Below are 72089 nucleotides of genomic sequence, written 5' to 3'. Positions count from 1 at the left end.
CCAAAATTGACCCTAGTCGGAAGGTGGTCTCGGGACCACAAAACCGAGGCATAAAAATAATTAAAAATTTATTTTGATGCCTATAATATGTGTGTGCTCATGTATGACATTTTATGATGATTGATTTAGTGTTATAAGGGTGAATTCCACAAGAAAGGACTTAGTAATGAACTTTGAAAGTATGATAGGAAATGTGTGATGACTAATTAAAGCATGCATGCAAAATAATGGACTTGCATGTCAAATTCCCCCTTTATAGGTGGTGGCCGGCCATGACAAGGAGGATGGGCTAAACATGTCATGAAACATGTTTTGTTGGTGCATTAGGGTGAAATAATAAACAAAGGTGTATGGGTGATAAAAAATGAAAAAAAATGTGTGTGAGTGTGGTAATCCCCCATTGCCGTGAGTTGTAGAGAAGGAAAGAAAAAATTTTGTTCATCCTTTCTTTGAGCCAAAACTAAGGAAGAAGGAGGATTTTTGCTTCATGCTTGGTTTGGAAGAGATCTAGAAGGAGATTTGGCCAAGTTTGCATCAAGATTAAGGTATGTATGAGGTTGTGTTAGGAGTTTCATGCATGTTTTGGTTGCTAACTTGATGTGCATGTTAGCCATGGCTCAAATCTTTGTTAAGCCATGGAAATGGTATTTGGCCAAAGTTGTTATGGTGATAAAGCCATTGCATGCTAAGTGTGAAGCTTGATGATGATGCATGCAATGATGGATTGTCTACTCTTGAGCAAGATTTGAGCCTTCTTTTTGATTTATCATGATTGAAGTTGAAAAGGAGCATGATTGTCATATTCGGCCATTCATGAGCATGGTTCATGCTTCTTGCATGTTAGTTAAAATTTGTATTTTTGGATGGCTATGGACACCTTGAAAATTCGCCATGCTCATATTGTATATATATGTTTGCACATGATGTTTTGGCTATGAAGTAAGTGATGAATAAGTTGGTTTAAAGAAGAAGATGTTGAAGAATAATTGTGAAATTTCAAGCACAATTCGCCTAGCACACATATAAGTGCTTGATGCTATATTATAAGTTTTGAGCCACAATATGCAAAGCATTAACTAGTAAAATGCATGCTGTTTTGTGAGGTATTAAGTGCATAATTGGCCTCAACATGTACATGAATATTCGGCCTTGGGTAGCCTATTGAAGGCCTTAGCATTTCCTTGATGCTCAAATAAATTGTATTGAATTGCTTGATGTAGTATAAAATGTGCATGACCATTGTGTATTCAAGCTAAAGAGTGGCCATATGACCATTTAAAATCCTTGTCATATTCGCCATAAGCAAGCACAATGAGGTTTTAATAAATTGAATTTGTTTGAATTAGCTCAAGAGCTAAGAGGGCCACAATTGGACAAGGGGAAGGAAAAGGTGATCGAATAGCCGAAAAAGCCGTTCGACAACATCCGAGGTAAGTCCTCAAGAAGTGATCTTACTTGAATTATGTAAGATGAAACATGGATGTGTATGATTATTGATCATGTGTGTATGAGTATTTGAATTCCACCGGGCTAAGTCCCGGCGAATATGCTAATGATTATAATTGTGTTTGAGCCTTAGTAACGAAAATGAAATATGTATGTCCAATGATTATTGATGTATGTGTGCATGAGAAATTGAATGATATCCGGCTAAGCCCGAAGACAATTATGCTGAAATTTATATCCGGGTTAAGACCCGAAGGCAATTGTGCTAGTAGCTATATCCGGGCTAAGACCCGAAGGCATTCGTGCAAGTTGTTAAATCCGGGCTAAGACCCGAAGGCATTTGTGCAAATCGTGATATCCGGGTAAAGTCCGTTGGCCTTGGTGCGGGTTACCATAACCGGGCTATGTCCCGGCGATTGAACGAGTACCGACATCCGGATAAACTCGAAGGTATGTGATTTGAAAATTATGAGCTTGCTGGAAAATTTCAGCTAATGCACTTGTGAAATTTCCCAATGATAAGGTAAGTGCGGTGTGTGCTGCGCGCTAGGAGTAAGAGCGTATGAATATCCGCTCCTATGATGGAAGCGAGTTATCGGCCTTAATGAAGCCGTTATTTGTGTATGAACATAAGAGTTGGGATGGTAAAGTAAGTATGATTATGTGAATGCGCATTAATGAAATGATGCATTTAACTATGTGAATGTATTGCTGTAATTAGAGTTGATTATATTCCTTGAGACTTACTAAGCATAAAAATGCTTACTCCGCTGCTTTGGCTCTCAGTTTTCTAGATTTCGCTCGATAGCAATCGGATTCGGGATCGTTGAAGTCGAAGTCATCCACACTATCAAGCCCCCATTTTGGTATAAATTCTTGGTTGAACTTGAAATGGCATGTATAGGACTACCCTTGTTTGTTAAATATGTGGTGATGTAAGTATATACGGCCATGCGAAAATGGCTCGAAAAGGAACATGAACTTAGAATAATTGTGGTTTGTATGTATATATTTGGTGTCATGATGTGGCTATGGCTTGAAATGGGAATTTTGGTCATATGATCAGCCATTGGCATGGTTAAAATGATCATATATGAACCTATGTATGGCAAAGACTAGTTGGTTCATGGAGACTACCAAATAGGTAAGACCTACCTTAAAACAGATGCTGCCAGCTGCAGTGACGTGAATGTGAAAAATCACCAAAATTCGTAGAAATGGAATTAAATAGTGAATAAGCTATGTAAATGAACCTTGATGAGTCTATTTTCATATGGAAGAAACGAAATGGTCATAGGAGTTACATGTTAAGAGATATTAATGCTATTGTGAGACAGGGCCAGAACGGTTTCTGGGTTCCCTGTCGCAACTTTAAAATTTACTATAAATTATCCAGAAATAATTAGGCGACATACCTTATATGTACAGATTCCATTTTGAGTCTAGTTTCATTAGAAACAAACGACACCAGCATTAAAGCCCTGTACAGAGAGATATTCAAGTTATACCGCGCGAAGGTCAGAGCAGTCGATCCCTGTAACATGGGTGACTTTAACTAATAAACTGTACCAATTGGCCCATCCAAAATTCTAGAAATAAATCCATGGATGGATATATGAGTCTAAATTCAGGGAAAATTTACGAAACCAGTTTCCGAGTTTTGAAACTCGAGATATGATTTTTAAGGCGACGGTGATGCAGTCTTCCAGCCTGACTGGAAATGTCAAATTGGTGGGCAAACCATGTGAACTTGGCTTGTTAACCCCTCGTGTCCGACACCGGCAATGGTCTCGGGTTCGGGGTGTTACATGGTGTGTCAATAATGGTTTGGTTTTCAATTCAGCCACTAACACACTGTCGGATCGGATAGACAAGTGCACATTCATCGCTCGTAATGTGAATAACGATTTACGACTCAAGGCATCCGCAACCACATTCGCCTTTCCCGGGTGATAGTCAATGATCAGCTCATAATCCTTTAACAGCTTGAGCCAACGTCTTTGTCGCAGATTTAAGTCTCTTTGGGTCATCAAATACTTGAGACTTTTGTGATCCGAGTATACATGGCACCTTTCACCAAATAAATAATGTCGCCAAATCTTTAAAAGCGAATACGATGGCGCCAATTCGAGATCATGAGTCGGATAATTTTTCTCATGTGGCTTTAATTGCCTCGACGCGCATAGGCCACAACTCGACCTTCTTGTATTAATACGCAACCTAACCCAAGTAGAGAGCGTCGCTATAGATGACAAACTCTTTCGGACTCGGGTTGCACTAGAATTGGGGCTTCATCAAATAAGTTTTCGTTGATCGAAACTTTTTGGCATTTCTCAAATCCATTCAATTTAACGTCCTTTTGGAGTAGCCGTCATCGGCGTGGCTATCGTTGAGAAGCCTTTACAAATCGTCGGTAATAACCGCAAGCCCCAAAAAGCTTGAACCTCGTAATATTTCTCGGAGGCTTCCAATTTAGTATGGCTGAAATTTTATTCGGTCGACTCGAATACCGATGCAAATACCACATGACCCAAGAAGCTAACCTCTCTTAACGAACTCACACTTGCTGAACTTAGCATATAATTGCTTGTCCGTAAAATTTGCAGCACTAACCGCAGTGTTCAGCATGTTCGGTCTCATTTCTTGAATAGACCAAGATGTCATCAATGAACACGACTACGAATTGATCCAAATATGGTCTAAAGATCCGATTCATTAAATCCATAAATACCGCGAGGCATTAGTGAGCCCAAACGGCATCACTAGGAACTCATAGTGACCATATCTCGCTTACAAGGCGGTCTTGCGCGCCCGAATCTCGGATTCGCAATTGATAGTAGCCCGATCTCAAATCTATTTTCGAGAACACCGAGGCTCCTTCAGTTGATCGAACAAGTCATCAATACGTGGCAACGGATATTTGTTCTTTATCGTCGCTTTATTAAGTCGACGATAGTCGATCTACGATCGCATGGTTCCATCCTTCTTCTTCACGAACAACACCGGCGCACCCCAAGGCGAAAAACTCGGGCGAGCAAAACCTCTATCCACCAATTCTTGCAACTGAGCTTTCAACTCCTTTAATTCCGTTGGTGCCATACGATACGGAGCTATCGAAATTGGAGTGGTACCAGGTACCAATTCGATGCCAAATTCTATTTCTCGAACAGGTGGTAAACCCGGCAATTCTTCGGGGAAAACATCCGGGTATTCACAAACCACGGGCACAGATTCGGGTTTCTTCTCTGATTCCTTGTCATCGAGCACGTACGCAAGGTATGCTTCGCACCCTTTTCTTACATATTTCTGGGCCAACATTGCGATATTACAGTGGCAACCCTTTAAGTCCGTGGACTCAACCCGAATTATTTCATTATTCGCGCACCTCAAATCGATAGTCTTACTCTTGCAATTTACAACCGCATCGTGCATGGTCAACCAATCCAAACCAAGAATAACATCGAACTCATCGAGCGGCAAAAGCATTAAGTCCGCGGAAAACAAGAACCTCGGAACACTAGGGGACTTTTCTTGCACACTTTGTTAACAAGCACGTAATGACCCAAGGGTTTGACACCGAATTACAAACTCGAGAGACTCAATAGGCAAAGTCTTCTTTGGATGCTAAGGTTTCACATATATATGAATGAGTAGAACCGGGGTCAATCAAAGCAATCACATTTGTATTGAAAAGAGTGAAAGTACCGGTAATAACATCCGGAGAGGCAGCATCCTCGGCGTGCGCGTATGGCATAAGTCCTAGCAGAGCACGAGCCTCGGATCGATGGTAGTATCTCTAGATCCTCTCGACCGCCACCGACATTGCCCATATTTCTAGGTGGCCTACCTCGAGCGATGGTAGCACCGGGTTTGCACTCGACTTACATTCTGCTCATGCATCCTCGGGCAATCCTTCATAAAGTGGTCGGCCGATCCACACTTATAGCGAGGCGATCACGAAACCAACAGCTCCCGAATGCCATTTGCCACAATGTGGACACTCCGCCCTCTCTCGGCGATCATTTCCACCATCAGCGATCGAGTGACTCGTGTGGTCACAGGGGTCGATCGCGTCCTCGTCTAGAAAAGCCCAAACGCCTCTAGACCGGCTCGCATCATCTCAAAATCTCTTCGATGCTTGTTGAAGAGACTTTCCGAGGACCTCTTTGAATTCTCCAATCCCCACATCAGCTTTTTGTTTCTCCTTTCTAAGCTCTTGACTTTACAAGCTCGCTCAACAAGTACTACGAACTCTCGTATCTCGAGAATGCCAACAAACATCCTTATATCATCATTCAGCCCATCCTCGAGCGTTTACACATAATAGCTTGGACGAAATGCATTCTCGCAGTCTCGGCTAAGCCTCACAAACTTTCGTTCGTAGTCGATAACGGACATAGAACCTTGCTTAAGATCAAGAAATTCCCTCCGCTTTTGGTCGATAAATCTCGATGATATACTTTTTTCGAACTCGGTTTGAAAGAATTCCCAAGTCACTTGCTCTCTAGGCACCACAAGTCGAGTACTCCACCAATAGTAGGCGGACTCGTAGTAAGGAGATGGTACACTTTAAGCACTCATCGGTGTACAGGATAGCTCATCAAGCACCGGATAGTGTTATCTAACCAAAATTCAGCTCGCTTCGGCATCATCATCATCCGTAGCCTTAAATTCAGTGGCCCCATGTTTTCGAATCCTATCGATTGGGGCTTACTTGACCTTATTTGGTCATCCACGGAGGTATTGTAGGCGGGGGTTGCATTTGTCGGGAATGGAGGTTGTGGAACAGTAGTGTTGGTTCGAATGTATTGATTAAACCATTCGTTCATCACACTATAAAAGGCTTGCCTAGCCTCGTCATTAGGATTGCTGGCCATAGGTTGAGAGTCCGCCGCGCTGTCCCTTCTTGCGAGGCAGCGCCACACTCTCCACATCATCAGCTATCGCTCGGTTGGGATCGGGATCCATTGCTACAACAAACACAAAGTCGAATTGTCGTAATCATCACACTATCGATTCATCATTTAATGGCATGTATAGCTAGACCCCAAACACATCCGGTAGTCCTAGAATCGACTAAACCGTGGCTCGATACCAATAAAATTGTAACACCCCAAACCCGAGACCATCGCCGTGTCGGACCCGAGGGTTAACAAGCCAAGTTCACATGTTTTTGCCCACTAATTTGACATTTCCAGTCAGGCTGGAAAACTGCGTCACTGTCGCCTTAAAAATCATATCTCGAGTTTCAAAACTCAGAAACTGGTTTCGTAAATTTTCCCTGAATTTAGACTCATATATCCATCCATGGATTTATTTCTAGGATTTTTGGTCGGGCCAATTGGTACAGTTTATTAGTTAAAGTTACCCATGTTACAGGGATCGACTGCTCTGACCTTCGCGCGGTATAACTTGAATATCTCTCTGTACAGGGCTTTAATGCTGGTGTCGTTTGTTTCTAATGAAACTAGACTCAAAATGGAATCGTTACATATAAGGTATGTCTCCTAATTATTTTTTTATAATTTATAGTGAATTTTTAAAGTTGCGACAGGGAACCCAGAAACCATTCTGGCCCTGTCTCACAATAGCTTTAATATCTCTTAACCTGTAACTCCTATGACCATTTCGTTTCTTCCATATGAAAATAGACTCATCAAGGTTCATTTACATAGCTTATTCACTATTTAATTTCATTCCTATGAATTTTGGTGATTTTTCACATTCACGCCACTGCAGCTGGCAGCATCTGTTTTAAGGTAGGACTTACCTATTTGGTAGTCTCCATGATTCAACTAGTCTTGCCATACATAGGTTCATATATGATCATTTTAACCATGCCAATGGCTGATCATATGACCAACATTCCCATTTCAAGCCATAGCCACATCATGACACCAAATATATACATACAACCCACAATTAGTCTAAGTTCATGCTTCCTTTTCGAGCCATTTTAGCATGGCCGTACATACTTACATTACAACATATTTAACAAACAAGGGGTAGTCCTATACATGCCATCTCAAGTTCAACCAAAATTTATACCAAAATGGAGGCTTGATAGTGTGGATGACTTGACTTCAACGATCCCAAATCCGATTGCCTCGGCGAAATCTAGAAAACCGAGAGCCAAAGCAACGGGTAAGCATTTTTATGCTTAGTAAGTCTCAAGGATATAATCAACTCTAATTACAGCAATACATTCACATAGCCAAATGCATCATTTCATTTGTACACATTCCTACTTCACACTTCATCATTATATAATTTCACAAAGTATCAATCAATTCAATAACTGAAATTCATTAGTCGATTGAGCGAATGTTGCTCAAACATGTCGACTTTCAATGCACATATAACGTACCTTATCCTTTGGGCTTTTCGAGTGTGCTAATTGAATTCATTACAGCAACCAACACTCACCTCCAGCCCAAGATTCTTGAATATAACCGGATATAATCACGTGCACAAATGCCTTGGTCTTAGCCGGATAGAATAACTTCATACGAATGCCTTGGTCTTAGCCGGATATAGCCACTAGCACAATTGCCTTGGTCTTAACCGGATATAAATTCCAGCATAATTGTCTTGGGGCTTAGCTCGGATATCATTCAATTTCTCATGCACACATACATCAATAATCATTGGACATACATATTTCATTTTCAGTTACTAAGGCTCAAACACAATTATAATCATTAGCATATTCGCCTTGGGACTTAGCCCGGTGGAATTCAAATACTCATACACACATAATCAATAATCATACACATCCATATTTCATCTCACATAATTCAAGTAAGGTCACTTCTTGAGGACTTACCTCGGATGTTGTCGAACGGCTTTTTCGGCTATTCGATCACCTTTTCCTTCCCCTTGTCCAATTGTGGCCCTCTTAGCTCTTGAGCTAATTCAAACAAATTCAATTTATTAAAACCTCATTGTGCTTGCTTATGGCGAATATGACAAGGATTTTAAATGGTCATATGGCCACTCTTTAGCTTGAATACACAATGGTCATGCACATTTTATACTACATCAAGCAATTCAATACAATTTATTTGAGCATCAAGGAAATGCTAAGGCCTTCAATAGGCTACCCAAGGCCGAATATTCATGTACATGTTGAGGTCAATTTTGCACTTAATACCTCACAAAAACAGCATGCAATTTACTAATTAATGCTTTGCACATTGTGGCCCAAAACTTATAATATAGCATCAAGCACTTATATGTGTGCTAGGCGAATTGTGCTTGCAATTTCACAAGCATTCTTCCACATTTTCTTCTTTAAACCAATATATTCATCACTTAGTTCATAACCAAACATAATGTGCAATCATATATATGCATATATGAGCATGGCGAATTTTCAAGGTGTCCATAGCCATCCAAAACACAAATTTTAACTAACATGCAAGAAGCATGAATCATGCTCAAGAATGCATCATGGCGAATATGACAATCATGCTTCTTTTCAACTTCAATCATGATAAAACAAAAGAAAGCTCAAAATCTTACTCATGAGTAGACAATCCATCATTGCATGCATCATCATCAAGTTTCACACTTAGCATGCAATGGCTTTATCACCATAACAACTTTGGCCAAATGCCATTTCCATGGCATAACAAAGATTTGAGCCATGGCTAACATGCACATCAAATTAGCAACCAAAACATGCATGAAACTCCCAACACAACCTCATACATACCTTACTCTTGATGCAAATTTAGCCAAATCACCTTCTAGATCTCTTCTAAACAAAGGAAATGAAGCAAAATCCCTTCTTCCTCTTAGTATTTTCGGCCAAAAGGGAGAGAGCAAGCATGAACAAATTTTTTGTTTTCTCTTCTTGGTTGCACTGGCAATGGGGTGGGGAATGCTACTCTCTCACACACATTTTTTTTTTCTAATTCTTTTCTTACCCATGCTTATTTGTTTATTATTTCTCCCTAATGCCCAACAAAACATGTTTCATGACATGTTTAGCCCATATCTCTTTGTCATGGCGGCCATCACTTGTAAAGGGAATTTGACATGCAAGTCCATTATTTTGCATGCATGCTTTAATTAGTCATCACACATTTCCTATCGTACTTTCAAAGTTCACTACTAAGTCCTTTCTAGTGGAATTCACCTTTATAACACTAAATCAATCATCATAAAATGTCATACATGAGCACACATATATTATAGGCATCAAAATAAATTTTTAATTATTTTTATGCCTCGGTTTTGTGGTCCCGAAACCACATTCCGACTAGGGTCAATTTTGGGCTGTCACAGGTAATAACTTTTCATATTGACTGATGAGTGCTAAATTTGTTGTCCTTAAACACCTTGAGTGATTTGAGTGAATCTTTAGTGAGGATGTTGAATTCTATGATATTTTGAATCAAAGATGATTACTTAGATAAGGGGAAACACCTATGTTTTCGTGATAAAATGCTCAACTTGGAATGTTTGAAACTTTGATGTTCTTCTAGTTGAATTATCAATGTATGATTACTTATAGATTATTTTGAGATATTACTGATAGGAATTATAAGTTGAGAACAATGAATTCTTAATTGTGAATTGAGGATTTTGCTTGAGGACAAGCAAACGCTTAAATGTGGGAATATTTGATAAGTCGTAATTTATACATATTTTTATCCCATGCTTAGTACATTTTTTGGATGAATTATCATTAGATTTGTGGAATTTGATGCTCCTAATCCTTTAATTTCATGTTTTATACTTAGGTGAGCATAGGAGAGTAAAAAGAGCGAGAAACGGGCCAAAAACGGAGAAAATGGGTCAACGTGGGAAATCAACATGACCTGAACTTCCTCACACCGATAGACCACACGCCCGTGTCTTTTTAGCAGACTCTAACACGGCCTAAGCCACCCCACATAGGCGTGTCACTGTCGAGCCCAAGTCTAGTTCTATTTGGAAAAGGCCACTTTTAAGGGTTTGGAAGCATTCTAAAGCCTATATAAACACCCTAGAAGGGCACCTAGAGGGGAGACACGGAGTAGGGGGCAAGGAATTACTCGAAGAAATCCGATTGATCCATCTCAGAAACCGGATTCTCCTTCAAGACTGAAGATCTCCTTTCAATTTCCTTCAGGGGTTTTTGGGCTTTCTTTATGTTTTGTTATCATTATTCTTCTGAGATGTTTTCTTTTACACATATGAACTAAATCCCTTAAATACCTAAGGGGGATGAAACCTAAGACGGATCTTGTTATTATTTTCTAAATTATATGATAAATACTTGATTTGTTCTTAATTATGTGTTCTTAATTCTTACTTTAATATTTCAGGATATTGATTCAAGTATTGATGTGCTTATTCAGAGGAGCAAAAGTCTCTGTCTAAGAGTAGATCTAGCATAATTAAGTGGAGTTGATTGCACCCCTAGACATAGCGCGACATAAATCTGTCGGATTAGGGTCAAACCTAATAAGGGAATCCATAGATCAAGTTAATGCAACACTAGGGGTTTTAATTAGAAAGAGATTTCAATTAATCAACCTAGGGTTAGACGTTGTTAGTCTCAAAAGAGATAATAATATAAATTATGGATTTCTACGGATCGAGTCAAGTGAATAAATCTTCTAATTCAGAGTAAAATAACAAGTGAAGTCTAGGTGGATTTTCCCTTGGGTATTGTCCAAATCAAACAGTTTTCCCAAAAGTATTTCCCCAATTTACTTCCTATGCATTCTCAGTTTAGTTAATTAGTTTAGATAAAACAAATCCTCTTATTTTTAGGCTAGATAATAAAAAGAAGGTTAATACTAGTACTTTTAGTTCCTGTGGGTTCGACATTCCGGTCTTGCTATAAGCTATACTACTGATCGATAGGTGCGCTTGCCTTTATCGTGATAATAGTTAGTTTTCAAGTACGATCAATCATAAATAAAAAACTTATCATGAACATCAATTGGTTTAAGCAATGCTAGGATTTTTCAAACACACTACCATGTGACATCTCCTAATCTGACCATAACATCCAGGCTGGGTTTGGGGTGTTACATTAAATTGGTTCATTCTTCTTACATGCACATCATGGCGTTGCTTTGTTACTTCATTTTGTTTTCTTGGTTTCTCATTAACCTTTGGTTCACCATTCATCTAGTTTGTCGAGCTAACCATTCGTTCTTCACTTTCCCTTCAAGTTCCATTACTTTGAATAAAATATGGCTCCAAAAAATTTTTATGAGGGGTTTCTTATAAAGAACGTTGAGCCACATGATTACTAACATTAACATAACAATTTTTATCATCTTGTTCACTAGGGATTCTCACAAAATCACATTTTTGAAGAGTAATCTTCTCGTCACCTACACGAAGCACAAGTTCACCAGTACCCACATTAATAACAGTTCTAGCAGTGGCTAAAAGGGGTCGACCTATGATCATAGGTACTTCAATATCCTCGTCCAAGTCCAATATAACAAAATCAACAAGGAATATAAATTTATTCACTTTTATAAGTACATCCTGAATAATACCCCTACGATTTTTAATTGATTTATCCGCTAATCGAATACTCATCTTAATGGGTTTAGGTTCTCTAAGACCAAGTTGTTTGAACGTCTTATAAGGCATGACATTTTTACCAACCCCCAAATTAGCCAAAGCTTTTTCAACATTTAAACTACCAATGAGAAAAGGAATAGTAAAACTTCTTAGATCTTTAAGTTTGATGGGTAATTTGTTTTGGAAAATGGCCGAGCAAATTGTATTTAGCTCCACAGTCGACAAGTCGTCTAACTTCCATTTATTTGTTAATAGCTCCTTTAAAAAAATTTCATACTATGGCATCTACGAAAGGGCTTCAACAAACAGTAAGTTAATGTGAAATTTTTTTAAGAGTTCAAGATATTTACAATTTTTTTTACGGTCTATCTTCAATGTTGCTAGGTATGAAACTCATGGTTTGTGGTCTTTAATTATCAACTTATGCTCTTTCTTATTTTCCTCAACCTCATCACTTTTCATAACAACTTCTAGCTTCGACTTCTTTTTAGGCTCGACTGACCTTTCCACATTTCGAACAGTGATTGCATGGATTTGTTTCTTTGGGTTAGTTTCAGTGTTGCAAGGTAAGTTAACCTTATGTTCTTTTCGAAACAAGTTTGGCAAGCTATCCAATTTGATTTTCAAGCCCATGAATCGATGCTTGCTGATTTTCAGTGTTGTTTTAGTATTTTGAAATCGAGTTTTTGACACCAAAATAAATTTAGCCAACATCTCCTTAAGGTTTTGCTTCTTCTCTTGCTGAAAACCTAAAAGGGGTTGTGACTTTTGATTTCCTCGACCACCCCAAGAGAAATTTGGATGGTTCCTCCATCCTGCATTATAGTTATTACTATAGAGGTTATTTTGAAGTCTAGAATTGTTAACCATAAATTTTACTTTCTCATGTTCCATGCTAGAACCAAAGGGTAAGCATTCTGATTTAATTATCCCCACTCCACTCACATCACATTGTATTGCTTAATTCCCCTACTTAGAAAAATTCAAACTATCAATTTTCTTACCTATAACTTCAACCTGAGTTGCTAACATAGAAAATACATCAATATTAAAAACACTAGCTGATTTAATCAATTGCGTTCTCATGACTTGTCATTGATAGTTATTTAGTGTCATCTCCTCAGTAAACTCTTCAGTTATTTTATTATTCAGTGTTCAACCAGCTGCTGCATCAATTAGTTATCTAGTCAAGGATTAAAACCATTGTAGAAGGTTTGAAATTGCAATCACAAACTTAACCCATGATGAGGACACATTCTCAACAAATCCTTAAATCTCTCCCATACATCATATAAGTCTCTAAATCAATTTGAGAAAAAGAAGAGATGTTGTCCCTCAACTTAGCCATTTTAGCTGGTGGGAAGTACTTCAACAGAAGCTTCTCGGTCATCTAATTCCAAGTCGTGATAGAACCTTGTGGCAATAAATTCGACCACTGTTTTACCTTGCTCATCAAAGATAATAGGAACAACAGTAAGCGTATGGCGTCATCAGTAGCATCATTGGTCTTAAATGTGTTGCAAATCTCCAGAAAGTTAGTCAAAATGAGTATTCAAATCTTCATCTTGCAAACCATTAATTGAACATATTGTTGTACCATCCGAATTGTGTTCAGCTTTAGCTCGAAATCATTTGCAACAATAGTCGGTCTCGCAATACTCGATTCAGCCCCAATCAGAGTAGGTTTAGCATAATCATACATAATATGAGGAGCAAGATCTGCAGGAGGTAGCTGATTATTTTGATTATCACCCATCTCCCCAAAAATATCCATTTCTTCTTAATCATCTACTATATTTTGTTGACCTCACCTTGCTTCTTTAACCTCTCTACGATTTCTGCAAGTAGTCTTTTCAATCTCATTGTCAAAAAGTAATGGATCCAACAGGTTTCATCTAGTCATAAACCAAAAGAACCTGCCAGAAGCAAACAAACGAAAAATTAGAATGTAAAAATTAAATTAAAAACAAAAATATTAAAGTAAAAATAAAAATGGTTAAATTAATAGAAATAAAGTTTTCATAAAATTTTAGTCACAGGTAAAGGCACCAAAAACATGATGCAATCGTAAACCAACTGAAAATCTGACAAAGGCAAGTACACCTATGAATTAATAGTATAACTACAGTGACCAAAGATATCGTTCCCACAATGACTAAAATTACTAGCAATTATTTTCTTTCTATTATTTAACCAATAAATTGGAGTGATTGATTAAAAATAAGATTAACTAAATTAATTAACTACAAAACACGATAGAGAACAAATCAAGAAAATAATCAATTAACAACCAAGAACCAAAACAATTCCAAGGAAAGAATTCACCTATATTTCATCTGTTATTATAAATCTAAATTACGCAATTTCTTCACTTAGTATCATGATCCGTAAAAATCCCTAAATTATGTTAATATCTCCCTTCAAGACTAAGAGTAAAAAACTCTAGGTTAATTAATAGAAATTTCATTATAATTAAAACCTCTATTATTGCATAAACTCGATCTATGGATTCCCCTATTAGATTTGCCTCTAATCTAGTTGATTTATTCGTCCTATTTATAGGATTGCATGCAACTCCACTCAATTACGCTAGATCTACTCTTAAACAGGGTCTAGTCCTCCTTTGATTTAACTACATAAAACATGGATTAATAATCTAGAAATATCAAACCAAGAATTAAGCACACATAATTGAGAAAAAGATCCAAGTATTTAATGCATCAAAATAGAATTCAAATAACAGAATCCATCCTAGGGTTCATCTTCTTAGGTATTTGGAAAATTAGTTCATGATAGCAAATAAAAACATCTCAAAGACAGTATAACCATAAGAAACAAAGAAACTCATAAAAAATTTAAAAGAAATCAAAAGGAGATCTTCAATATTGATGGAAATTTGCTTAATAATCGGCTTCAATGATGTTTTTTGAGATGTTTTCTTGAGTATTCTATGACAGCTCTCTCATATCTTTTTATTTTTTGTCATCTATAGGTCTTAGAATGCCTGAAAAACCTTAAAAAGCACTTTTTCGAGTGTTTGGAGTGCAATTTGGGATTTTGACACAATCTAGCACGTGGTCGTGTGTCCCTTGAAACTTGCTCTGATTCGATTTTCGCACGTTTTTAACTTTTTTTCTCCCAAATGCTCTCCTAAGTATAGAAATATGAATTTAAAGGAATAGAAGCATAAATTTCACCATTTTAAATCGAATAATCATCCAAAAACACATTAAGAATGAAGCTAAAACATGTTACTTTTAGCACCTATCAAATATCCCCACACTTAAGCATTTACTTGTCCTCAAGCAAAATCCTCAACCCACAATCAAGTCGACTTCCCTCATTTTCATCACTAATGTTTCAAGATAATTTGCAAACAATCATGCATTGAAAATTCAACCAAAAGGACACTAAAGAATCAAGGCAACCAAGCTGAAATTTCTAAAGCACAAAGACATAGGTGTCTTCCCTTATTTAAATAATTACCTTAACTTCAAAATCAACAAGAATTAACACCCTCACTCAAGATCACTCAAAGCACTCAAAGTGTTTCAAATATTGTGCACTCAACAGTCGAACGAGAAATGTTATTACCATATGCTTGCTTAAAAATCAAATCTCAACCATTATAAAATGAGATGATACACCAATCAAAAGGTCTTTAAACGGTTGTAATGGGGCTTAGGTTAAGAGTCTAAAAAAGGTAAGAAAAGTTGGTTTTAATTAAGATCTAGTTGATAAATTATCAAACTAGAAAAAAAATACAGTTGCTAAATTAAAAGAAATTACATCAACAAGAATAATCACGTTTAATAAGAGTTTATGGTAATGGTGATGAAAAATTGTCACAATTTTTAGAATGTCACAAAAACATTTCCCACCAAAAGTTTTTAGCGGTAATTTTTAGCGCCAAACATATAATGATGTAAAACTATGATTTCTTTATTAAAAAGTTTCTTATAAAATATACCATTAATCATTAAACGTGATAATTATTTATTTTCATCACGTTTAATATATATTTTGTGACACTAATTTAAGTGCCACTTAATAAATTCATCATTACTTAATAAAATACATGATGAATAAATAACATTATTTATTTATATAAAATATTATTATATTTATTTATATAAAATATTATGATGTTACTCATAATGTTGTATAAAGTTAAACTTTTAGTGATTTAAGAATGTGTCATTATATTTGCTTTATAGTAGTGACAAACCAAAAGTGTTATTTAAAAACTATTTACGAACCAAACATCAAGTAAAAATTTTCTATTATGATTCTTAAAATTGTCAACCAAATATAAAATAAAAAATAAAAGTGACAAATCAACATGTTTATTATGTTAAACTTTTTTCCTAAAAAAATATATGTCACCTTTTATGTATTACAAATATGATAAATCAAAATGTCATTACCAAAACCTATTAATAATAGTGATACAAAAATAAACAATTTGAAAATAAATAATAATTTTTCACAAATAAGAATTCCAATTGGTGACGATGGGAAATCGTCTAAATTTTTTAGAAATGTCACAAAAACATTTCCTACCAAATCTTTTTTAGGTAAATTTGGTGCCAAACATATAGTGACATAAACTATGGAGATATGCCTCGCATTTTGGACAAAACAGTGTGTGAAGTCGCAATGAGAAAGTGGTCTTCATCCCGACAAGTAGTCATCATCACGACGAGAAGAAATCCCTCGTCCCGACAACGCGATCCTTTTTGTCCCGATGTCATGATGCCACGTGACAACGTGCAGTTCAAGTTTTTCGGCTTTTCTTTTCCCAGATAAACTCTATTTCTAGTTTCCCACTCTGATTAATCAAGGGTTATTGTAGTCATATATGCTACGAATTCCAGCCTATAAATAGGCCTTAGTTGCTCTATGTTTTACACAACATAAATATTTAGATTTGGAGAATTTTGTTCTTTGTTCTAAAGGATTTTTCTTGTGGAGCTTTGGGTTTTCCTTAATTCTCTCCATCATTTATACTTTCCTTTATTATAGTGAAATCTCCTTTTGCTCCTAGTTTTTTTATCCTCTTTTGAGAAATTTTTCCATGTTAAATTTTGCATGTTCAGTATTTTCAATTTTATTTTATTTACTTGTTCATGGTTAGTCTTGTTAACTTAGGTAGAGAATATTAGAGACCAAAGGAGGATGTCATGGATTACATTCAATGTTTTAGAGTGAAAGTTTTACATGTGCAAGCAAATCATGATGAAAAGCAATTAGTTAAAATATACATCCAAGGTATGTTTGATGAATTCCAACTTTCCTTGCAAAATTACTCACTACCTTCTTTTTCTAGCTTGGTAAAGGCTACGAGAAGAACTTGTAATACTATCATGGGAAATAAGTGATGAACATCAGTTTCATCATAAAGAAGGAGGATTATTTGCTTCAAATTGAGAAAATTTATTTAAGAAACCTAAACTTAGTTTCCACCATCATTCTCACGCTTTACGGAAAAAGTACTTGAACTTTTGAATGGGTGAATGAAGGTAGTGTTTGTCTAACTAGTGTTGCATTCCAACCTACTAATGGAGAAAAATCTAGCTCTGTGTATTGTAATTTCCATAGGATTTTTGGACATCCTACACATGATTTTAATACTTTAAGAAAAAATTACCACAGAAAAATGATAAGCAACTACGTAATGTTTAAAAGGTGTGTATTTCAATTTAACAGACCTTATTTATGGTTTTACATGTGTTTGAAATTTTTTTATTGATATCTAAGTACATACTTACAAGCTTGAAATGTCAACTTGATGTTCTGAATTTTCATGCTTGGCCAATTCAACTAATTATTCTACATAAGTATGTTTAATGGGAAGTCGACTATTGTGGTCAAAGTGCCACTTTCATTACTTTTCCAAATACAAATTCATTTAGTGGAGAAGTTGATCGTTTTGGTCAAGGCACCATTTTTGTTACTTTCTCGATTACAACTTCTTTTAGTAGAGAAGTCGATCATTTTGATACATGCATCACTCCCATCACTCTCTTAAAATAAAAGTGGAGAAGTTAACCATTATGGTTAAAACATCACTTCTATTACTCTCCCAAAATACAAGTTATCTTGGTAAAGAAGTTGATCATTGTGGTCAAAGTGCCAGTTTTGTCACTCTCTTGCGTGCAATTACATCTAATGGAGGAGAAGACTATAACGGTCAAAGCATCACTTCCGCCATTCTCAAAAAATATAAATTCTTCTATAAAAAAAGCCACTCCTTGTGGTTATGCGTCACTTTTTTTACACTCCTAGATACATTTTCTTAATGGATAAGTTGATCATTGTGGTCAAAATACCACTTCCATCACTTACCTAAAATACAAATAATCTTAGTAAAAAGTCGACCATTATGACCAAAACACTACTTTTTTCACTTATATATATATATATATATATATATATATATATATATATTCTACCAACAAAATAGTTAACATTATTCTTAAAAATGCTTTCTATGGTAGATACAAAATTTTACAAAACAACTAAAAGCTAAGTATACCTTCCAGTTTCACAATTTTAAAGACATTGAATTCTAAGTTATTACATAATTGAAAAGTAATTGTAGCACAGTAAATGCTTTAGTTCTTTAGATAGCAGCTAATGATCAATTTTAAAGTATATTTTCTCCTTATTATGACAACCTTAGGAGATATGATCACTATACCTCGCATGAATATGTTATTTCATGAGATTGTTCCCATAAACATTCATTCTACCTTGTGTGATTATTCCTCACTAGATGCTAAAATTCATATGCCTATCCAATAGATATACTTAATACTCTAAAAAATCATATGCCTAATATTAAGGCGTGATTAATATATTATATAATTATTTATGTAAAAAATTCAAACTGGAAGTTTTAGAATAAATTGTAAGTATATATATTTTATAATACATTTTATTGTTAATCAATTCTAGACTATTTTATATATGTTAACAACAGTTTTGTGAAGTATGTCTCGCATTTCAAAGAAAACAATAAGTGACGTCTTAACGAGATAAAGCTCGGCATCGTAACGAGAAGCCACTATCACAATGAGAATGAAGTTTTTATCTCGATGACGTGACACTTATCACGACAACATGAATGCCACATCACGACATGGCGACATGTTCCTCAAGTTTCTCAATTTTCTTCTCTCAGTGAAACTCTATTTTGGTTCCCCCACTTAAACTCTAATTAACCTATAGATATTCTAGTTATAAAAGCTATGAATTTCAACCTATAAATTGGCCTTAGTTACCTTAGGTTTAATATATAAAAAAATAAAACAATTAAAAGAGAATTTTATGTTTTGGTTTGAAAGGGTTTTTCTTTTAGGGTTTTAGGTTTTCTTTATTGTGACTCTCTTTATCTTGAACTTTTCTCTTATTAGAGAAATCTCCTTTTGCTCATGTTTTTTTATCCTCTTCGGAGTAGTTTTTCCACGTAAAATTTGTGTGTTCGATATTTTCAATTTCATCATTATTATTCTTGTCCGTTTCTTACACAGGTTTATCCGTGGTTCAATTTTTACATTCAACCCATCCTTGAGAAGCTCGATGGAATCACAAATTTTAATCTGTGGCAAGTTCATATAACAACAATACTGATCAAGAATGGACTGAAAAAAATCATTACAAGGAAGAAACTCGTGGATGCAAACTAGCCAGAATGGGAAGTGCTTGATGAAAAAGCTTTATCTGCAATTCAACTATGCCTTACAAACAATGTGTTACAGAAGGTATTGATAAAGGAAACAATATTTGCGTTATGAAGAAAACTGGAAGCGTTATACATAATGAAATCTCTAGCCAACAGGTTAGTGTTAAAATAACGTCTCTACACATTCAGGATGGTTGAAGGTGATTCCACTAAGGCTAACATAAGTGAGTTTGTTACACTTCTCAATGACCTAAAAAATCTTGATGCAAATGTCAACGACAAGGATCAGACTATGTTGTTGTTGTGTCATTTACCTCTTTCTTACAAAACTTTCAGTAAGACCCTGATTTATGGGAGAGATAATCTCTCGTTTAATGACGTGAAGGGAAATCTACTAAGCAAAGACAAAATCGATAACGAGATAGCCCAAATAAAAGGTCAAATGGGCAAGCCTCAATTCTAGTTGCAAGGGGCAGATGATAACTCTTGAAAAGAGTTATATTGCAAGCCTCTAAACTTGATTAATTATTTGTATTTAAGTGGTTATATTTACATTTTTAGGAAATTTTTGTAACATTTCATCATGAAGCTTGGATTGTACTTTCAATGTTTCTATATGTTATTTTTGTTGGTGGAAGAAAATGAATTGTTTATGTTTGTAGTAGGTGTAAAAAAGAAGAAAAGAAATGAATGAGTGAAGTTTTATCATGGCCAAAGGTTGGACAGATTTCCAGTATAAATGCCATGGCAATTCCAGGAAGATGCTGACACAGCACTCAGTCCTTGTCACTCTCAGCTAGTTGGACGTGTACCGAAAAAATTCGCCTAAAAAAGAGGGAGAAAAATGTGTGTTGAGAGGGGGGACCTACCCTATAAAAGAGAAAAGAGAGGAGAATTCTACAGACAGAGGATTTATATAAGAATTGAGGAGCGGTTCTTCTTCTCCAAAAAAAACTCGTGTAAAAAACCTAGAGAAAAGAAGAAAGGGTAACAACTAAAGCACAGAATAAAGACGCAAGAAAGGGGACGAAGCATTCAACCCTAGGTCTTCCACTATATTGCAGCACTAGAGTTGGGAGCTGATTTAGCGAAAGCTTTCTGAAATTCTTCCTTTATTATCTTGATTATTTTTTGGGGATTTTTAACTGTTAAATGATGTTGTTGAATGATACCTTTATTTTGGATGTTGATTTTCAACCTATAAGCTAATCTCATCAAGTTAGAATTACTTGATGAATATTTATTTCCATTAATGATCAGGCAATATTTTGACTAGATCTACTGTTTCATTCGATTTACATTATTTTGAATGCATGTCTCTAGACAAAGATGGATGTATGGTATGTTCACAAACTTGATTTAATTTTAAAAAGGTTAGATTAGTTGGATTGTGATCGAATGATAAATGAGTGCTCGAAAGAATATTCGTAGCACTCTAGACATAGAGTTGTGCTATGTATAGAGTAAGAAAAAAAAATATTGGGTATCATCCTTGAAGCTTGTAGACATAAAAAGCCTTAGGATTGGTAGCTTGCAATCTGGCTCTTAAAAGAAGCAAATTACTGTAGTTAGATTCTAAGCAGTAGACTGGTTAAAACTTTGCCAAGGCATTATTGTGTTATAAGGGTGTAATTTGAGTAATTCCAACCTTCACATTCAACAGTGTTTTCCTCTCAACTTTGTCTCATTACGTTGCCACAACATTTTAAGTTAGTTATCTTATTTTAATATTGCATAAGTGGTTATCCTTTACACATTTTGTTATTCTATTTTCTTTTGCCATAGCTTGATTCATATAATTCATAGTGATAACATAACCAAATTAATCATAACCGATCCCTGTGGAGACGATCTTACTTACTACTTTATTACTTGATTCGACGTGTATACTTGCACATTCGCATATTATTTCATAGGCGACAAGTTTTTGGTGCCATTGTCGGGATCGTCAATTTGGTGAACTTCGGTTTGTTATTATTAATTTAATTTTTTTAGTTTTAGCTTATTGAGTTGTTTTTTTTTTCTTTTTCAAGTTTGTTGCTAGTTTATGAGTAGAGATATTCCCGAGAACTAAGAATATTATTTTTATCCTGAAATTGAGAGAACCTTGATTAGAAGAAAAGCATTGCGAGAGATGGAAAGGATTGGAAATGATCTAGATAGAGAAGATCCATTACATCTGAATGGTAAGGATGCTGATATTCCTCGTGTGATAGGTGATAGAGACAGACCCATTAGAGAACATGTAGTGCCTATTTTGGATTACCTACTGAAGATCTACAACTGCACTTAAGACGCTTTTTTGAGGTTTATTATTCATTCAGGCAACAGGGTGTTCCTAAATATGCCCTGAAACTCAAGTTATTTCCTTATTCATTGCGAGCTCGTGCCAGAGCATGGTTAAATGCTTTGCCATCAAGAGCAGTAGCATCTTGGAATGAACTTTGTCAAAGGTTTTTGTTGTGATACAACTCTCCAAACATGAATGCCAAGTTAAGAAGTGAAATTACATCTTTTCAGCAATCCAAGGATAAGACGTTATATAAAGCTTGAGAGAGATTCAAAGAATTACTTAGAAAATGGCTGATACATGGTTTCCAAAATTGGACATAGATGGAAATGAATTACAACGGATTAAATGTACATATAAAGATGGTAGTTCATGCATCTACCAATGGCACTTTGCTAGATAAATCATACAATGAGGCATATGAAATTCTGGAAAAGATAGCTAACAATGATTATGAATATCCGACTACAAGAGTGGGTACACACAGAAAAGTTGTTGGAGCAATGGAGCTTGACATGATCACCTTATCAATAGACCAGGTATCATCTCTAGCCAATGTGATTAAAACATTAAAGAGACCAGCTGCAATGCAGGAAATGAAAGTAGCCAACCTAACATGCATTTATTATGGGGAAGATCATGTTTTTTATGAATGCCCATCGAACCCAGCCTCAGTATATTACATGGAAAATTTCAATCAGAATAGTAATCCATATTCCAGTACATATAGTCTAGGGTGGAAACAACATCCCAACTTTAGCTAGAGTAATCAAGGATTGGGAAATTCCACTAATGTTGCTCAATAGAATGTCATAAGTGCACCACTTAGATATAATCAAACCATGCCACAGCAAAATGTTAAACAAAGTTCAGCATCATCTTATTCATCGATGGAAGCCGTATTGAAGGAATATATGGCCAAGAAAGATGTTGTAATATAAAGTCAAGCTGCATCACTAAGAGCTTTGGAAATCAAGTAGGCGTGATTACCAGTGCATTAAGTTCAAGACCCTAAGGAGCATTACCAAGTGATACTGAAAATTCAAGATCTCAATGGGAGGAGCATTGCAAGGCCATTACACTCAGAAGTGGTACTCAACTACCTGGAGTTATTAATGATCTTGTTGTTGAAGAGGATAGCTCAGATTTTGCACATGTAACGAATTCAAAACCATTCATGGAACAGTCTGCAACTGAGAAAGTCAAACAAAACAATGTTGAAGTAGAATCAACTCGTGTTGCCAATAAGAATGCCACGGTAAAACATCCGTAACAAGTTGAAGGAAGGCCATCGCCACCTTTTCCTCAGCGATTTCAGAAGTCTAAGCAAGATTTTCAATTCAAAAAAATTTTGGATGTCTTGGAAAATCTTCATATCAACATATCGTTAGTGGAAGCATTGAAGAAAATGCCAAATTACGTTAAGTTCATGAAGGATATTTTGTCAAAGAAGCGATAATTAAGCGAATTTGAAACTGTTGCTCTCATTGAAGGGCGCACAACAATGTTGATGAACAAATTACCTCCAAAGTTGAAGGACCCAAAGAGTTTTACTATCCCTTATTCAATTGAAAACCATTATGTTGGCAAGGCATTATGTGATCTAGGTGCAAGTATAAATTTAATACATATGTCTGTTTTCAGGAAGTTAGAAATTGGGAAGGCAAGACCTACCACTGTCATGCTGCAGCTAGTAGATAACTCCTATGTGCTGGTAAGAGTTGATAAATTTGTTTTTCCAGTAAATTTTATTATTCTATAGTGTGAAGTTGATAAAGCGGTACCAATTATTCTTGGTAGACCTTTTCTAGTAATAGGTAGAACTCTTATTAATGTGCAGAAAGGTGACTTAACAATTAGGGTCAATGATCAACAAATAACCTTTAATGTTTTTTATGCCATGAAGTGTGCAGATAAAAATAAAGAACTTCATGCAATTGGATTTTTTGACTTAGCAGTAGAGGAAGAATTTGCAAAGTTATGTCACAGCAATTCTGATGATGATGGAGACCTATTTGAACTAGCTAAAGAAGAACTGATTAGTGAACTTGGTGAACTTATGGAGACCAAGCAATTTAAGTGTCGACAATGGAGGAGTTTCGAACCTTTAAATTTATCAAATCATTCTTTCAAACCTCCTAGACCTTCCATAGAAGATCCTCCTACTTTGGAGTTAAAGCATTTATCGTTACACTTAAAGTATGCCTACTTGGGAGACAATAACACGTTTTTAGTAGTCATATCTGCAGAATTGACACCTTATCAAGAGAAGAAATTATTAGAAGTTTTGAAGAAATTTAAGAATTGATATAAAGGGAACCAGTCTTGCTATTTGCATGCATAAAATTCTACTAGAGGATTGCCAAAGAAAGTATATTGAGCAACAAAGAAGATTGAACCCTATTATGAAGAAAGTCGTTAAAAAGGAGATTATTAAATGGCTTGATGCTGGAATAATATACCCTATTTCAGATAGTTCATGGGTGAGCCCTGTTCAATGTGTACCAAAGAAGGAGGTGTCACTATAGTTAGCAATGACAACAACAAACTCATCCCAACTCGTACTATCACAGAATGGAGAGTATGCATGGACTATCATAAGCTTAACAAAGTAACTCGAAAGGACCATTTCCTTTTTTCGTTCATCGATCAAATGTTAAATAGACTAGCAAGGAAAGCCTTTTGTTACTTCTTGAATGAAAACCAGATTGTCATAGCTTCTACTGATCAAGAAATGACCACTTTCACATGTCCATACAGAACCTTTGCTTTCAGAAGAATTTCATTTGGGTTGTGCAATTCCCTAGCAACATTTAAGCATTGTATGATGGCAATATTTTCAGATATGGTGAAGAAATTCTTATAAGTTTTCATGGATGACTTCTCGATGTTTGGCGATACTTTTGAAGGTTTGAAGAACCTGAAGCTAGTTCTTTGTCATTGTAAAGAAACAAACCTTGTCCTGTATTGGGAGAAATGTCATTTCATGGTATATGAAGGCATTATTCTGGGTCATAAAATTTCACTACAAGGGATTATCGTAGACAAAGCAAAGATTATGGTTATTGAGAAATTACTACCACCTACCGCGATTAAAGGCATTTAAAGTTTCCTTAGCCATGCAGGATTTTATTAACGCTTTCAAGTTTGATGAGTCTTATTTATGAGCATTTGAAAAATTAGAAAAGCAACTAGTGCAAGCACCAATTTTCATAACACCAAACTGGACACTACCTTTTGTACTCATGTGAGATGCCAGTGATTTTGCTATAGGAGCAGTGCTTGGGCAAAGAACAGATAAAGTATTTCATGCCATTTATTATGCAAGCAGAACCATGACAGATGCGCAGCTGAATTACACGACTACTGAGAAGGAACTATTGGCTGTGGTATTTGCATTTGACAAATTCAGATCTTATTTAGTTGGTACCAAAGTTACAGTTTAGCTATTTGATCAAAATGGCCCAAAAAAATAAATAATTATATAAATGACCCAAGTTCAAAAACAATCACCCAAATAACTTGAAATGAATAGTAAATTAGGGTGGGGGGACTTAAATGGCCGGCACCACCTAGAGTATTGTGCCAATTATCACCTAATAATTTTTTCAAGTGTTAAAAAAATATTTTTTGAGGCTGGGGGACCAAAATGGTCGGCAGCCTCATACTTTTTTTCCACATGTATCATACTGGTATATTTTACACGAGTATTTGAAAAAAAATTTGGGTTAGGGGACCTTGATGGCCGACACCAAATTTACAGATTAAAAAATACTTTTTTGGGTACTGACCAACTGATGGCCGGCACCCACTTTTTTAGAAAAAAATATTTTGGGGTTGGCAGTACTAGATGGCCGACTTCAGCTTTCCCGAAAACTGAATTTTTTTCGTATGTTGGGACACTGATGGTCGGCATCCTTGTAGAATGTTCGTGTTTTCTTATATTATTATTTGTGTAATATTATTTGTTGGAATTATATATTTTTGACTTAATATTTGTACTATGCCAGACTTAATATTTTATACTATGCCAACTTGATAATTGCGATAAAAATATAAGAAAACACGAACATTCTAGAAGGACGCTGGCTATCTAGTACCCCAAACCCCAAAAAAATTTTTCTAAAAAAGTGAGTGCCAGCTATTAGTTGGCCAGCACCCAAAAAAATTTATTTTTTAATATGTAAATTTGGTGTCGGCCATCAAGATCCCCTAGCCCAATTTTTTTTTTCAAATACTTACGTAAAACATACCAGTATGATACATGTGGAAAAAAAGTATGAGGGTGCCAGCCATTTAGGTCCCCCAGCCTCAAAAAAATATTTTTTTTAACACCTGAGAAAATTATCAGGTGATGATTGGCATAATACTCTAGGTGGTACTGGCCATTTAAGTCCTCTTACCCTAATTTACTGTTCATTTCAAGTTATTTGGGTGATTGTTTTTGAACTTGGGTCATTTATATAATTATTTATTTTTTTGGGCCATTTTGATCAAATAGCCTTATAGTTTATATGGGTCATTCTGTGATTAAGTATTTGGTGACCAAGAAAGATGCCAAGCAAAAGGTTAATTCAGTGGATCTTACTTCTACAGGAATTTGATCTTGAAATTCGAGTTAAGAAGGGAACTGAGAATCAAGTGGCTACTCACTTGTCAATGCTTGAAGCAGGTAATAAAGATGCTAATATCCAACTCATTAAGGAAGATTTCGTAGATGAGCAACTGCTGGTTGCCACGGCATTACCTTGGTATGCCAATATCATTAATTTCTTAGTAAGTGGGTTACTGCCACTCGAGCTCAACAGTCAGAGACGAATGAAATTTCTACATAATGCAAGCAATATTATTGGAAAGAGCCATTTTTATTCAAATATTGTGCAGATCAAATAATTCAACTGTGTGTTCTAGATGACGAGATTCAGAGTATTTTACACCACTATCATTCTACACCGTATAGAGGACACTTTAGGGGAACGCAAACTGCGACAAAAGTTATCCAATCTGGCTTTTATTGGTCAAGCATGTTTCAAGATGCTCATGAATTTTTCCAAGCTTGTGATCATTGTCAAAGAACCAGGAACCTCTCAAGGAGGCATGAAATGCCGCTGTAAAATATTTTAAAGGTTAAGTTATTTGATGTGTGGGGAATCAATTTTATGTGTTCATTTCCACCTTGTTAGGGAAACATGTACATACTTGTCGCTATAGATTATGTTTCCAAGTAGGTAGAAGTTGTCGCTCTCCTTACGAATGATGCCAAATCGGTACTGAAGTTCTTGCATAAGAATATTTTTACTAGGTTTGGTACACCTTGGGCACTTATTAGTGATGAAGGCTCCCATTTTCATTACAAATTAGTTGCTACTGCCTTGACAAGATATAGGGTAAAGCATAGGATTGCCCTGGCATACCACCCTCAAACAAATGGACAAGTTAAAGTCTTTAATAGAGAAATTCAGCAAATTTTGGAGAAAGTGGTGGATCCAACTCACAAAGATTGGTCATCAAAATTGGATGAAGCTTTATGGGCATATCGTACTGCGTTCAAGACACCATTGGGAATGTCACCATTCAAGCTAGTATATGGAAAACTTTGTCATTTGCCTATTGAACTTGAACACAAGGCATTTTGGGCAATTAAGAAACTGAACATGGATTGGATTAATGCTGTCAATAATCGACTATTGGTACTGAATGAGATGGAGAAGTTCATAACTCAGGCTTATGAGAATACCAAACTATATAAAGAAAGGACAAAGAAATGGCATGATAGGAAGATTTTGCCTCGACAATTTGACCCTAGACAACAGGTGTTGTTGTTTAATTCCAGGCTGAAATTGTTTCCTGGCAAATTGAAGTCTCGTTGGCCTGGCCTACTTGAGATAGTGCATGCCTACCCTCATGGAGCAGTAGAAGTCAAAGATGGCAAGACTGGCCTTAATTTCAAATTTAATAGCCAACATTTCAAGCATTATTGGGTGTCCCTATAACTCAGGATAAACATTCCATTACTTTTCAAAATACTTAAATTCCCACCTCTGCATGAGTTTCTTTGTTTTATTTTTTTTATTTGTTTCTTTTTTCTTTATTTGATTTGGATAATTAATCAATTTTTTTTTCTATTTTCCTTTATAGGTATACTAAGGATTGGGCTTGGTAGTTTAGTGGTTCGCCCATTAGCAACACTTGCTAGTTTTACCTTATTTACCCCCAATAAAATTTTATCTTCCCCGCCTAAACTTTCTTTTACCGTGTCAGGCCATAATTTTAGCCTTCTTGTCACCCACATCACGGCCTGATTTTTCTCTTTATTTTACCCTAATAGTTTTCTGTTCTTTCACAATTACTATCAGTTTCATTCTTCTTCAACATTTTCTTTGTTTCTTCTATAACTACAAAGCTCTTACCTTTTTTTTCTTTTTATAGTTACTCTAAATTGTTTTGAATGGCTCACCATGTTCCTCCTCCACAAGCTAATGAACCCCCATGAGCCTTTTTTCAACCAAACAGCAAAAGAAAAATATACCTATAATATCTCCAAAAGATCGTTCTGTCTTGAAACTAAAGCTGATGCAACCAAACCTACCACCATCCACACTGCCACTATGGAGAAAGACCAAACATGGACCAAGGTAGGGGAAGAGAAAACCCGATCTGTGAATATTGAGTCTGACCAGGAAGAGAAAGAAACCAACAAAATTTATGCACCAACTGAACCTGCTACTACACTTATCCCATCTCCATTGACTACGCCAGTATCAAAACAAGATAGTGAGATTAATAAGTTGATTGATGATCTCACCAAATCAAATGATGAGAAGAATGAGGTGCTAATCAATTACTTGAAACGAAAGCAGCGTTACAAGCATGCTGCCCGCAAACCACTCCCCCAAACTGAAGTAACAACACTTTCTTTCCAAGCTTTCATTTTTAATTTCATTTTATCATGCATTCATAACTATTATCTTTACATTTCTTTCTATATATGTCTTTGCATTCTCTTTTGATTTTTGTCTGTTCATGAATTGAGGACAATTCATCCCTTAGATTTGGGGGTCTATTGTGCATTAGATAGTTGTTTTAGTATTTGTTCGTTTTTTCATTCATTTTTCCATAACACATAAATGCTAGAAAACTATTAGACTGTGATGAGTATATTTTTGCTAATGATGTTCGATGAGGAATTTAATTCTTTAGCATACCTAGAAATTTGTGACAGTGAATTAGGTGAGTTTAGCTTAGAACGGTTGCTTGAGAATTGACCTCTAAAAGTAAAATGCCTTAATTCCAATTACAATTAATCTATAGTAGGTTTCTTTTAATAATTTTAGAAATTCTTGAGGCTAAGTTCAGGATATTGGTAACTTTTAATAATAATAATAAATATATAAATAAATTTTATAAGTTACTCCAATGCTTGAAATTGCCATGTAGGTAAGCAACATTTTGTTTTCTTCATTATGTTGTTGATTAGAAAAGTAAGTTTAAGTACGAGTAATTCAATAAAAGAATTTTAGGGACACTCCAATGTAGTGCTAGGCTGAGTAGCTAAGGAGGTAGTTGTCTGCTCCATCCATCTTATAAATTAATAGCCTTAACTTCATGAGTGGATTTCATTCAAATTGTGACATGATAAAATACCTACAATTTAGTGTATGCTCCATTGAAATTTCCAAGTAAAGAAACTATGTCACAAGATGAATTCCCTAGTAAAAATATTTGTAACTAATTTATGAAAAGTCAATTTGACTAAAAACAATAAGAAGAAACTGAGTTAGATGGAAGATAAACTAAGTACATTAGGAAGTACTTGCTATAGTCAAAATTGTTTAAGCAATTAGGAAGTTTTATTTTTAGGGCAATTTTTCTGCACTTACTTTGCTAAATAATATGTAACTTAAACCAATTCTTAGAGGCTGAAGATAGTTGAGAATGTAGGTAAAAGAAATATGCTTCATACGATCTGGCAATACAAAAGGTAATTATGTGTTATGGAAATTCCTACATTCATGCATACATACATTCATACATATTTTGCTTGAGGACAAGCAATAACTCAAGTTGGGGGTGTGATAACTCTTGAAAAGAGTTATATTGTACATCTTTAAACTTGATTAATTATTTGTACTTAAGTGATTATATTTGCAATTTTTATGATATTTTTAGAACATTGCATCATAAAGCTTGGATTGTACTTTCAATTTTACTATATGTTACTTTTTTGGTGGAAGGAAAGGACTTGTTTATGTTTATAGCAGGTGTAGGAAGGCAGAAGAGAAATGGAGTGAAGTTTTGTCATGGAAAAAGGTTGGACAGATTGCTAGCATAAATGCTATGGCAATTCCAGGAAGATGCTGATGCAGCACTCAGTCCTCGTCACTCTCAGCCAACTAGACGTGTACCAAATAAATCCACCTGAAAAAGAGGGAGAAAAGTATGTGCTGGGAGAGGGCACCTACCCTATAAAAGAGGAAAGAGAGGAAAATTCTGTAGACAGAGGATTTTCAGGAGAATTGAGGAGCAGTTCTTCTTCTTCAAAAAAAACTCGTGTGAAAAATCTAAAGAAAAGAAGAGAGGGTAGTAGCTAAAGCACAGAATAGAGACACAAGGAAGGGGACGAAGCATTCAACCCTGGGTCTTACATCATATTGCAGCACTAGAGTTGGGAGCTGATTTGGCGAAAGCTTTTTGAAGTTCTTCCTTCATTATCTTGTTTACTTTTTAGAGATTTTTAACTGTTAAATGATACCTTTATTTTGTATGTTGATTTTCAACCCATGAGCTAATCTCATCAGGTTGGAATTACTTGATGAATCTTTATTTCCATTAATGATCAAGCAATATGTTGACTAGATCTACTATTTCATTTAATTTGCATTATTTTGAATGCATGTCTGCATTCTCTAGAAATAGATGGATGTATGGTATGTTCACAAACTTGATTTAATTCTGAAAAGGCTAGATTAGTTGGATTATGATCGAATGATATAAGTGAGTACTCGAAAGAATATTCATAGCACTCTAGAGGTATAGTTGCATTCTGTAAAAAGTAAGAAAAAAATAGTGGGTATTATCCTTGAAGCTTGTAGACATAAAAAGACTTAAGATTGGTAACTTGAAGTCTGACTCTTAAAAGAAGCAGATTACTGTAGTTAAATTCTAAAAAGCAGACTGATTAAAACTTTGCCATGGCATTATTGTTTTATAAGGGTGTAATCTGAGTAATTCCAACCTTCATATTCAACAGTGTTTTCCTCTCAACTTTGCCTCATTACATTACCACATCATTTTAAGTTAGTTGTCTTATTTTAATATTGTATACGTGATTATCCTTTACATAATTTTTTATTCTGTTTTCTTTTGCCATAGCCCGATTCATATAATTCATAGTGATATTTTAACCAAATTAATCATAACTGATCCCTATGGAGACGATCTTACTTACTACTTTATTACTTGATTCGACATGTATACTTGCACATTCGCATATTATTTCACATGCAACAGCAAACAACAATCTAGAAAGTCAGATCGAAGTAGGTCTAGGGCAAGATCAAATCCAAGAACCGCGGCAAACAATGTGGATATTGTAAGAATATAGGCCACATTAAAGAAGAATGTTACAAACTTTAAAATAAAAACAAGAGGGATGCCAAAAACAACAAGAAAGGAAAGTAGAAATTCGATGTTGTTGATACTAGTGTACTTGAGGATAGATGTGATGATTTCTTCTTGGTGTCTACGAGTGAAATATCCAAACTTACATCTGAATGGATCATTGATACAGGGTGCTCTTACCGCATGTGTTCCGACAGGGATTGGTTCTCTGCGTACAGTTCAGTTGAGGTGGAGTTGTACTGATGAGGAAAAATTGACCATGTAAGATAATTAGGATCAGAACAATATAAATTAGGATGCACAAAGAAATTATACGGACACTGTCAAATTTCAGGTATGTGCTTGATCTAAAGAAAAATCTTATCTCTTTGGGAATTTTAGACTTGAATGGTTGCAGGACTGTTATCGAGTCAAATGGCTTAAAGGTTTCTCATAGACTCTTATTTTGATAAAAGGACAGAAGAAGGTTAGCCTATTCATTCTGCAGGGGTTGAAGGTGACTGGTGCGATTGTAATTATCGAAGAAAAGCCAATATTATTTCCATATCGCTACAAGAACCAACTTGACGTTGCAACGATGCGACGTCATTCTTTCTTCATAGATTCTGATTCAACCAAACTTTGGCACATGTGACTTGATCATATGAGGGAGAAAGGTATGACAACATTGTGTAAAAGAAGTCTTCTTAAAGACATTAGAGTTGGAAAGTTAGGTTTCTGTGAACACTGCATTTACGAGAAGCATACACGAGTAAGTTTTGATTCAACAGTGCACAGAACCAAAGGGACTCTCAACTATATTCATTTTGATTTATGGGGTCCGACTCCTAACATCTCAAAAGGAGGTAATAAATATTTTCTAACTTTTATTGATGACCACTCTAAAAAAGTTTAATTTTATTTTTTAAAATAGAAAAATGAAGTCTTCGATTTTCAAATAGTGGAAAACGCTGTTATAAAAACAAACCGGGAAGTCCGTGAAGTGGTTGAGAACGGATAATGGTCTTGAGTTCTATTTATCAGAATTTAACAGTTACTACAAACAATAAGGGATAGAAAGACATCGTACCATTGTTGGTACTCCACAGCAGAATGGAGTTTCTGAAAGGATGAACAAAACCTTGCTTGAAAAGGCCTGATGTATGCTTTCTAGTATAGGTTTAGGAACGGAGTTTTGGGCTGAAGCCATCAATTTAGCAAGCCATTTGGTGAACCGAACTCTCCATCGAGCATTGAATAGAAAATTTCCAATGAAGATATGGTCAGGTTATCCTCCCAATTATTCTAACCTTAAAATTTTTGGTTGTCCTACTTATGCAAAAGTTAGCTAGGGAAAGCTTGAACCAAAGGTCGTGAAGTGCATATTTCTGGATTCTCTACCGGTACGAAAAGTTTCAAATTGTGGTACCTAGAAACCATCAAGATAATTGTCAGTAGAGATGTTATGTTCGATGAATCTACTATGATTCATTCAGAAAAAAGGTCGCCCACATTTAAAGACACAACAAACCAGAGTGCCTTAAATAGGATAGAGTCAAAGGAAGAAATAGTAGGTGACATTGCGACGAGAGGAAGCACAACGTCACAACGTCACAAAAAACATGGCGACATCCTAAAGAGGAAACACGGGATGTCGTGACGTCATGAAAAAATTCTAGTTCTCATGGTCAAAATGTTGTTTTGGATCAATTTGAGAATGCATCCGACTCACAGGTACCCTCACCATCTCAATTAACAAATTATAAGTTGGCTCATAATAGAAAAAGGTGTAAAATTCGACCACCATAGAAATATTATGAAGGAAACCTAGTGACTTATTATAGAGAACATTAATTCAACCAATCCTTCATGTTTTTCCATGGCAGTTCAAGTCTCTAATTCTAGAAAATGGCTTGTTTCTATTAAAAAAAAAGGATGGAATTACTCCAAAAGAACAAGATTGGCAGCTAATTAAATCACTTATCAGAAAGAAAATAGTTAGTTGTAGATGGGTGTTCAAGAAGAATGAGGGTTCAGGTTCAAGCAACACTAGGTATAAATCAAGGTTGGTTGTAAAGGGCTACAGTCAAGTGGAGGGAGCTTATTTTCATGATGTTTTCTCTCCAATCATCAAAAATACGTCCATTCAGGCACTTTTGGTTCTTATTACATCAAAAAACCTTGAGTCAGAATACTTAGATGTAAAAACTAATTTGCTTCATGGTGATTTTGGGGAAGACATCTACATGTATCAATCGAAAAGCTTCAGAACTGAAGGTAAGGAAGATCATGTTTACCTTCAACTAAAACCATTATATGGTTTGAAGCAGCCTCCTCAGCAATGATACAAAAAGTTTGACTCCATCATATTAAGTATTGGTTTCGCACGAAATAAGTATGAAAGTTGTATGTATTTATAATGTTTAGATAATGATTCGTTCATATATTTGCTACTTTATGTTGATGATATGTTGATAGTAACTAAGGATCCGTTAGAAATTGAACACCTTAAAACCATGTTTAACTCTAAATTTGAGATGAAGGATCGACGTGCATCAAAGAAAATTTTGGGAATGAAAATTTCAAGGGGAAGACGTTCTGGAAAATTATTCTTGCCGCAATAGAGGTACACCAAGAAAATCCTTAAGCGATTTAAGATGCAAGACTCAAAATTGGTAAGTATTCTCTTAACTACACGTTTCAAACTTTCAATTTCAAATTCCCCTCAAACCAAAGATAGAGAAAGGTACATGTCAAAGGTACCTTACTCAAGCGCAGTCAAAACTCTAATGCATGCAATGTTATGCACTTATCTCGATATTTCTCACGTTGTTAGTGTTGTTAGTAGATACATAACCAAACTCGACAAATTACACTGGCATGCAGTTACGTAGATCTTTAGATATTTATAGGGTACTTCAAATATGTGCTTAAAGTTCAGAAGAAACCAAAAGGTTTTAGTCGGTTATGTTTATTCATATTATCTAAGAGAATTAGATTAAAAGAGGCCTCTCATATGATATCTATTTGCTTTTAGAGATTGTGCCATTAGTTGGAAAGTAACATTTCAAGCCACAGTGGCCTTATCGACTACTAAAGCAGAATACATGGCAATCACTGAAGCTGTGAAGGAAGCAATTTTGTTAAGAGGCCTATTTAGAGAACTGGTTAATGAGAAAGGGGCAATTGTCATATATTGTGATAGTTAAAGTGTCATACATATTACCAAATATAAGATGCACCATGAAAGGACAAAGCACATAGACATTCATTATCACTTTGTTCAAGAGGTGATCATTCTAGGAGATGCTTAGATTCACAAAATTGGCACAGAACACAATCCGGCTGGAATGTTGACAAAAAGTCTTTCAGATTCAAAGTTCGAACACTTCTTAGACTTGGTAAGTATCCAATAAAAATCCAATTAGCCCCATTATAGGGCTTCGCAAAGGAGTTAAGTGAAATATGAGTCAATGTGGAGATTTGTGGAGTATGCCTCACATTTTAGAAAGTTAGTAAGTGACATTCCGACGAGATAAAACTCGACGTTGCAACAAGCAGTCGATGTCACAATGAGAAGAAAGCCTTTGTCCTGACAACGCGACACCTCCTCATCACGATGACATGAATGTCACATCACGATGTAGTGATGTGTTCCTCAAGTTTTTTAGTTTTCTTCTCTCAATTAAACTCTATTTTGGTTTCCTGCTTAAACCCTGATTAACCTAGGGATATTCTAGTCATAAAAGCTATGAATTTCAGCCTATAGATAGGCCTTAGTTACCCTAGGTTTAATACGTGGAAAATAACATAATTAAGAGAGAATTTTGTGTTTTAGTTTGAAGAGGTTTTTTCTTTCGAGGTTTTGAGTTTTCTTTGTTGTGACTCTCTTCATATTGTACTTTTCTCTTATTAATGAAATCTCCTGTTGTCCATGGTTTTTTATCCTCTTCGGAGGATTTTTTCCACATAAAATTTGTTTGTTCGATCTTTTCAATTTCTTCATTATTATTCTTTTACGTTGCTTACGCAGGTTTATTCCCAACAAGTTTCAGTCCATGTTGAGATTTGAAATTTGTAATGTGTTTAGTATTTGTTAAATATACATTAACATCATTAACTTTGGAGTAATAACTTGGTTAATAATAAGATTTTTTATTTTAATAGATTCTTCCCGTTAGCTTCACGTCTCACTAGTGTAGTATCTCACTAGCATCAATCCCACTAGTATTTTATCTCACTAGTTTTGCATACCATTAACTTCAATTCTAGCAGGCTTTTTACCTCACTAGCTTCAATCCTCATAGTTTGATTATAGTTAAATTCAATTCAAACACTTCAAACTTTATAAATTTCATACCTATTGTTAACCAGTAACATTAACAAGTGAAAGAAGTAATGATTTAGATGGTGGTTCACCTTTGAGTAAGGTGGAGTGCCACTTGTTGTAAGTTTGTATTTTGATGGAGAGGTCTAAACAAAAAAAGATAAGAAATGGAAAGGAGTCTCATGAAAGCTTGGTTGAAGAGAGAGAGAAAGAAAGAGCCTCCCCCCATCCCTTTGTCCTTTTTAGTGCATAAAAAGGGATGGAACCCTAGTAATAATACTCTATTATTAGTGTAGGGTTATGTGGATGTAACAGAAACAAACATGTGTGATGAGGACAAACATGTGTAACACCTTTAGTTAGATATGTGAAAATTATTATTGTTATTTATTCATTATTTTAAAAAAATTATTTTTCTTCTTCTTGTTCTTCTTTTTATTTATTTATTTATTATTATTGTCCTGGATATAGCTTGCTTGAATTATGCTTGCATACATATTACTACTTATATAACTTGAGCAATTATCAATAAATACCTTGCAAGGGGTAATAGATTATTTATTATTATTTTGGTCTAATGCATGAGAATCACTTTTCTCAAAGCTAATTCTCATGCAGGGAGTGAAATGTAGATACTTGTTTTTAGTTACTAATTGTCTAATCAATAGTAGTTCCAAGAAATATTGTTCATTGCATGAGCACTTTTGAGAATAACTTCTTTTAAAAATGACTTCGTTAGGAATAACTCCACGTTGGGAATGACTTTTGGGGAATATCGTTGAAAGGTTGGCAAGATTCCTAAGTTATGCCACTTTTGGGATGTCTTGAAAAGCATGACTTGGAGGCTCAGATACGAAACCTGTTAAGAATTTCTTCTTGACCTTTCTTTGGGAATGGTGCTTCCTCCTTATTTCTTTAATGAACAAACGCTGTATTGACACTTAAAAACCTTTCTTGTTAAAATAATTCAAGTGGGTACAACTTTTATTAACCATCATTATACTCTTAATCTATATAACTTACCTTACATTTTCTCACATTCATGTAACCATTTTCAATCCCACAACCCACCATTTTTGCATGTTCATGCCCACTTTCTTTTCATAACTTCCTTTTTCAAGGCTTATAAATAAAGTTTGAGCTTCTCATTTGAGGACTTTTTTCTTTTTGGATCTTTTGGCAAACTTCGTTCTCTAAAATCCTCTTTGCAACTTTCTTTCTACAATCACATAACTCTCATCTTTCTTAACCCCTTATTGCATCAATCACCACCACTTGCCATCGCACTTGTTTTCCAAAGTTTGCTCCTATCTTCCTCTCCATCATCTCTACACGACACCTCATTTTGCTAGATTGTAACATATCCTCACCTTACCAAAACAATCATTTTACTTGTCCTCCAAAAATGTGCCTATAAATGCTTTGCTCAAGAGCCGAGCTGTTCTGCCAGCCACTCCATAGTATCTGAACACAGGTTGAGGGACGCCAGTTCAATATGCGGCGTATCTTATAGCCAACGGGTTACAACAGGATGTTCTACTTGTACTCGCCCGCACAGTAAGTGGTGAATATGATGACACTAGTTTCTTAAAGTTCACTAATCATTTCATTTTTTATACATAATATTATATTAAATTCACCTGGAATATAGAAAACTAGATTCTTTAAAAGCTAACTATACCCATATATCACCACTTTTTCGAGCACCAATGGAGGCCAGCAGGCTTGTCAGCTGGGATTTCGCAAAGCCTGTATGGGTAATCTTTAGTTGGATCAACTATGAAACTGCCGGCTGATTTCCAGGTTGGCCGCCCACTTGTTACTGTTAAAATGGCGTACTACATAAATCTAAAACACTGAAGTTCGCATTCATCAATTAAAATTAAATGACAGGAACTACAGTAGAGCAATAGACAAGATGAGTTGAAAGTACTATATCTGTATATTTCTAATATAAAAGTCAATGACGACCTGATCATTTACAATGCAGGCAGTTATCAGCAATGTACAACAGTTATTTACAAAGCTCGGTGATGGAAAATAGAAAGAGAATATCCTATTGCAAAAGTGCTAACTATTCATTGTATTCATGACCTGCTGTATACGTATAACAGGTTACACTACGCATTGTTGCTGATATCGACGATAAGGTCAACTGCACAGAATTCATCCTACCAAACTTGAGCCACATTCACAGTTGTCAGCGCTGTAGAAATGCAGAAATTTTAGAGGCAATACTTTCTCCTGCAACCAAGAAACACCAAACTTAAAATGAATATAAGGTTAAAGGTCTCTAATTTTCATTGATACAAAATGGAAATGGTGAGCACAAGTCTGAAAACCTGAACCATCTCTCCAAACAGAGAAGGAAAATGAAACCCTGTTGAACAGCTCTCCAACATTTCAGGACTTTTCATCCATGCTCTACGACCATCACTGACTTTAATTTTATATCTAAACATCTGAAAGTACAGTAAAACCCATGTTAATCAACATAGACTTATGCTGCATGATTTGAATAACATAAGCATAATCAGTTCTACTCATTTTGAAAGAAACGAACTCCATATAGATCCCTCATACATACAGCAGCTTGATGTTTTAAGATCACAAAATGCATACCTGAGACAGAGAGATATCAGGCTTTTCAGCTTATCATCCTCAACCTCAATTCCAGTACCTTGGCACTCAGGGCAGAGTATAGAAGAAATCAGGAACCCCATAGGTTTAGTCTCCAAATCCTTCCCCATCTCATTGCATTTGGCTCCATTTTTCCTCCTATATCTTCTTCTTACTATTGGATTAACTTTATGGCTTTCAATCGTCTCAAGCTCACAAAGAAGGATCCAATTTATAAGGCATGAAGTGTGATATAAATGGAATGCCTACAAAATTTTTAGAAAGACAGTAGATGTAAATAAAATTTGGAACCCCAAAAATACACATGTTAATTAGTGCTTCAAGCTGAGACTATAAAATAAGCCATATTGACCAATATGATCCATATTTAAAGGTGATTCAGAACCAAGTTTACTAATGAAGCATACCCCATTAACATTTCTACTACTGCAAACAAGTTTTCCAGTTTTTAAGTTCAAGAGCGCTGCCACATCTTTCTCAGGAAGCATTTTCTGCTAACAGATATCACACATTCTTTCAGCAGCTATACGCTGTTGCCGCCTTACTTGATATAAATCTTGTGAGCAGAAGCTGATCATCATATCGATCTAATGCAAGTCTTGAAGAAGCGCTATTTGAAGCTGAAGAGTCTTCCCTAGATGAATCGTACTGATTACTCAAAGATTCACTTAAGTCCTCTGGATCAGAAAACGACTTCTTCCTTTTCCGGCCAGCAGCCACAACATTACCCAATTCCATGGGGGAACCAGATGTTAAAAGTGATTTGACATCATCAAGCAAACTCTTTCTTCCTAGATCACAGTTATAAACAAAAGTAACAACAGCAAATTCATACTTTGGAACCTTCACCTTATCATCATTTCTTGGAGCTTCTTTCCCCATCCATTCGCACCATATTCTGCTCAACCTATTTGAGACTCCATTCTCACAGAATCTTGCTGCTATTTTCCCAAAACCAATCAAACTTACTTTCAAGTCAGAGACCTCATCCTTGATTAGCACCCCTGGAATCACCAGATCTGAATCCTCTGCTCTACCATGTACATTCTTTTCATAGGAACTAACTTCACTGCCAACATATTCCACAATAACAAGGTTGTTGTCATTGCTTTCAAATTCCAACAACCTATTTTCATTAAAATTTACGAGAGCCAATTGTTTCTCTTTTTCGTTAGACTTACCAAAGAACAAAACACCATCATTGAAAGGCTGTGGATTAGTTCCTAGTAATGTAACCTTAGCAGCAGTTAATCTCTTTGTGTGAAGGTTCCCCTTCAGATGATCAACACCGAATCACTATAACATGGTGCAAGGCACAGAGTGCAGAAGAAAATGAACCGCTTCCGTTCCTCACGAAGCTCTATATATGTATGCCCTTGTGACCTTACATTATTAAGAGTGGTTCTTGCTAACTGTTCCTTTAAACTACAAGCAATTGTCCGTGGAAATCCTAACTCCCTCCTTTCTTCCGTTTGAATTACAATATGATAAAACTCAAACCACAGTAAATCGACAATTCCACCAAAACTAAATTCAAATTCAAGGCTTTCTTTTTAATTTCTTTTTATGGGCATGTAAAAGCTCTAATAGAATCCAATTGCATAACAACCTGACTTGAAGGTTAAGAATCATTGAAAGCCATAAATTTCAAATTTGTAAGCTTCTTCAACTTCTTCTACACTTGAAAAGGCTGAAGCATTCAGCAATTCCACATGAAACCTTAACAAAAGAAGGGGGTACTTCAGAGAACCTTAAAAATTCGATCCGCCGATTCCTTCAGCAAACAAACTTGTAAATTCTCATAGAATTTCATGGCAGACCCTAATATCTGTAAATCAGTCCTTCGAACTTCTATGTTCCAAGCAAAGAAATAGTTAAAATGTCAAATCAACAAATTTCCCAAAAACAAAAAGTAACACTAAAAATAAAAAAGAAAAAGAAAATTTAACAGCCTCCAACTAAATATATTCGTGGAGAACTCTGTATCAAATTCTTAGCAAACCGGCGTGTTCGAACAGCGGCAAAGTAAACATGGAAAGCCACGGAGTGAATAGAATGTGAGCTGCTAGAGCGAGAATCCTCCATGTCAGATCCATTTTTTTTCAGAGCAGCAAAGCTAAGGAAAAAACAATTAAAGAAGAGAAAGATTGAATTAAAAAGAATAAAGATTACGAAAGAAAGCGAGAGAAAATCAGAGGGAGATAACAGAGTTTTGAGAGGATTATTGTTTGAGAAAACAGAAATTCAATTGTGCTTGCGATGAAGCAAGATTCGAGTGAACGGAAAGCAAGATCCGTCGAAGGGTAGGATGAATACGTGTAAGATTTATGGCTTGCGATGTAGAGCAAGCGATTCTGGTTGTAAGATTATTGAAATGAAATGATGCCAGGAACCACGGGAGACAGAATTTAATTTTCGGATGCTTGACATCACACCCTTTTTTTAACCCCTGACCAGAGGTCCATCAGTTATTTACGTAATGTAAGGTTTTCTATTTAGATAATATATCCAATGGTATGCTTTCTACATGTCATCCGCATCACCTATAAAATTAATATATTTTAATAAATTAATAATAAATTTAAAAAGTAATATTTTAATCTAAAAATGGGTGGCTAAAATGTCATGTTGCACCCCTTTTTCATGTTCACTTTTGCTCTCTCCTTTTTTACTTTGGAGTGATTGTTGTATAATTTTGAATTTCATACCTCTATTTTATAGAAATTTGAAGTTAGTCCATTTATTTTAATTTATCATAATTTGATCATTATATGTTTTGAAGTTAAAATTTAGTCAAATTATTTAATATTGTTAAACTCGATCATCAAATTACTTATTTCAAGATTAAATGTTTATCAAATTCATGTGAAAAATTAATAAAATCATCAATTCAACAATTTTATTAATTTTCTACGTATAAATTGTTGAATTGATGATTTTATTAATTTTTTCACATGAATTTGATAAACATTTAATCTTGAAATAAGTAATTTGATGATCGAGTTTAACAATATTAAATAATTTGACTAAATTTTATTAATTTGAAATAAGTAATTTTATTAATTTTTTGCATGAATTTGATAAGCGGTTTAACAATATTAAATAATTTGATTAACTTTTAAAATTTGAAAACATAAAAGATAATTTAAGGTTTTTACCTCAATAATCTAAAAATAATAATAATTAAATATCAAAATGGGTCACCCTACAAATTAATTATCAAAATGGGTCATTTGCTATAATATTTTTCGGTGCCACCTAACTAGTTGATGGCACCACATGGGTTTTAAAAAAAATAATTTTTTATTAGTGCCGTTTAACATATTAGCAACATCAAACTACAATACAGTTAGTTATTATATTTATCATATTATAAAATAATTGTTTTATTTCAACTGGTAAGGTGCGTGGTTTTTAACTAGGTGGCATGACCATATAATTAAAAATCACACACTCTACCACCTAAGTTAAAATAGCTATTTTGTAACATAATAAATATAATCACTAACTATATTTTAGTTCAGTGTTGCCAATGTGTTTGGTGGCAATAAAAAAAAACTATTTTTTTTTAAAAAAAATCTCGTGGTGTCGCCAACCAGTCAGACGGCGTCAAAAAATATTGTAGCAAACGACCCATTTCGGTAATTAAATTGTAGGTGACCCATTTTAGTATTTAATTATTTTTTTGGAATATTAAGATAAAAAAGCCATCAAATTATAATAAATTAAATTAAATGGACTAACTTCTAATTTCCATAAAATAAAGATGTGAAATTCAAAATTATATCACAATCACCCCAAATAAAAAAAAAGTCAAAGTCATGGTGAAAAAGGCTGCCCGATAATTTGGCGTCACCCCTTTGGATTAAAATATTATTTTTTTATTTTTATTAAAATATTATTTTTTATCGGTAATGCTGCTTGATGCATTAGCAACACCTAATTTTACTATAAAAAACATATTATTTTTGTAAATAATCTACAACATACCCCATTTTCGTAATTCTTTTTGTATTATCTAGGTAAAAAACCTAATAATGTAGCGTAAGTGATTTGAAAATGTATTATATAGAAAGAAGGTGTCATGTTAAATTTAGTTTTTAATGTTTACATTTGGCATAATGATGACCTTTTTTGTCCTACAACTTTACAAAAAAAAATAATTTTAGCCCACCATTTAAATTTTTGCCTCTTTGAGCTCTTAGACTTGTATTTTTTGTCAAATTACCCATAATAGATAGAAAAGCTAAGTTTATTAACTTTGATGACGTGACATACATGTGGATTGCCACGTAGATGACACATCAACATTTAATTAATTTTAAATTTTAAAATTAATATATTTTTAATAAATTTAATGATTTTAATTTTTAAAAATAGTTTTTATAATGTTTTTGGATTTTTAAAAATTTTAAAAATAAATAAATGTTGACATGTCATTCACATAGCAATCCATGTGTATGCAACGTCGACAAAGTTAAATGTTAATTTTTCCATTCATTTTAGAGTGATTTGATAAAAGGCAAGTTTAAAGTTTAAAAAGGTAAAAAAATAAATAAATATAGATCTAAAATGATTTTTTTTAAAGTTAAAAGGCCAAATAATTCATTATGCTTTTTTTCAATTTAACTTTTATTCTTTTTAATGTTAAATTTAACTATCAACCTTTAAAAAATGTCATTATTTTTTTAATGGGAATATTGAATAAAATATTAAATTTGTTAAATTTTAATGAGTGGTGAGTGAGGTAATCATTTGTGAAATTTCTTTTATGGATCACTGAAAGTTACCTATTGAGATTTGGGCTCATGCTTTTTCTTTACTCAATTTAATATAATTTAATTAGGTTGTTTTTCTCTCTTTAAAGTAAAGAAATGAAATGAATCAAATAACATCAAATCCTACTACTACTTAATTATCTATGTAAAATCTGTCGATTGAGTCTTAACTTGATTAGTATGAGTATTATTGTTAATATGGGAAAATATAGATTTGAGCGTATTAAAGCTCATTATTCTTCTATTTATGGGATAAGAAGGGGCTATGTGTAGTTCTAAATATTATGTTAAAAAAACATGTACGATCAAGAACCTATAATGAGATTGTTCAAAAAAATCTTTATCAAACTTAACTTTTATTTATATAATAAGATGTTTCAAAATATTATAAAATTCATCATTACTTTGTATGTTAAAAAGATTAACAATTGACAGTTAAATTCTAAGTAAAGTGATAAAAAAAGTTGATATCAAATTTTTGTTTGATATTCATCATGAGTTAATGCTTGAAAAATATTATTCTATCCCTAATAAAAAAGATAAAATATAAATAAAAATTTCGTTAAATTATATGCCATTACCAGCCGTTAAACTACTCAAATAACAATAGCATTGTTGAGGGCAAGAGCGAAGATGAGATAAAAATATAAATTGATTGGTGTCAAAACCATAAATTTATATTAAAAGAGCGTTAAGTGAGTAAGTAATTTTTCTAGGGGAATTGAAAACGTAATTCAACCATTCAATGTTGAGTTTTTTAACTGTTTATGTTCAATTTTAGCCTTGAAAGACCTTTTTTGGTCAGTAGTGGAGGATGGTTTGGCATATGTACACGTGTGACTATGTGAATACATGCAAAGAAATATAGGTGACTGTGAAAATGTGAAAGTAACATTGAAAATGAGTTATGTGTTTACAAATGGTCTAAAGACCCCTTGTTATATGGTTATGAAATAGTGAAATTTCATTCGCGCTGTTGAATTATGAAAGAAATGTAAAATTGCGTTTAAATTTGTTTCTAAGCTCATATAAGTTTGGTAGAAAAATTAAGATATGATTGACATTCTAATTAGGGCCACATGTATATAATTTTATTAGAATTTTGTACTTGTGTTACATGTGATTCGAAGTTGTGTGATATGTATTTTTTTTTTTTGAAGTTATATTATGATACATTTGATTAAACATCTATTGTTAATCATTGAAATTCTATTATCTTTGGACATTTCACTTTACGGCTATTGATGTTTGTGGAGTCTTATAATATTCGTGTCCTATTTTATTAAGATTACAATGGGCATAAGTCTGAAAATTGTTAAATACTATAAAATGAATGAAAATGTAAAACATGAAAACAATGAACAAATTCTGAAATGAAAAATGAAGCTTAAAGGTCCCAAGATAGAAGAGATTGAGAGTAAAGTATATAGTAAAAATGAATTAAATAAGAACCATGAAAAGAGTTATAAGGGATGCATGTTATAAGAAATGGAAGTATAACATATGAAAATTTGAATCAAACATGAATTATGAAATAAACAAAAACATATAGGGGTTAAAAAGACTTATTTGAATGACATTTCAAGTATATGATTAAAGGTAAAAAAGGTGATAGAAGGATGAATTTCATAAAGGGAATTTGATTTGGATCCTTTTGAGTTTAATGATAAAAGTAAATTAACTCCTCACAAGCGGTTGAATATTTTCCTTGATTATTTACTAAATATTTATGCTACTTGACAATCATTTGGAGTCTCCATCACCTCTGAAAGGTTGACAAGTATGCAATAGAATTGGATTCTACTCTCCTATAGCATGGTTTATATTCAAGGATAAGTTGAATAATTTGGTTTTAATTTGATGATTAATAAATGTTTAAGGGTGAAAAAAATCCCTTTAAACTCTTAAAACAAAAAAAAAAAGTAATTAAGTTTTTTTTTTTTTTCACTGACTTGACTTGGATACGTGAACTTTTAAAATGTATTAAAAAGGTTTTCAATTTTTTTTAAAAAAAGCAATTAAGCTCTTACATTTTTTTGCACTCAATTAGGTACTTGAATCACTCTTAATTTTTTCAATTACAGCCACCACGTGTCACAACCACAACATGATATGCGGCAAAAAATAAAAATAATAAAATTTATAAAATGACTAAATTTTAATAAAAATATAAATATATGCTTAAAATTAGAAAAAATTAGAAAAATCGTAAAAAATTAAAAAAATTGTAAAATTTTATAAAGTCATGAAAATTATAAAAATATAAAGAAATATAAAATTCATAAAAATAAAAAAATTATCGTATTAAAAGAAGCATTTTATAATTTTTCTATAACTTTTATTGATTTTTATTTTTTATCATTTTTCGCCATATGTCACCTCGTAATAGCTTTAATTGAAAAAACTAGAGGTTATTAACTTTAACACCAACAGTTAAAAGTTAATGGTTAAAAGGTCTTTTGATGCATTTTATAATTTTTTCTAATTTTTAATATTTTATATTTTTATTAAAATTTAATAATTTTTATAAATTTTATTGATTTTATTTTTATAATTTTTGTCACATGTCACACCGTGGTTGTGACACGAGGTGGCTTTAATTGAAAATAATTATGAGCAATTAACTTTAATGATCAACTATTAAAGTTAACGGTCAAAGAGTATTTTTGATGTATTTTAAAGTTCAAGTATCTTATTGTGTACACACACAAAAAAACAATCAATGGCTTAATTACTTTTTTTTGAAAAAATTTAAAGAGTTTAACACCCTTAAATCATTAATAAATTACAATTGTTTTCGTAAAAGTGTTGCATATGTTTTCGTATTTGAAAGAGTCTATAAGTCATTCAAATATATTTAAAATGATTTGAAAACTATTGGCATGATATGGAGATAATATGGCAATGTTTTATAGAAGTACGAATTTATGAATGGTTATAATACCTTCTAAGTGACAACTCCTTAAACGAAATTTATTTTTACTATATATCGCCCAAGCGGTAGCTCGAACCGCCTGGGTGGCACCTTAACAAAATTATTAATAACTCCAGTACCACCAGACGGGCGGTTGGTAGCTTGACATCCTTTTTTTTTTTTTTTACTTAATTTCTTATATATTCTTTAAGAATTTGAGTAACTTTTAACAAATTAAATAACATTCTTATATTTGCAAATTTCTTCATTCTTTTGTTTTAATTGGCACAAGATTTTTGTATTTTGTTTTGAAAGCATAAAACTCGTTCTGAATAGAATTTAAAAATTTTCTATAATTTTATAAAAATATTTTAAAGTTTAACTTTTTCGAATAAATTAACGGTATTTTCCAAATTAATGCTCTGGTAGCACCTTCCATTCGTACCGTATATAGGGACGGTTTCTCTCCTAATCCTAGCTAATGGCTATTCCTTTTGTTCCCAAACATTAATTTGTATGCAACAGGCATATAAACATGCATAAAAAGGTTAAGGGACAGTTTTTCTAGGATTAAATACTAAAAATGCATGTACTGTTTTTATTTGAGGATCCTCTCTTTGAAAGAGAGGAACGAAGTAGCTTAGCTTAGCTAAGCTCAACCAGATGCTTATATTTTGTCCATCAGTTCCAAGTTGTTTTTTTCCTACTAATACTATGGCCAAGGAAACCAGAGAAGAAATCAAACTTGTTATCTATGATAAAAAAGTTACAATCAATGTGAACGCATTATACAAAGAATGTATGAGAATGGAAGAACTCAAGTTTCCAGTTCCACAATAAGAGCACCCAAGGATGCACCCAATGACAAACAACTGTAAAAAGTTCTCACCAGACAGGTGAGCTGCACTAAAGACGGCGGCACTAATCACAACTGCTTGCTTCCAATTCATTGTCGAGGCAAGAGATGCCAACATGAAGCCTCTGTATACCATTTCTTCTAAGATAGGTGTGATGATGCAGTATACGGTAATACAAGCACCTTTGGAGATGTCACTTCTTACAAGCATTTCCTTCAGTATCAGATTATTTACATCCTATACTTCAAATCAAAAGAACAAAAAGGAAAAATGTAAGTTACTTTCCATTTCTTTTACAGCCACCCTTCTTTCTGTTAACACATCTTAGAGACAATATGATGTATTGGAAATTACATCAAAAATGAACTAGAAAGCATGCAAAGGTAGAACGTGACGATGGCAAATAAAAGCAAACAAGACATTGCAAAACCATTTTAACATGACGATAAGGTGACCCATACCATGATAAAAGCCATCTGATAAAGGAGGATAGTAAAAGCAATGAAGATGAAGAAACTAACCTTTATCCCATATAATCCATCAACAACAATTGATGTAAGGAAAACTAACAAAATAAGTACTCCGAAACCCAGTGCTGATGCTAATAACCAATTCCTTTCTAACGGGTTAACTTTGAAAATGTCCAAAAGCCTATTGTTTGGCTTAATGGTGCTCTTCAGGAGAAAGAAAGTAGCAAGCAGTTCCAAAGTATCAATTACAAGCAACGATAGTGCCTGCAGAAAATTTAGAAAAAAGATGGAAGATCAAATCAGCAAGTAAGATATCTAGCACAAATGATTTCCTGCTCACTTCATTAAAGGCACAATTAACACTGGAAAATGCAAGTTTTGAGTGGACCTTCATCTGATGAACCATCAAAAAATGAACCTATCCAAGACCTTAAATTCATTCACACTTCGCAGCCATTTGGGTTTTCAAAAAAAGGTTACAGGTCCCTAGCCTTATCTCATCTCTGGAGGCTGGAGCACCCAACATTTATCTAATTCTAAACAAAGCCAAAAACAAGGGACTCAAAAAAACAGACCAAGCTCGGATTACAATCTTTAACATTATGAAAAAAAAAAAAAGGATAAATCAAAACCTCAGTCTGGGGATCAAGGACAGGTTGATGCAAGAGATAAGAAACAATGGAAAGGCCACCAAAACCCAAAGGAATGTGCAAATTGAACATATACAAAGCCATGGTGCTCCATAAACTCTCCGTCTTCCATGGGATGTCTGATGTCAACACTGAAAACCCCTGTTCATCCCCATAATGCAAAACCCGTTTTTCCATAATTTGATCAGAAATTAATCTAAAAGGATAAATTTAGTTCATAAAAATGCAGACATTGAAGTAAAAGTGGTTACTTGAGTGGACTTATCTGTATCTTTGTTGTGGGTGCAGCAGTGACACTTGAGAAGAGTAGAACTGAATTTAGTGCTGAAGAAGGAGCAGCGAAGCAAAGGGTTGGAAGATATAGCAAGCGATTTGCTGAAATGGCCGCCAAATTTAGGTTTGGGGTTAAGGATAGGCGAAGCAAGAATCATTTTTGGTATTCCCCCTCTAAAATTCTCTTTTTTAACTACCTGGTTTCTCAACTCAAAGAAACCTGATTACTAGAATTATGTGGTTTATATTGTATTCTTCAATTTCACGGGGGTATTATTGTATTGTTAACTTTATTTTCTCATTAAATAAGAATACTAATGGTTAATTTAATGAAATATGCTGAAAAAAATTGAGAAATTATGCTGATTTTGTATAAAGGTGTGATAGATGCTGTTTTTTTTTTCTCCTGAAAATGTGTTTTATAGGTCATGTTTTCAAGAGATTAAAAAACACGTCCTATAGGACACATTTTTACTTTGATAAAGAATTTTTTTTTCTTTTTTTTTCTTGTGGTTAGAAATTAAAAGTTTGTAGATTTATTTTTGTTCATATTTGAGATAGACATGGTTATAGTTTTAAGGAATGTTTGAATTTATAGTGGTGTCGTGAAGCTTAGTGACCTACAAATTTCATCTGTCATGTGAGTATGGAGTCATCACCCGATAAGCCAGATTGCGTTGCAACTCAAGGTCCAAGTTGACAGTGATTATACGATCTAGGGTTGAAGTGTAGCTAGAGCTTCAAGTTTATAAAGGTTACGCTGTCAAAGGATGGAGCATAAATGGAGTCATAGTTAACAGTGATTATGCAAGCACAACAACGAGATCTTCTCATCAGAAGAGGATGCTTTATAAAACTCAAACATAAGTATGAGGAAGAAAAACACAGTAGAGTTTCAGTATAATTAAACTATAATGTAGTTTTTAAGAATGGTTGCATAATATTTGATTTATTAGGACAAGAAGTTGTAACAATTTCAATGAAAAATAGAAGTTTTATGTTAGACCGAAATTTGGCTAACCAAGTGGCCTATACTAGTACGGTTGATGATGCGAACCTTTGGCATAAAAGACTGGAACATGCAAACTATGAGTCTATTAGTCGAATGTATGAAGCAGGTTTAGTGAAAGAAACAATAAGTGTAGAGAAGCAAAGTGCTATCTGCGAAGTCTGCCAACTTAGAAAGTAGGCGAGGTTATCATTCCCAAGGAGCAAAGCTTGGCGAGCTCAAGAAAAGCTACAGTTTGCGCACTTTGACATGTGCGGACACATGAAAACACCCTCATTGAATGGGTGTAGATATTTTTTCTTATTCATTGACGACTATACCAAGTATTACTAGGTACATTTTTTGAAACAGAAATCTGATGTAGCCGAAGTGTTTTGGAAGTTTAAAGTATAGGTTGAAAACCAAATTGATTGCAAACTGAAAAAAGTCAAGTCTAATAATAGAACCGAGTACACTTCAGATAAATTCCAAAGCTACTATGAAGAAGCAAGAATCCATCACCAACTTACAAACATCTATACTCAGCGGTAGAATAGAGTGTGCGAAAGAAAGAACAAGAGGTGTCTATTGTTTGAAAGCAAGTTGCCAAAAGAATTTTGGGCTGAGGTAGTGAACACATCAATCTATTTGCTGAAAAGATTACCAGCCAAGGCTGTAGAAGGAAAGACTCCATTCAAAGCTTGGTTTGGAAACAAACCTTATGTTTCTTACTTTGAAGTTTTTGGATGCATCTATTTTATTCATGTTCCACAGGTGAAAAAGAGCACATTAAAAAAAAGGTCACAGTCAAGTATCTTCCTTGGATAGAACAACAATAGGAAGGGTTATAGAATTTATGATCCTTCTTCCAAGAAAATTTTGGCGAGCAAGGATGTTGTGTTTGATGAAAGTAAAATATGGAATTAGGATACTACTAAGGTTGAGCAAAGATTGGGCGAATTGGTCTCAAAAAACCATTATGATGATGGCGAGCTAAGGTCATAGTCTAGTGATGAGCTAATTAAAGCATACTTCGACAACACTCCAGTAAGGGGCACGCGTTCCATTGATGAGATCTATCAGAGAGCTGACGTAGCACTACTTAAACCTGCGAGCTTTGAAAAGGCTGAAACTATAGAAATGTGGAAAGAAACCATGCGAGAGGAAATGAGCATGATTCATAAAAATCAAACTTGGGAGCTCGTTGACAAACCATCACACAAAAAGGTCATTAGTGTAACAGCCCGATTTTAGGCCTAGTAGGAATAGTGGTTTCGAGACAACAAATTTGACGTAATAAAATTTATTTTTATTATATTTTTAAGGTCTAAAATTTCACAGAATGATTTCATGAAAATATCGTCCGAAAATTTCGACGTTTGGGCACTCAATTTAGTCAAAAGGACTAAATTGTAAAAAGAGCAAAACTTAAGTTCTAGAAGCTATAGGTGTCAAATTATTATGAAATTTTAAATTGGAGGTCCTTAAATGATAATTAGACCATTGGTTAATCTTTTGGACAAAAATGGACATGAAATGGGTGAAATAGAATTTTTATTTAAGTTAGGGGCATTTTAGTCATTTGGTAATTAAAAGAATAAAAAGGGAAAATAAGCCAAAATTTCTTGTCATCTTCAATCCTTGGCCGAAACTTGCATGGAAACCATGGCTAGGGTTTTATTAAAGCTTTCCAAACTCCATAGTAAGTCCGTTCTTGCCTCGTTTTTAATGATTTTTACATTTTTGAAATCATTGCATCATGATCTACCTATTTCTACCACTTATTTGAGATATGATGAAAGTCTAAAGTTTGACCCATGTTAGAATTTTTTTTTTATTTTGATGATTAATGGTAGATTATGGATGTTTATGGTTAGAGAAACAACTTTTACTAAGTGATTTTCGGTAAAAAAATTAAAAAGGACTAAATTGTAAAAGTTATAAAATAAGTAGTAAATGTGTGTTTTAATGAAAAATTTGGGTTTCTATAGTTATAAAAATGGTTCGGCTAGGCTTAAAGTACAAAAAATTTGAATGAAAATCATTTTACGAGCCTAGGGGCAAATGTGTAAATATGACAAAGTTTAAAGGCAAAAACGTAATTTTTCCATAGTATGATTTTTGGGTCACAATGAATAATGCGACTAATAAGTAAGCTAAATGTGATGTTATAGATCAAAGAAAACAAGGTTCGAACCTAGAATAGAGGAAAAATAAGTAATTGACGGCTAGGTTCCTCTTTGCCATTTTTGGTGTTGAGGTAAGTTCGTATGTAAATAATGTTATGTTATGTTTGTATTTTAAATATTATAAATGCTTTGATAATGTATGAAATAAATGATTTATTCTATGGTTGTATTTGACGAAGTTCGGATAAGTGAGAAAAATCCCTTTTGAACCTTAAGAATAATTTAGGATACAATGTGACATGTCTCTAGGAACTATGTGTTTATGAGCTCATGAGATTATGTGATGTATATAATGTGATCCGGGTGCTAGTCTTGTCGTCCCTACAGTGGTGGGTAGCTTTGGCATGTGTTATGGTACACATGTCTAGTGTGAGCACACATGTAGTTATGTCTTAATTGTCAGCTTGTATGAGCAGGCCCGTGATTAGCTCGAGAGCGAGCAATGTGTGATATGTGATATGAGGTAGCATGTGGCTACGTATGAAGCATTATGTGAAAACTTTCCGTGTATCCGATAGTATTCCAAGTGTTCAATGGGCAAATCAGTGAGTTATTTAACAAGTAAGTCAATGATGAGGAAATATGAGAATGTGCTACGAGTTAGTACAGGTATGTACTTATAACTCATGAGTAAGGGACTCAGTATACTATGAATATGTGGTTAGAATGCATACGAACAAGTTATGCTTATGGGCCTAATTGAGTTGTGATATAGTTCGATATATATATATATATATATATATATATATATATATATATATATATAAGCTGTGATTCAATGGATATGAGAAAAAGGAAAGACAAGCATAATCGTCGATTTAAGTCATTATGAAAACATAGAGAGAAGTGAGCTATAAATATGTGAAAGATTGTTAATCTATATGTTGAAATTATGATTACTCGTAAATGATGTGCATGTTATCAAGTGAGTTGAAATATCTTGTTAATAATGTGATATGCTATAATGGGGAGATTATGCTTGCTAGTCTAATGCCAATACGTATAATTGATGTTTGTAAGATAAAAGAGTAAGCATTATGAATGAATAAGTGATAGTCATGAGATTTAATGCAAACTGTAATAATAATACCCTTATGGAAGGATAAAGTAAATGAATGTTAATAGTTTTTATTTATTTGCATATGAAATTACTAAGCTTTGAAGCTTACTCCCCTTCCTTTCCCATCTCTTATAGGTTAATTTAGCAAGCTCAGGTTGGAGGCTGCCGGAGATGCCACCACACTATCAAGCTATCATGTGGGTAAAAATGAATACCAACCTCTTAAGTTTATTGCATGTATAGGGACTTTGTCTTTTAATTAATTATATCATTGCTAATGTGGCCAAATGTGTTGGCCTAGAGTGATTTATGGTCCAGTTTGTATATAACCATGAATGATGGCTTATATTGATTATATGATTATGTATGTGCCTATGTCTTTGAGATGTGGTTAGTGATTGTGTGTATGTGTTAGTATGATGATAACTAAGGTCTAAATGAGTAAAATGGAAGCAAACCTATAATTCTTGCATGTGAATTAGTATGTTTGGACTTGACAAAGTTTGGGGTCTTGTGTATGTATAAGTTGATATAATATTACCATGATCAAGACTTGTTGATGATGTCTAAGTGCTCAATTATGCCATGTTAAGTGCCTTTGAAGTCATGTATCTTATTGTGCATATAAGGATGGCAATTGGCTTGGAAAAAAACCTCAAAGTTGTCCACACGGGTAGACACACAGGCATGTGTCTAGGCCATGTGTGACACACGGTCTGCCCCATGAGCGTGTAATCAGGCCATGTGTCCCCTGCACCTTAATTAGGTAAAATAGAATGCTCAGTAGTAAACACACAAGGAGAAACACGGCCTGTGTCTCATGCCGTGTGGAGGACACGGCCTGTGTCTCATGCCGTGTGGAGGACACGGCCTTAGGACATGGGCGTATGCCCTGGCCATGTAAAGTCTGCACCTGATTTTGGAATTTAATTCACCACACGACCTAAGCACATGGGCATGTGACTTGGATGTGTGACCTTATTATGTTGATGACATCGTAAACAGAGAGTTACATGGGCTGAGGACACGGGTGTGTCCCAAGCCACACGGGCGTGTGTGACCACACGGCCTACCCATACGAACATGTGACCCTCTAAAACAAGAAATTTTCTAAGTGTCACAAAAGTTCAGAAAGTTCTCGATTTAGTCCCAAACCACACCCAATGTATGTTTTGGGCCTCGAGGGCTTATATAAGGGACGATATGTATGTGGATGAAAAGTTTTAAATTTGGATGCAAATTCATGTCTCGGTCTAGAATGATTGTGCTAGTTTATGTCTGGTAACGCATCGTACCTTATTCCAGCATCGAATACGGGTAAGGGGTGTTACAATTGGCGTTAAGTGGGTGTTCAAAACCAAATTAAATGTTGATGGTTCGCTTAACAAGCTGAAGGCGAGGTTGGTTGTGAAAGGTTTCAGTCAATAGTATGACATTAATTATTGGGAGACATTTGCACCAGTAGCAAGGCTAGACACGATCAGATTATTATTGGCCTTAGCAACATAGATGGGTTGGAAAATTCATCAGCTGGATGTTAAATCAACCTTTCTAAATGGCTATTTGTAGGAAGAAATCTATATGGAGCAACCTTCTGGGTTTACAATTAAAGGACAAGAGGAGAAGGTATATAAGCTTAAGAAAGCCTTATACGGTTTGAAACAGGTCCGCGAGCTTGGTACACGAGGATAGATGAGCACTTCATGAGCTTAGGATTTGAAAGGAGTCCTAACGAGCCTACCCTATAAATGAAGAAAACTGGCGAATTCACTTCGCTAATTATTTCGCTATATATAGATGATCTACTTGTGATTGGAAGTAGCGAAGTCTTAGTAAATGAGTTTAAACAACAAATGGTGAACATGTTTAAAATGTCAGATCTTGGGGAAATGAGATATTTCCTTGGGATGGAAGTTCGACAAGTTCAAGAAGGAATTTTCATAAGTCAACAAGGCTTCGCATTGAATATTTTGAAGAGGTTCTGCATGGTGCAGTGTAAACCAATTAGCACACCTATTGCACTTGGAGAAAAACTCTGCAGTAGTGAAAACTTTTAAAAAGTTTAAGAAGAACTATCGAAGCCTTGTGGGTTGTTTGTTGTACTTAACAACAACACGGCCAGATATTATGTTCACAGTTAGCTTGTTGTCAAGATTTATGCACTGTTGTGATACTTTTCATTTCAAAGCGGCAAAGAGGGTGTTGAGATACGTCAAAGGAACAACTAATTTTGGTGTTTGGTTTACAACGGCAAACACCACAATGGCGAACTCCTTAAAACTTATTGGGTACACTAATAGTAATTGTAACGCCCCGTACCCGAGACCGTTGCCGGAGTCGAACACGAGGTGTTAACGGACTTAATTCATTACTTAAACAAATCATACAATTCATTTTAAAATTTCGGACAAGTGGCTAATCGCATCACAGTCTCTTTAAAAATCATATCTTGAGTTTGAAACTCAAAATCCAATTCGTAAATTTTTCCTGAAACTAGACTCATATATCTATCTACTAATTTTTTTCTAGAATTTTGGTCAGGCCAATTAGTACAGTTTATTAGTTAAAGTCTCCCTATTTCAGGGTTTGACTACTCTGACCTCTGTATTACGAATCAGATATCTCCTGTACAGAGCTTCAATGACTATGCCGTTTGTCTCTAATAAAACTAGACTCAATAAGGAATCTGTACATATAAATCATGACTTCTAATTATCTTTGTAAAATTTATGGTGAATTTCCAAAGTCATAACAGGGATCCAGAAATCGCTCGCCCTGTTTGAAAAAATTTAAACATCTCATAAAATAGCTCATATACTGTTTCGCTTCTTCCATATGAAAATAGACTCATCAAGCTTAGATTCCATAACTTATTCATTATTTAATTCCATTTCTACTATTTTTAGTGATTTTTCAAATTCACATCACTACTGCTGTCTGAATCTATTTTATGGTAAATTTTACCTATTTCATGGTTTCCATGGATTAGCTAGCAATTTGACGTACATAACACCAAATATGATCATGATTAGCCATTCCAATGGCTAATCATTACCAAGCATTTCCATGCCACTCAATAACCATATCATAAGATCATATATACAAAATGATTATAATGCTATACATGCCATACTCAAAATATACAAGCCATTATGCCAAGATGGTATACGGATAGTGTGAGCGAGCCTCCGACCGTTCCGATTTCCGAAATGGCTTGTCAAAACTACAAGGAATGAAAAGGAGGAGTAAGCATAAATGCTTAATAAGTTCACATGCAAATAGCAAGTAACATAACCATATAAGCAAACATAAAACATCATTTGCATAATCATCACCAAGACATTCATATCACATTTTCATTTATCAACTTACCATATTGTTGTTATATCGATTTTTCAACCCGGGGTTAAGTACATACATTCAAAGTACCCATTTCACAACACTTACCAATCGTCCCTTTCATCTTGAGTATTCCTCCATTTCAGTAGAACTTTACCCGTTGAACACATCGGAATATAATTCGGATACATGGAAAGTTTGCACATAAGTGCCACATATGTAGCCAAGCTACCATGTAACCCGCCCATAAGCGAACTCGGACTCAACTCAACGAGCTTGGGCGTTCGCATCCATAGGTGAACTCGGACTCAACTCAACAAGTTCGGATGCCCAAACATCCTAGTAACATGTCACTTGTATCCTAATCTATTCCTAAGGTTCAAACGGGCGTTTTCCTCGATCACACATCTTTGCCATCTTCCACGGAATATCGAAATTGATACTTCGGTGATAGTTCATACTCATCAAGTAATTCACATACTTACATATTATTCAACAATAACCACAAAGCATAATATTTCATGATAATAATCAGCATCATATCATATAAACAACATTAAATTGCTTAAAATGACAATTATGTTACTACATTTACACATGAACTTACCTCGTGTGCTAAAATGGCTACTTTTACCATTTCGTCCACAACTTGGTATTTTCCCCATTTTAGCCAATTTCAGTTTTCCTTGCTCTATCATTTAAAATATAGTCTAATTAGGACTCACATTATTCAAATTGACCCAAAATTATATTTTTGAAAAATTACAATTTTGCCCCTAAACTTTTGCATATTTACACTTTTTCCCCAAAGCTCGTAAATTAAACTTCAGCCTATTTTCTTATGTTTTATGACATGTTGATCATTTTTCCCTTCTATGGCAACGTCAAATTTTCACTTTAACATGTACTTATGACTATTAGGTATTTTTACCGATTAAGCCCTTTTGCTCGTTTTCACTTAAAACCGAGTAGCACAAGTTGTCTAACATAATTTAAAACCTCATATTCTATCATAAAGCACTAAAATACACAAATTTCACCTATGGGTATTTTTCCAAATATAAACCCTAGGTTAAATTATTGCTAGCATAAGCTAAATCGAGCTACCGGGACTCCAAAAATATAAAAATCATTAAAAACGAGGCTAGAACGGACTTACAATCGAGCTTGGAAGCTTGAAAAACCCTAGCCATGGTTTCTCCTTGCCATATTCGGCCATGGGGTTGAAGATGAGCAAAATTGGCTTTAATTTTGTATTTTAATTCATTTTACCCTAAATGACCAAAATGCCCTTACTACTAAACTTTCCAAAATTCCATCCATGTCCAATTTTGTCCATAGACTTAGAAATTGGTAAAATTTCTATTTAAGACCTCCTAATTAATATTTCAAAACAATTTCATACTAGAAACTTCTAGAATGCAAGTTTTGCAAATTATTCGATTTAGTCCCTAATTTCAATTTAAGCACTTTATGCATAAAATTTCTTCACGAAATTTTCACACAATCATGCAATCATATCATAGACCTTAAAATAATCATAAAATAATTATTTCTATCTCGAATTTTGTGGTCACGAAACCACTATTCCGACTAGGACCAAAATCAGGATATTACAGTAATTGGGTTGGATCAGTGGATGATATGTAAAGTACCTTTGAATATTTCTTTTCATTTGGATCTAGAGTATTTTCTTAGAGTTTGAAAAAGCAATCAACAGTTGCTCAATCCACAACTGAGACTGAGTATGTAGCTACAACAACAGTTAATTAAGCAATTTGGTTGAGAATTTTTTTATATTTGAATCATGTGCAGGTTGAAGCAACTCAATTTTTTTGCGACAACCAGTTTTCCATAGCAATTGCGAAGAACCCAATCTTTCATGGAAAGAGAAAGCATTTTAAAATCAAGTATTACTTTGGGAGAGAAGTCGAATAGAACAAAGAAGTGACTCTGGTCCATTGCAGTACTGAGGATCGACTTGTAGACATCCTGACCAAACCATTTAGAAAGTCGAGGTTTGAAGAGTTGAGGGATAAAATTAGTGTTTGCAGCATGAAGGCCAATAAGGAGTGTTGCAAGATGACTGTTCATGTAAAGTTGGTGAACACTTCAACTTTGGTGAACTAAAAAATATGAACAGGATTTAAATATATTACTTGCAAGTCAAGTTAAACAAAATAGATTTTTCTTTTTAGAAGATTTAGTATTTATTATTATAATATATTTAGCATTTATATTTGACATTTATTAGTATAAAAATCTTTGTTATTTCTTTCCATATTTATGAGTTTTTTTTTTTGTTATAAATACCCCTATTATAGACCTGCTCATGGGTCTGGCCACCTGGTCCAACCAAAAAGTGGGAGGGTTTGGGCAAAAATATAGGCCCGAAAAATAGGCCTGGGAAAAAAATAAGGCCAGTTTTAAAAACAGGTCGGACCTTAGGTAAGGCATTTTTTTCCATAGCTCAGCTCGAATTCACTAAATGACAAAAAAATCTACTATTTTTTCTTATTTTAATGATATTTTCTTGTTGTTTTCTTCCTATTTTGCTACCATTTCACTATTATGTTGCTACTATTTTGTTGTTATTGTTTGGATATTGTATAACACTTCTTTTATTGTTAATTTTGTTATTATTTTATAGACATTTTCTTGTTAAGTTGCATCTATCTTAATATTATTGAAGTATAAATATTTTTTAAAATTTATTTTCAATTTATTCAAAAATATTTATTTTAATGTTTTTAGTATTTTTGATGTATTATATATATTTACAAATTATGTAAAAAAAATAATATAATATAAAAAAATTTAATATGGGCAGGCTGAGTCAGGCCTGGGTTTTAGTATTTTTATCCGGGCCGGGCTTAGACAAATTTTTTAGGTCTATTTTTCTGGCCTAAGCCTAGCAAATGGGTCTAAATTTTTTCTTGGACTTGGCCTGACGCATGATCACCTCCACTTGTTACATTGTTTAAAATAAATGAATGAAAATAATAAAAACTTTAGCAGACAATTTTGTTGCAAAAATTTTCATTCCTTCTATGTAATTCTTTCTTTCTTAGTATCAAAATTCCAACAACTACGTCTCCCTCAAAGCAAGAGAGAAATAAATCTTTAAACCCGAAAATTCCAACACGCAAGAAAAAGGAAAAAAAAAACAATTTAGAGGAGATTGAGATGTGGGTGAGTAGGGGATGAGGCGAGGTTTAAAGGAAAAAAGATTATTTTGGGAATCTAGGGTTGTGTGGTTCAGAAGCAATCAAGTTGGTGTTGGTTGAAATTACCCCGCGTTTTCTCTCTGGGCATTTCAACCACCAAACTTGATTGTTTCTGAGCCCTTGCAACCTGGGATAAACTTGATCGATGAAAATGTAGAATGGCACATGTAGAACTCGCACGCCAAAGTTAATATTAATTATTGAAGTGTAGAAAAGCTAATTAAAACACTAACTTATGCAGTGAAAACACTGACTTATTCATTAATTTTTTTTGTAAAGTGTAAATTAATATTAATTATTGAAGTAAGATATAATACAATACCCAAGCCAAAGTTTTAATCTTTTTTCGAACTTTCTGAGCAATTCTTTGTTTTATGAAAATATTGTACTTAACAAATGGACGGAGAAAAACTTAAATTAAAAAGTAACATAAATAATTGTAAATTTTAAACTCACAATATGATTGTGTACAAATCAAACCAATTTAATAAATTTATTTTGTATATTGTAAATAAGTGTACATTTGGGATGTAAAACAAAGTATATAAAAAATTACAAAATAACATAATCATCGATGTCTCGAATGTGTGCCACAACCGGGTGGGCATCGAGCATGCCTAGAGTTCCGTCACAATATTTGGTTTGATGGCTCCTCGTCGACTTCAGCTTCATCTTGATGTGCACGTCGGCGTTGATCTCTGACTTCATCTCCTTCCTTTGTGGTTGATTACGACTGTGTCCTAGCTACCCATGATAGTCCCTTCTATTTGAGTCAGCGGTTGCAAGGATGACCTACATCGGTAGAACAACGATGTTGGGGGTGTTTATGACACTATTGACGGGCCACTATATGGTGTCGCATGGCTTAATTACGGATAAAAGGTAGGAATTGTCAGTGTACTGAATGCATTAGTGTTGTTGGTAGGATTGGCATGTAATATGGCATGGTGGGTGGTAGTCATGCAAAATATATCCCTAGAGAAGGTGTTGATGCAGGGAATGATTGTACGTGTTGTGATGCTTGTGTAAAATAAATTGGTGCTGAATGTGTTGATGCAAGGAATGGTTGCGCGTGTTGTGTAAAATAAACTGAAGCTAAAGGTGATGATGCGGGGAATAAGTGTGCGTGTTGTGATGTTTATGACAAAAAAATTAGGCTATATGAAAAAAATAAATGAACCATATTGACCGGGAGGTTGCAGGACAATCAAGTCCTCCGGTACAAATGGAGTAGATGTTGATCCCGCCACGATATCTTCTCCCGACCTAGGATTGATGCGCCCTTGCCTTGGCCTCCTATGACAACATTGCCTCCTTTTCGAAGCCTATAATATATACGACTTGTCATTATGACTGAACCAATCTATGTAATCCAAAGATGTCACCAACTTCGGTTGTGAGAAATGGTTTACGCGTTGGCAAGTAATCGTACCTATGCTGCCACATCTTAATATACTTCTTGTGGAATGTTAGTCAATCCTCCTCGAGTCTCCCCCACAAGTAGATCTTGTGTAGGTCATCAAGCTTCTAGGGTGGCAGCGGAATACATTGCGTACACCTTAGCTGTCGCATCATTAGGTCAAATTTGTGTATCTCAACCGTTGCAAAAATGACTAATGGCACTTTGACATGTCAGAAGTTGTGATTTGCCAAAAATTCGACCTGGATGCATTCTTGAATCCTCAGATCCATATATGGCATCCATACAAACTGTAGTACGAATTTAAAATTTTTTGCACGTGCCTAATATTTAATTTCAACTGTTATAATACATATTATATAACTTTGAAATTCATAAACTAACCTCCTATTCGATTTCTTGATCTAAAGCTAGTCGAATATCTTCGAGTTTGGTCAGTATACCGTTGTGTCTCGTAGGGTTGTTTCACCTATTTAAATAATATGTTATTTCAAAATTACAACAGTGAAAAATAAAAGCGGTAATGATATTATCAAATAAATTTTACCATATGACGAGTGAGAATTCATAAGGGAATTCCACTTGATGGCGTAAAAATGATAGTTGATACCATGCCCATGATTGAAGAATGAGCATGCAACCGCCGATTTGAACTTTATCTGGTATCAATGCTCGACACATTTCTCGGTACAATGTCTCCAGCACCGCCAATCCCCAACTAAGTCATCCTGATTCGTTCAAGTCAGCTAGTAATAATAGCCACCTTAAATGTACTAGATTACAAGATTTATCTGGCATTAAAAAACCCTCGATCAAGCAAATTGTTCCTTTTCAACGTCACTCGCAAAAGCCTCGACAGTTTGGAAGTTGTCCTCCAATTATCTTATATTGATCCGACTACCCCTAAACTTGTTCGGCACCTTCCTTAGTAGTTGCTCACATGTTGCACTCCAATCGACACTAATAATTGGCCTGTAACGACATCCTCATTGATTGGTAGACCGAGTTGTAAACTAATGTCCTCGAGTGTAATTATACACTCGCCACAAGGAAGATGAAATGTGTGTGTCTTCAGTTTCCATCTTTTGACCAAAGTACTGATAAGTAAGGGATCCAATTTAGTCCCTCGAGCATGCGAGCCACGTATAAAAATCTTGCATCTCACAAGGTCCATGAATGACATCCGGTGTATCTTCAATTAAATTGTTTATGTACGTATCTAAAATTTGATCTTCAGGCTGAGTATATAAACATAAAAAGTTAATAATCTAAACATCATAATAATTAACTATTTATAATTAAATAATTGAATAAAATTTCTTACTATTTGTAATTGAACGTCAGAGATATGCTTGTCATTCAAACGAATAAGTTGATTTTCCATTTAAAAGTTATAACGAAAAGAATAAAATCAAAGAGAATAAAATTTTTAAAAAAAATTTTAAAAATAATTGAGGATTGAAAATTCAAAATTGGAAATTGAGGATTGAGGATTGAGGATTGAGGATTGAGGATTGGGAATTTAGGACATAAGAATGAGTATTGAATATTTGATTGAAAAGAATGTAGTTTGGAGGGTTTTATGTAAAGGTGAGCATTGGTAAGGCCTCCCGGCCTGGCCCGAAGGCCCACTCGAAATGTGGGAGGGTTTGGACAAAAATATAGGCTCGAAAAATGGGTTTGGACAAAAAAATAAGGCCTGTTTAAAAAATGGGCCGAGCCTCGGGTAAGGCATATTTGGCCCGGGCCCGACTCGATATTATATTTGGCCCGGGCCCGACTAAAAGACAAAAAAATCTAATTTTTTAATATTATTTTCTTGTTATTTTCTCCTTATTTTGTTACCATTTTACTATTATGTTGCTACTATTTTGTTGTTATTGTTTGGATATTATATAAAACTTATTTTATTATTAATTTTGTTATTATTTTAAAGACATTTATTAATTTTGTTATTATTTTAGAGACATTTGCTTGTTAAGTTACATCCATCTTAGTGTTATTTAAGTATACATATTTTTTAAAATTTATTTTCAATTTATTGGGAAATATTTATTTTGATGTTTTAGTTTTTTGATGTATTATATGTATTTTAAAATTATATAAAATAATATAAAAATTAATATGGTGGGACGAATTGAGCACTGGTTTTAACATTTTTATCTGGGTCGGGCTTGGGCAAAATGTTAGGCCCATTTTTCGGGTCGGGCCAGGCTTAGGCCTAACAAACGGGCTGAATTTTTAGTAAGGCCTAGCCCAAACCCGGCCTAGCCCGGCCCATGCTCACCTCTAGTTTTATGTAGGAAATTTTATGGCCGTTGTAGTCTTTGTAACTATTTTAAAAGTTACTGTTGAAAGGAAAGCGTGTCCTATAGGGCATGTTTTCATTGATGTGGCAGGAAAAAGGGTGCGTTTTTATTCTCTCTCTTGAAAATAAACTTTGTAGGACGCGTTTTCAGGAGAGAGAATAAAAACAGCGTAAATCAATAAATATGTTTGATTTCAACATACTTTTTCAAAAAAAATTCAGCATATTTACTTAAATTAACGGAATATCAATGGTTAAGTTGTTAAAGAAAAACAATTAATTTATTAAATAAAGATTAAAATATGTTATTAGCCCTTGTACTCATGTAGAATCTGAAATTTAGTTCTTGTTTCAATTTAAAAATTATAGTCAATTTATTATTGTTGATAGTTTCTTTTAAAATTTGTCAACTTAACATGTGTATTTTCTATTAATTATGACATGTCACGTAACAACAACTTAATCAACATGCTAATTTGATAAAATTTGAAAGAAAATAATTACGATCTCAATGATTAGATTAGAAATTTTAAATAAAAAATTAAAAACTTAATTTCTAACTTTTAAATATCTGAACTAAATTTTAAATTGTTTATGAAAGAGCAACAACTAACAACATATTTTAACCTTAGATAATTTTTTTTATTTAAAAGATTCACTTATTCTAATTGAAATCATTATAAATAATTATCTCTATAAAAATTTTATATTCATAATTAAGTTAAAATGTTTATACTTTTATTTTTAAAAGTTTTAGTGTCTTAACTTTTCAAATTAAAAAAATTAGATCCATTTACACTATTATTTTTAATTAAATTTATTGATATAATATTTTAAAATATGGCAATATAACTAAAAGATTTCACTAACTAACAAACTTAAATTTAATAAAATAAATTTATCAGCATTAACCTAAAATTTCAAATCTAAAATAAAATTACAAATTTCCATATTTTAACCTCATAAGTTTTCAGACAGTAGGAACTACTAAGATATACAAAGAAGATTTTGATTGGAGTCGGAAACAAGGTAGCAACATGGAGACCGGGGCTGCGGTGGTGGAGCTACAAAGAAATTCAACAAATTTTGCAAACATAGTAGAAGAGATCTTGAAGCTGGAAAAGAAGATTTTCCCCAAGCACGAATCACTTGCTAGGTCCTTCGATCAAGAGCTGAGAAAGAACAACACAGGGTTGCTTTACATGATGGATCTTCATGGGGAGGTTGTCGGCTATGTCATGTATTCTTGGCCTTCTTCACTTTCTGCTTGCATAACAAAGCTTGCAGGTTTCTATTCCTTCTTCTCCCCACGTCATTCGAGTATTGACTTGGCCGATAACTTGTTCGATTAAAGTACCAAGTCAATTTTATGTTTTCTTCTTTTTTGTTTATTTACTCTTGTTTTATTTGTCTCTCAATACCCTGAACAGTGAAAGAGAGTCGTAGAAGGCAAGGCCATGGGGAAGCATTACTAAAAGCAGCAATTCAAAAATGCAGGACCAGAAACATCCATCGGATATCTCTTCACGTTGATCCTTTGAGAATTCCTGCCATGGGTCTTTACAAGAAGCTTGGTTTTCAAGTTGATAGCTTGATCAAGTGCTACTACTCAGCTGATAGAGATGCCAATAGGATGTACTTGGATTTTGATTCAAACTAAGTGGAACAGTGCTTCAAAACATTTTCCTTTCTTCTTCAAGTAATCTATATTGGATTGAATTCAATGAATGTGCATCCTTGAATTGAATTGAAGAACAACCATTTTGGACTTGCTTGTTTGGGTAAATTAAGGTAAACCTGTACTGTACTTATCTTGTATCATTGTCTACTTGTCTTGAAAGTTGGAACAAAATGCTTCCTTATGCTACTTTACACTGAATGTAAACCAAAAAAGAAAAGAAAAAACATAATTAAAGATAAAATTTTAGATCAAACTTGTTTTTCAACAAAAACTCATTTCTAAAAAGGCATTTTGGATTTTGAGGCTTTCTTTAGTCCTTTTGAGTGAAAATTAGTTTGGAGCAATGCATTTAGACAACTCTACAAGAGCAATTGGATGAAGGGATAAACTTGTGCAATTCCTTGATCCTTTGACCTCTAAGGAAGTAAAATACGAGGGTTTTGGTAAGCATATTCATATATACGGTTCACTGATTATCATATTATACTAATTAAAAATCCATATATAATATGTTGATATGAATAGCTTTTACATAATTCTTTTTTTTTTTTTAATGTTTCAGTATATGCAATTTTAGATAAAATTATATGTACATTTACTTAAGAATGTTATATTCTTAACAGATTAACCGACATAGCAATCTCTAGATATGCAAGATTGATGAAGCAAATGCATGCATAATATATATAATTGAGGATGCTTTTTTGGTTGGTAATCTTGTAGGAGAGTATCATGTAAAGATGTGAGATTCCAAAGCAAATGTTAGAGCCATTCAGTAGGGTATCCTTGTGAGAATTATGTTCTGTTTTATCTTTTGTGCTGGTAGAGATGAGCTTTTAGTTGTGTACTAGCACAGATCTAGTTCTTTTAGGTTGGTTCTTTGTGGCAGATGGAGGTGATTATAGTTGGGAAGGAGTTGCAGGGTTTTGCCCTCCCATAGTCCTTAACCTTATGGAGAAGCTGTCACTTACTGAAAAGGAACAAGAAGAATTTGTCATCGTCGGAGAAGGCAACTTTAGATTCTGGTGGTGTAGAAAGGTCTCTACTGGTGGTACCTTGTAACTGCTGCTATATTTGGTTATGAAAGGCTACCAGATTTTGCTTTGTCAGTGTGTGTGGCAAACTGGACGACCTAAACGATGAAGATGTCACATTGCATTCCAAACAACAAGTAGAATTTGGCATGGTTGTGGTGGTTGGTGACACAGGGTTTCCCAAGAAAGAGGAAGCTGAGGACTGTGTTGTATCCAAAGGTGCTGAAATAACAAGATTACCTTTTGAGAGAAAATCCTGTTATTTCTTTCTCTCCACACCAGGTAAATCAATGCATTCCAAGGGATCTTATAATAATTGGTTACTAGTGCTTTGCCCTTTAGATGATTTGTTGCCCATTTCAATTCTTGCACTAAACCTGTCACCCATCTTCTTACTCGACGTTGCTCCAGAATCTAACGTCTCTTTTTCCTGTTTGCATAAGGGACAACCCTCCTCCACTACCATGCCCACGTAGTTGGTCTGTCCTTGGTGGGGAACGTATTTAGAAGGGCCAACCAATACATGAAAGCATCTTTAAACCGGACTGGATGAACCAGTTACACTAGAAATTGGCCAATTACTATTTTAGAAAGAGAGATTAAATCGGTTGAATTGCAAATCGGAAATCAGTTGAACCAGTAAAAAATTAATTGTAGAACTTTTATGTTTTTGAGCCGAAGTTCTTGGTCCAAACTAGGGGAAAAAAATCCAACCTAAAACCCACTAACCAACCTACCCAAACCCCCCAAAAAAAACATCATTGTTTTTTAAATGTATTTATAAGAAAAATTAATTTTTTTCTAAAAATTTCCAATTCCTTTTTTAAATAATAGATGAATTGAATTGACCAATTGAATCAATGGAGCCAAATGCTCGGTTCGTCAAAAGCATGCATGAAAGCATGCTTAAATATATTGAATTTAAATGCGGTGTATTGATTTTATGGCCAAGCCTCATAACCATAGTGTTTACCGCCTCAAGTGTGGAGTCAATATGCTGTTTGGATTTTACCATCCTTTAGTAATTAAATATATATTGCTTTTTTACATATATAATATAAAAAATTAAAAAAATTCAAAAATGGGATACCAATTGGATTAATTACGAAATTGGTATGGTTGGAGTGGTGAAGGGTGTCAAATTAGCGGCACCACCCCTTTTTTCTGACACATATAAGTGACCGTTAAACAAAAAATTATAATAATTTTATATTAAGTGAAGATGAGATTTTATACTATTTAAATATAGGTTAGTGGTTGTGCCATGTAATAGGTGGCACCAATGGTGCCAATCCCATAAGCAGCACCTTTAAGCAAATTTCTTAGCTTTAGTTGGAGCATCAACCACGGTAGTATCACTGCCAGCTCTTTTCCCGCAATAAATTGTAATTATTAGCAAAATCGTATAGAAAAAATTATCCTTTTAATTTACCATTATCGCTAATGAACAACAAAGCAATTCTATTAGAATTTAGAAACAAAACATAAAAATCATCAAATAATAGTACATAACATAAATCAACAATCATTAGAACCAAAGAAAGAACATTTTTCTTCAATTTTTCAAATTACGCAATTTATGCTCTTTCTTTACTTAAAAAATTGGGTAATTTGAGGTTGTTAGTTCAGCAGTTCTAATGATGGTTCTGTTATGTTTGTATGCTATTATTTATGATTTTTAATTTTTTTTAAGTTTCTTGGAAAATTCGATAATTTGAGATTCTTCTTAAGTTCTTTGGTTCTAATGATTGTTCATTTTTGTTATGTACTATTGTTTGATGATTTTTACGTTTTCTTTCTAAATTCTAATCTAATTGCTTTGCTGTTCATTAGGCGATAAAGGTAAACTAAAAGGATAATTTTTTTTTTTACAATTTTACTTATAATTACAATTTATTGCAAAAAGAGAGCTGAGAGCGATACTACCACAGTAGATGCTCCAACTAAAATCGAGAAATTTGCTCAAAGGTGCCGCATATGAGATTGGCACCATTGGTGCCACGTATTATATGGGCACAACCACCAACCTGTATTTAAATCGTATAAAATCCCATCTTCACTTAATATAAAATTATTATTATTATTTTTTAATAACTACTGACATGTGTCAAAAAAGAAGGGTGGTACAGTCAATTTGACACCCTCCACCACCCCACTATACCAGTTTTATAATTTTTTTTTTTTTTTGGTATAAGGTAAAATCCTAAAGAAACTTATAAAACTAACCTTCTCTTAAGCTAAAATTAAAACTATTCCTTGGGAGATGACCTAAGACTCTATTAACAGATGAGACATTACTACTGACTTCATTATATTGCTTTGCCCAGCTAATTGATGCTTTAATAACTTCCATTGAACTCCATGAAAGTCCTTGAAAGACGAGCAGATTTCTGTTCTTCCATAGCCTCCATAAAATAATTCCGAAGAGCGTGGGCCAAGGAATTTCTTGTCTTGCTAACTGGCTGTGAGATCCTAGATTAGTCTAAATCCAGTCGAACAAGCTACCAGAGAAAAACTGGGCCTCTCTTGTAGTAAGGACTATTAATTTCCAAATGTCCTTGGCCGCTGAGCAGTCCCTAAGGGTATGCAGAATGTCTTCTGTCGCATAATGGCATACTAGGCAAGCTTCATTCTAACTAATCCTTCTTCTAACTCGTTCAAAGTTTGTAAGCAAAAGTTGTTTATAGACCAGCCATAAAAAAAATCGAACCCGCTGTGGCCCTTGAAATTTCCATATGTTTTTCCAGTTATTGCTTTGTTCATTCTATGTATTTCCTTTTAGAGATGGTATACACTCTTTATTGTAAATTTCCCATTGGATGTGGGTTTCCAGCAGATTTTGTTAGGCCCAGCAAGGGGATAGGGAGGAAGGATGTTTATAATCTTCTGAATTATGTCATCTGTTAACCAATTCCTTAGGGTACTGATATCCCAACTGCCCTCTTCTGTTACCATGTCTTGGACTCGGCATTTCGTGGTAATTCCATCTGCTGATGAAGCGTGTTCTTTAAGTGGGCCTAATTTTAAAATCCATTGATCCTTCCAGCATCTGACATTCTCCCCTATGCCAATGGACCAACATAGATTTTCTTTTAGCAATGGCCAGACATTTGTAATTCCTCTTCAAACAGCTAAACAATTCCCACGTGTGGTGCAATCTGGGGCCGTCTCTATCATTCGATATTTCGATCTTAAGATTTACACCCACAAGGAATCCATTTTAGAGATAAGATTAAAACCTAGCTTTAGAAGAAAAGAGGCATTCTGTTCTTTCAAATGGCGAACGCCCAACCCTCCATACTTGTGTGGTTGGCAGATAGATTTCCAATCAACTAGGGCCAATTTTCGATTTCCTGTACTAACGCCCCCATATGAATTGTCGCACCAATCATTCAATTTCTTCAGAAACTCCTTTTGGGATTTGTATGGACTGCATAAAGTAATTTGGGATGGTTAGGAGGATAGATTTAGCCAATGTGAGTCTTCCTGCAATCGATAATTGCTTGACATCCCAGCTCTGTAGTTTCGCTCTAACTTTTTCAACAACAAACTCTAGTGTGCCTTTGGTAATCCGGCTATGTAGGAGTGGGATCCCTAAATAGATACCTAGGTTTTGGAATTTTTGAAAACCCATGAATCGGCTTATTTGGTTACTCATAATCTCATCCACCCCTATTGAGAAAAAAATATTAGTTTTGCGTACGTTGATTCGATGGCCTGAATATGTCCAGAATCTTTCCAAGATATCTTTTAGTAACATACTGTGCTTCTTGTCAGCTTTTGCGAAGATCACTAGGTTATCAGCAAAAAAAAGGTGTGACAAGGCAGGTATTGACCTAGAGAGTCTTATTGGGCTCCATTCTTCTGTATTAACAACTATTTGAAAACTATGGCCTAACCATTCCATACAGAGCACAAAAAGATAAGGTGATAAGGGACATCCTTGTCTAATTCCTCTTGCTGGTCGAATTTTTTTTGTAGGAACCCTATTCCATAGGATCTGCATGGTGGATGTCGAAATAGCTAACATAATAACTTTCCGTAAAAAGTCTAGAATTCTTGCAGCTTGAATAGACTTGTCAATGAAATCCTATTGAACTCTGTCATAAGTTTTCTCCAAATCAATTTTAACTGTCATCCATTTCTTACTTTTTCCTCGCATGGAGTGAATCACTTCTTGGGCAATAATGACATTGTCAGAGATTGTTCTTCCTACAATGAATCCTGCTTGTTCTTGTGAAATGATTTTTGGGAAAACTATCTTAAATCTGTTGGCAATGACTTTCATGACTAGCTTATAAAGGACTGAGTAGAGACTGATGGGTCTGATTTGAGAGATCTCTTCAGGTTGGGCAATTTTTGGGAAAAGCACTATAAGCGTATTGTTTAGTTCAAGCTTAATGGTTCTTCCTCTAAATATACCTTTAACCCATTCACAGACTGAGTCTCCAATATTGCCCCACTAAGTCTGAAAAAAATGGGCATGATATCCATCACTTCCTGGTGCTTTTAAGTGGGCCATATCAAATAGTGTTATTTTGATTTATTCATTTGATGCATCTTTCCCTAGAAAATCAATGTCTACTTGATCTAAACAGGGAAAGTGATTGGGTGGAAAAACGCTCTTCCCATCAGGTTCTTTTCTATAGAGTTTTTGTAAAAAAATTGTTGCTTCTACTTGGACTTCATTGGGTTCAAAAAGCTATTCCCCGTTTACTTTGCGTAGGGCATCGATACGATTAATCTTCCATCTGTAGAGTGTTCGACCATGAAAGAATTTTGTATTTCTGTCTCTCATTTTGAGCCAGTCGCATCTTGATTTTTACTTCCATAGTAACTCTTCTTGATTAAGGATTCCTTCCAGCTCTTCTCTTAATTTCATTTCTTTTTGTATTAGAAAGGTTGAGTTTGTCTTCTCAAAGGCATGTTGTATCTTGCTTAAGTTTTTTGTTATTTCCCGTTTCCGAGTTCCAATGTGCCCAAAGGTGTTTTTATTCCACTCTTTTAGCCCTGTGGTAAGATGTGCTAGAGTAGATGTCATGTCCCCACTATATTCCCATAAATTGGAAATAGCGCTGGAAAAATTTTGATGGTGAGCCCATCCAGCTAGGAACTGAAAGGGTCTTCCTTTTGCTACTACAAGGTTAGGGCATAAATTTACTAGAAGAGGTCGATGATCAGATTTAATCCTCAATAAGTGTGTGACTAGGCATTTTGGGAAGGAACGGATCCAGGCTATGTTACTAATTGCACGATCTAGTCTTTCAAATACCTCTTCTCTTTGCCATATGAAGCTAGGTCCTCGGAAGTCTAAATCATGTAAATCGTTATTATGAACGAAATTTTCGAATTGAGAACAACGTTTCCCATCAGATAACCCTCATTTCTTCTCATATTTCGACAAGATAGAGTTAAAATCGCCGACTACCAACTAGGGAATAATGATTGAAGGGATAGTCTCCTTTAAAGATTCCCACAGAATCGTCCTCTTTATTTTATTTGAACTTCCGTAAACGAAGGCAATAAGAATTTTTTGGATGGGAACTCTGTACGAGGCTCGTGCAAGAATGAACTGGGGGTGATTTCAGAGAATTTCTAGGTTAACAGAGGAATTCCAGCCAAGCCATATTCCCCCTGAGAATCCTCTAGCTTCAACACGGTGTGAATACTGAAATCCTATTTTTGCAATTACTTCATCAGCTTTGCGACCACTAACTCGTGGTTCTAGTAGACTAACAATGTCCAGCTTGTGTTCCCTATTATATTATCTAAACGTACGAATAAATTTTTCATTTGCGCACCCTTGGCAATTCCACGAAAAAATTAAGATTCTAGTACTCATTAGTAAAAAAAAAAATGAGTATTGTATTAAAGCTTATTTAATTACTGTTTTGTATCTATGTTGTCTCCTGCTTTCTTTCCTATCCCTACAGGGGCTTCATTTACTAGCCCTTGTTGGACTTGGTTTTGTAGTAATTCAACCATGCTACTTATAGATTCAGATAATAGATTTTTTGAAGGATAAGCTTTAAAAGGATTACCTTTATCTTTGTTGACTTTGAGATTTTTCCCTTTCCGAGCATTCCCTATTTTCGTAATACCACGTGCTGCTGGTATTGCAATTTGGGAAGCTCCTGATTTGCCTCTGTTCTTCTGAGAAAGTCACTTATTTATAGGTTGATTGTCCTCTTTAAAGAAAACGACAGAATGTTTAGAGGCATCAAGAATACCTGCTGTTAGGACCTTCATAATTTCTTTTGTCGTTTGAAAATCTGGAGGAGCAGGGTGTTCTTCAATAGTTTCTCTATTTGATGTCTTAGTTATCCCTTCCAGTGGACTTGGTTCGGTGATGCTTTGCTGAGTCTCATGAGC

At 34.4% G+C, this 72089-nt stretch overlaps 2 protein-coding genes, 1 long non-coding RNA gene, 1 other non-coding gene and 1 pseudogene across 5 annotated transcripts; 3 read left to right on the top strand and 2 right to left on the bottom strand.

Moving 5' to 3' along the window:
* The first annotated feature begins 13221 nt into the window (after positions 1-13221).
* On the top strand, positions 13222-13327 carry LOC128287329 (small nucleolar RNA R71). Its single transcript, XR_008278029.1, has one exon. It is a non-coding gene; the product is annotated as a small nucleolar RNA R71 (small nucleolar RNA).
* Positions 13328-37808: 24481 nt separating this feature from the next.
* LOC108462481 (uncharacterized) lies at positions 37809-40082 on the bottom strand (annotated as a pseudogene).
* Positions 40083-46950: 6868 nt separating this feature from the next.
* On the bottom strand, positions 46951-48716 carry LOC108461855 (uncharacterized). Of its 2 annotated transcripts, none has more exons than XM_017761820.2 (4): positions 48450-48716; positions 48181-48339; positions 47600-47812; positions 46951-47315 (listed from the first exon to the last, which is right to left on the bottom strand). In XM_017761820.2, the coding sequence occupies exons 1-4, from the start codon at positions 48627-48629 to the stop codon at positions 46974-46976; spliced, it is 894 nt and encodes a 297-aa protein (XP_017617309.1). In that variant the 5' UTR covers positions 48630-48716; the 3' UTR covers positions 46951-46973. The 2 variants fall into 2 exon arrangements, with proteins under 2 accessions (XP_017617309.1, XP_017617310.1); XM_017761821.2 differs by having other exon boundaries at positions 47175-47320.
* Positions 48717-63919: 15203 nt separating this feature from the next.
* On the top strand, positions 63920-64854 carry LOC108465826 (uncharacterized). Its single transcript, XM_017766204.2, has 2 exons — positions 63920-64289; positions 64433-64854. Exons 1-2 carry the CDS (start codon positions 64040-64042, stop codon positions 64660-64662), a joined length of 480 nt encoding a protein of 159 aa, XP_017621693.1. The 5' UTR covers positions 63920-64039; the 3' UTR covers positions 64663-64854.
* Positions 64855-65315: 461 nt separating this feature from the next.
* Positions 65316-66397, top strand: LOC128286743 (uncharacterized). The gene is made up of 2 exons (XR_008277418.1): positions 65316-65999; positions 66161-66397. It is a non-coding gene; the product is annotated as an uncharacterized LOC128286743 (long non-coding RNA).
* Positions 66398-72089: the final 5692 nt, after the last annotated feature.

The sequence above is a fragment of the Gossypium arboreum genome, chromosome 13 (genome assembly GCF_025698485.1).
Source record: "Gossypium arboreum isolate Shixiya-1 chromosome 13, ASM2569848v2, whole genome shotgun sequence".
Lineage (NCBI taxonomy): Eukaryota > Viridiplantae > Streptophyta > Magnoliopsida > Malvales > Malvaceae > Gossypium > Gossypium arboreum.
This window is presented reverse-complemented; position numbering and strand designations above follow the sequence as displayed.

What these genes read in the sequence shown, in the direction of transcription:
- LOC108461855 (XM_017761820.2), bottom strand. Translation starts at nt 48,629, where the DNA reads ATGATTCTTGCTTCGCCTATCCTTAACCCCAAACCTAAATTTGGCGGC. An exon ending in ATACAGATAAGTCCACTCAA is followed by an intron (nt 48,340 to 48,449) that starts GTAACCACTTTT and finishes GGGGATGAACAG; the next exon opens with GGGTTTTCAGTGTTGACATC. An exon ending in ATGGATTATATGGGATAAAG is followed by an intron (nt 47,316 to 47,599) that starts GTTAGTTTCTTC and finishes TTTGAAGTATAG; the next exon opens with GATGTAAATAATCTGATACT.
- LOC108465826 (XM_017766204.2), top strand. Translation starts at nt 64,040, where the DNA reads ATGGAGACCGGGGCTGCGGTGGTGGAGCTACAAAGAAATTCAACAAAT. An exon ending in TTGCATAACAAAGCTTGCAG is followed by an intron (nt 64,290 to 64,432) that starts GTTTCTATTCCT and finishes TACCCTGAACAG; the next exon opens with TGAAAGAGAGTCGTAGAAGG.